The sequence below is a fragment of the Salvia miltiorrhiza genome, chromosome 5 (genome assembly GCF_028751815.1).
Source record: "Salvia miltiorrhiza cultivar Shanhuang (shh) chromosome 5, IMPLAD_Smil_shh, whole genome shotgun sequence".
Classification (NCBI taxonomy): domain Eukaryota; kingdom Viridiplantae; phylum Streptophyta; class Magnoliopsida; order Lamiales; family Lamiaceae; genus Salvia; species Salvia miltiorrhiza.
The window spans coordinates 42,998,257-43,062,993 of record NC_080391.1 but is presented as its reverse complement, the minus strand read 5'-3'; the positions used below and the strand labels follow the sequence as shown (position 1 = coordinate 43,062,993).

The following is a 64,737-nucleotide window of genomic DNA, read 5'->3' as shown; positions in this document are numbered from 1 at the left end:
TCCGTCCCAAACGAAATGTCCTGTTTTCCTTTTTGGGCTGTCCCAAACGAAATGTCATGTTTCCTTTTTTGGCAATACACACTCTCTCTATACTTAATATTTAAATAATTTCCACCAACCCACTTCATTTACTTTATACACATTTCTTAATTTTCGTGCCGATAAGAAATAGGACATTTCGTTTGGGACGGAGGGAGTACTATTTTAAGTGTATAGCTATGATGCACGGATTCTTCAAAAAATAGCACAATGCAGTATCGGATACGCGCAGCGTGCGGGTGCGGGTGCGATTTGCGTGGGATTCGCACGCGATTCGCCAGGTGGCGAATCGGGTGCGCGCACCCACGAATAGGGTGCGTTTTGGGCTCTTTTGCAATTTTTTCAATTATTTTTGGGCTCTTTTGTAATTTTTGAGTTATATTTGCATGCAATTTCAAACTTTTACATGCAATTTATTGAAACTTTTACTTTAACTTATATATATATATATATATATATATATATATATATATATATATAACAGACGTATCCTTCACGAATCGCACCCTATAATTTTTAAAAATTCGTATCCCCGCACCCGAATTGTATCGCTTTTGCACCCGCCCCCTCGCACATGTGCAACATAGGTGTATAGGTAATAAAGTATAAAAATGATAAACTATGAGAGGAAAGGTGATAAAGTAGGAGAGAGAAGGTAATAAAGTGATAAAGTATGAGAGAGAATGTGATAAAGTAGGAGAGAGAAGGTAATAGTTGTTACTATATTTAGAAGCGTGTCAAGATTCGTGGGACGGAGGGAGTATTAGTTTGCCACGTTGGCACAACAAATTTAAAAATAAATTTTATTATACAAAATGAAAATTAAAAATAATCATAAAATAATAAATGTCACGAATATATTTTTGCCACACATTCTAAATGTCAATAACTAATGAAATTTTTTTGTGTGGTTTACCTACACATTTTGAAATTATGTGTGGCTAAACTACCACACATTATTATGTGTGGGTAAAAATTCATTTTCTTGTAGGAGATTTCTTCATGCAGTCCTTGACTGTTTCCTCCAATTTGTAACTGAGCCTCTTGATTTAATGTGAGGCTTTCTCACATTCCGATGTAGAAATCTTGAGCTTTTCTTCCAATCGGTTGTTCTCCCTAATCAGTCCATCAAGACAGGTTTCATCTGGAAAGTAGATGATTGTCCTATTCTTGGTTCGCTCTTCACTGATCTCCTTTTCCATTTTCTGATTCTGCATCAGGAGATCTTCGAATATTTTCCTTAACTGACAGTGATCAGTCATGAGCTGATCATACTCGTCAATTTCGTTGATCGAGCTACCTCCAAATTCTGAGTTGTCTTCTGTAAACAATAAGGAGTTATCAGTATTAAGAGTTCTTGAGTAAGAGTTTACCTCTGGCCCATTCATTCCATTGTCGTAGCTGTCGCCAGTGTTGTCAGCTACACTTTCAGTGTCCTTGGCCATAAGGGCTTGGCTCTCATCATCTGAGCTGGTGGAGTTGAAGGCGGATTATTCTGGCGCATATTCGGAAGATTCTGCATTTTCAGCAACCATCGCTTTCTTCTTCGCATATTTGCGATCTCTCCTAGCTTTCATCTCTTTGCGCTCTGCTTGCGACAATTCGGGGCATTTTGATTTGTAGTGCCATTTCTTCTTGCATCCATAGCATTCCATATCTTTTAGATCAGTTGCGGATGATTTCCTTTCTCTGCTTCTGTCAGTGGAGTATCTGGACTTGCTATCTCTCTCTTTTCCTTTGTAGTGTTGTTTGTGGAACTTCCTGTACCTGCAGAACTTGGATTCCATCTTTTAGATCAGTTGCGGATGATTTCCTTTGTCAACAGAGCATTGATTTATGCTTAATTGTTCTAAATTTTGGGGTTTGCATGAGCTTTATTTTAAAAGAATCCTCTGGAAATTGGTGCGTTTTATGGTGTATTTAATGCTTTGCAGGAGATTTAGGTTTTCGAGATGAAGAGTGCAAATTTTGGAGAGTTTGGGCTAAGAATTACGTTTTTGTGCATACTCTGGCATGTCAGAGAAGCGAAGCCCCGCATGCCAGAGCAGCGAAATAGGAAGCCAGAGAAATGCTCCAGAGCCAGAGCAGCGGAACCAATCTCCAGAGCAGAGAAACCAATAGCCAGAGGAATCAACGGTCAGACCAGAGAAATCATTTGCGAGTGCAGCGAAGTCAGGCCAGAAGAATCAATCGCCAGAGAAATCACCATTTCTCTGGAGTCAGAGAAATCATCATTTCTCTGGAGTCAGCAAAATCAAGAAGCCAGTGTAGCGAAGTCATCACCAGAGGAGTCAAAAGTCAGAGCAGCCAAGTGAGAGTCAGAGGGGAGAGAAGCCATTACAGCGGAATCGAGAAGCAGAGAAATCACCATTCCGCTGGCGACTCATTTCTCTGGCGAGGTCAGAGAAATCATCCATTCCTCTGGCGTGACCCGTTCCCCTGGCGAGAGCCGCGATTTCCGCCAGGGTGGAGATTATTTCCGGAGCACGCGACACAATTGGAAGTTGCCTTATCTTACACGATTCTATTGCCTTTAGAGTTCTACTTTGCATGGCAACTTCCATGGTGATCTATAGGGATTTGAAGTCTATAAATATGGCCATGCTTTTCATTGTAAAAATAATCCCTTGCCCTAGTTTTAGACGTCATCTTTGCGATTTGTTGGCATCTGAAGCTTAGGATTTAATTTTTTTTTTTCGTGCTTTCATAGTTTCGAGTTTTCATTGTTCTAGTTAGGTTTCAATTTAGTTTTATTTAGTTTTTATTCTTGGATTGAGATTGAGTGACACAATTACACGTTCAAGGATTTTACGGTATTTCGTATTTAAATTCAATTTATTTTTGTTTAATCATGTTTACGTTTTTCGTTCATGTTTATGCTTTCTTTTTAATCATGCAATTTAAATTATGCACTTTAGTTTCACGTCTAGATTAGAAGTCTTTTCTTTTACAAGTATTTAATTTAATAAGTAGGTTTAATTTAAGTTCTTTAAAATTTTGGCTAGGGTTTAATAGTTCAATTCGCCTAGTTTAATTTTAAGTTCGGTTTTTACTTAAGTTTTTAATTCTAAAGTTTTAGTTTAATAATCAATCTCTTTACTGTTTTCTGTACTGTTTTTCCTACGATACAATTAGAAGCCCTTAAAGACTTTCCTTGTGAGATCGACTTGGGTTAGCTTATCACTGCTAGGATGTCCTTGTTCTATTGCAAGTCAATCTAGAGTAGTGTTTAGGTTGAGTCAAGCATATTGACTGAAGAAGTCTTCAGGCTTGAGTTCAGTCGGTTCCTTCGACTGCTTCTTGCTCTCCTTCGCTGAAACTTTCAGCGTTGCTCATTTCGATGCTGATGGAGCATCATCGTCTGATCCTCCAGCTTTCTTTGTTTCTAGATTTCTCTGGATGTCGAATTCATTTGCCACGAGATTCGAGAAAAGCTTGTTCGTTGGGAGGTAGTTGAATCCTGGCTTGTTCGGATGAGCAACATCATAGATCTGCTAGTCTCCTCGCGGTAGTGCTCGTAGAATCTTCAGGTTGATCTCTCGTTGAGTGTATTTTTCCTTCGAAATGGATTGAACTTCGTTCAGGATCTGATTGAATCTAAGCTTCATCTCGTCGATAGATTCATTCTTAAGCATGAGGAATGAGTCAAACTTTTGACAAGCTATGGATAGCTTATTCTCCTTTATCTCCTCTGATCCGATGCACATTCCTTCTAGAATGTCCCACAGCTCCTTTGCAGTCTTGCACTTGATGATTTTGGTGACGTGCTTGTCTGGGACTGTTCCGGAGATGATGCTTTTGGCAAGATTGTCGAGCTCATCTTGCTTTATCTCTTCTGTGGTGAAGTCGACCTTTGACTTGATTTGTACTTCATCGAATGGATCTCTTGAAGTATCTAGTGGCACCCGCTTGATAACTTCTGTGATGACAATTGGTCCGCTGATGATGACTTCCCACATTCGGCAATGTTGAACAGTAAGGAAGCTTTCTAGTCAAAACTTTCATATGTCGTATTTATCAATACAAAACATCGGGAGTGAAGAGACTCTGCTGTGGTTAGTTTTCATTGAACAAGAAACCAAAAAAAGACAGATAGAGAAAGCAGTAAGCACTTTTGAAAAAGAAAGAGGTTTTGAGACCTTCTAAAGAATAGGATCTAGTTCAATAGAACTTGGTCAAAGTAAAATTGTTCTTGCGAACAACCTGCTCTGATAACAATTGTTAGGTCCTTGAGGGTCTCGAATAGGTGTATGGGGAGGGGGGAATACGTACACCTATAGGTTATTTTAAATCGAAAATAAATTGACACAACCTTTTTCAGTAAAAAGAGTTTAGCAAAACTTAGGTTGGCGACTGATACTGAATACTCTTCAGTAAAGAGTTATCAGTTAAGTCAAAGACTTTAACTGATACATGATTTATGCTTAATTGTTCTAATTTTAAGGGTTTGCATGAGCATGTTTTGAGTTAAATCTTCTAGAAATTGGTGCGTTTTATGGTTTATTTTATGCTTTGCAGGAGATTTAGGTTTTATTGAGGGAAGAGTGCAATTTTGGAGAATTTGGATGAATTTGGCATTTTTTGGGTGTTCTGGTGTGCAGAGCTGAGCTGCGAGCCCAGCACTGTAATGCAGAGCTGATATGCGAGCCCAGCACCGTACCGCAGAGCTGAGCTGCGAGCTCTGCCCATCTTGCCAGAGCTGAGCTGCGAGCTCTGCCCCATCTCGCCAGAGCAGAGCTGACATCTCCAGATCAGAGCTAAATTACGCACCAGAGTAAACCCGGAAGAGCAGAGTCAACTCGCCAGAGCTGACTTTTCAGCTCTGCCCATCTCGCCAGAGCTGACTACCTTTACCGAGCATAAACAGCAGAGTTCACCTTCCAGTGCAGAGTTACTTTCGCCAGAGCTGACTTCCAGCTCTGCCTTGACTGCCAGAGCTGACTTTCAGCTCTGCACTGCCCTTTTCAGACCTGAACGTGTAGAATGGTTGATTCTCGCTAGGAGAGGATTTCTTGAAGAACACGCCAGCTGGAGTTACCTTATCTTGCACAATTCTATTACCTTTAGGAGTCCAGCTTTGGATGGCAACTTTGAGGAGAAGTCTATAAATAGGGCTTTGTTTTGCATTGAAAAACAAACGTTTTTTGCCCTAATTTTGAGTTCACGCCTAGTTAGCCAAAGTTAGGTTTTTATTGCTTTCTTAGTTAGTTTCGATTTATGTTCTTTCAATTCATGTTTTAGATTAGTTCTTCGTTTAGAGTTGTAATCAAGTGATAGGTTGCTTCTCGAGACGTTTTATGGTATTTCGTATTTACGTTTATTTACTTGCTTTGCTTTTACTTGTTTTTCTTTAAATTCTGCAATTTCATTATGTTTATGCTTTATTTTTGTTTATTGCTTTCCTTTAAATTCTGCACTTTAGTTATGTTCATTAGATTAGAAGCTTTAATTCAAGTATTTAAATTCTGCCTTTACTTTATGCGTTTATTCATGCCTAGGTTTAATAGTTTAATTATGCTTAAGCATTTATGTTTGTTCTTTCTCGCCTAGTTAATTTTAAGATTAAGTTTTTAGTTAAGTTTAAGTTACAAGCATTAGTTAATAATTCTTTTTCATGCCTAGATAATTCTTTAGTTTAAGTTTCTAGTTAAGTTTATTTTCCCAGCTTTAGATAATTTTACAGCTTTCAATTCCTACGTTTACAGCTTTTTAGTGACATAATTAAAAGCCCTTAAAGATCTTCCTTGAGAGATGACACTGGGTCAACTTACCATCACTAGGATGTCCTTATTCTATTGCAAGTCAAACTAGAGGTGTTCTAGGTTGAGTCAAATTTTGGCGCCGTTGTCGGGAAAGGTTTTAGGCGTTTTAGTTGTGTCACTTTTCTTTCTGCTTTTACCTGCTTTATTTTCCTTTTTCTTGTTTTTGGTTACTGTCTCCCTCTGGTGCGTTTAATCCGTGTGTTGAGTGCTGTGTATACAGAGCAGCCCGGAGACAAGAAAGAAGAAGAGTGCTGCCAGCCCTGCCAGCCCTGCGAGTGCTTCCAGCTCTGCAGATTCCTGCCCAGTTCAGCACTGACAAGTCCAGTTCAAACAAGTCTGTGGAAGAAGAGCCAACCATCCACCATCATGCTTCGCGCTTAAGATAGGAATTCTATGGCAGAATATTTTGATATTTGTGTGTACATGAGCCGTTTGGAGGAAGAAATTCCCAAGTATGGAGTTACGCAGATCCAATACCATGAAGTCATACGAACGTTGGCGAAATTGCCCAAACTTTTTAAGGTTGGGCATAACTCGCAAATACATTTGCGTGATTCTGATCCTAAGAACACCATTCAAGCCTTCATACACGCGATCATGTCAGCCATTAAATCGGCACAACAAGATGTTGAGTGTGTTGACGCAACAGTGAAATGTTTTGAGACTCACGTCCTTCAAGTTGTTAGTTGGTTGAGAGAAATGGTACGCCAGTGCAAGGAAGAAAATCCAGCACTGCAGACTCCAGTCCTGCAAGGACCAGCTCTACCCAGACCAGCGCTGCCTAGTCCAGCGCTGCCCAGTCCAGCCCTGCAAGGCCCAGCTCTACCCAGTCCAGCGCTGCCCAGTGCAACACTGCAGAATTCAGCTATGCAAAATCCAGCTATGCAGAATCTAGCTCTGCAGAATTCGGCCTTGCCAAATCCAGCCCTGCAGAATCCAGCCATGAAGAATGCAGCACTGCAGAATTCAGCCCTGCAAAGTCCAGTCTTGCCGAGCCTAGCTCTGACCAGTCCAGCACTACCGAGCCCAGCTTTGACCAGTCCAGCACTGCCGAGCCCAGCTCTGACCAGTCCAGCTTTGACAAGCCCCTTCCAGGAAGAGAAGGCAGCGCAACAGATAGAAAGAGAGTTGGAGAAAGAGGAGGTTCCTGTGTCTTTGTTGGATGGTGATGATTTAATCGAGTTGGTGGATGAGGATATGATAGAGTTTGAATGCTTGGCAAATTTAGAGGAAGATTCTACCGAGATGTTGGAAGAGCCTGAATTGGCCTTTGCCAAGACACTAAGCGATGCCAAGCAAAACAAAATTTCTACATCCTCTATTTCTTTGGTTGTTCATTATTGTTATATCATTGCCTCTGACACGTTTTTCTCCAATAATTTTATGTAGGGACGTGACGATGGTGCAAAAGAGGTGAACTCCACATGTCTAAAAGGGACGAGCATGACTCCATCAATTTTATCTTTGGGATCGGTAGATGTTATGGCTGATGAAGATGAAATGGTCCAAATAATGGAGTGGTTCAAGCTTGAGTCTGATTACGGATAACACTGGCAAAGTCGGGCTGGCGACTTTAAAACTAGCGCTTGGTGGGAGGCAACCCACCGTTGGTTTAGTTTTGTGTTTTTTGTTTTTCTTGTTCTTTGTTTTTCGTTTTTGTTTTGTTTTTTTTTTTCCTAAGTTTTGGTTGCTATGCGGATACTTTGATGCTTGGTATTCATGTCTTGTTTTCAGCGCTGTCCAGTTTCAGCGCTGCATAATGCCAGCGCTGCCTAGTTTAGCGCTGCCTTCTCTATTCTGCAAAAGGCCGCAAACCTCACTTTGCGCCGCCTCTCACGATGGTTTAGCTTTTCAATGCCGATAATCAGGGATGTTTTCTAACTCTTTTTTTCTTTTGTCCTGAGGACATGGCATGCTTTAAGTGTGTGGGGGGTGTTTTGTTGTGCTTATGCTTTCAATTGGGCGAGATTAGTCTTTCTATGCTTAGTTTTTGGTCTCGAATCTTGCTAATTTTTATGAATTTGTGGAAGAGAAGATGGTTTTCGATGTGCATTTCGGATTTGTGTTTGTTTGGTGGTTATTCTTGTTTTACCTTTGATATATGTTTCTTGATTGGGCAAAGAATTAAGAGTTTTGTTGCAACACAATTGTAAGTAAGTAAAACGTGATTTGTCCAGTAAATGCTAGAAGGAGTGTTGTCATTGTGATTGCCTACGATCGTATCTTATATGTGAAAATGTTGGATGAATTGCCAACTCTAATTTTGTCAGCTCTGAAACATCTGGCCTGTTCTGAAACGTGACAGCTCTGAGTCTCTGCTTCTCTAGTCTAACTATGAGCATGGGTAACCACGTGAAAAGACTTTGGATTACATCCAAATGGTTTTATTTCATGAATTATGGCTCAACTGTCGAAAAATCTAAGTGATTAAGCACACAAGTGTGAAAAATGGTGATATTGATTATAAAGGCGATCACATTAGGGAATTCACTTCTAGCGGAGAATTGGGTCTGACCGAATTGCTTACATTACTCTTTTGTTGCTTCTTAAACTCTGTGTTACTTGCATGATCGAGAGATGTGTGTTGTTGGTAAAATTTTGAATTGACTTCGAGAAAGTTTGGATTGGAAATAAGCATCTTTGAAATCAATCTCTTCCTAGGATTCATACGGATTTTGCTTGAGGACAAGCAAAAGGCTAAGTGTGGGGGGGGGTTGATTTATGCTTAATTGTTCTAATTTTAAGGGTTTGCATGAGCATGTTTTGAGTTAAATCTTCTAGAAATTGGTGCGTTTTATGGTTTATTTTATGCTTTGCAGGAGATTTAGGTTTTATTGAGGGAAGAGTGCAATTTTGGAGAATTTGGATGAATTTGGCATTTTTTGGGTGTTCTGGTGTGCAGAGCTGAGCTGCGAGCCCAGCACTGTAATGCAGAGCTGATATGCGAGCCCAGCACCGTACCGCAGAGCTGAGCTGCGAGCTCTGCCCATCTCGCCAGAGCAGAGCTGACATCTCCAGATCAGAGCTAAATTACGCACCAGAGTAAACCCGGAAGAGCAGAGTCAACTCTCCAGAGCTGACTTTTCAGCTCTGCCCATCTCGCCAGAGCTGACTACCTTTACCGAGCATAAACAGCAGAGTTCACCTTCCAGTGCAGAGTTACTTTCGCCAGAGCTAAATTTCCAGAGCTGACTTCCAGCTCTGCCTTGACTGCCAGAGCTGACTTTCAGCTCTGCACTGCCCTTTTCAGACCTGAACGTGTAGAATGGTTGATTCTCGCTAGGAGGGGATTTCTTGAAGAACACGCCAGCTGGAGTTACCTTATCTTGCACAATTCTATTACCTTTAGGAGTCCAGCTTTGGATGGCAACTTTAAGGAGAAGTCTATAAATAGGGCTTTGTTTTGCATTGAAAAACGAACATTTTTTGCCCTAATCTTGAGTTCACGCCTAGTTAGCCAAAGTTAGGTTTTTATTGCTTTCTTAGTTAGTTTCGATTTATGTTCTTTCAATTCATGTTTTAGATTAGTTCTTCGTTTAGAGTTGTAATCAAGTGATAGGTTGCTTCTCGAGACGTTTTATGGTATTTCGTATTTACGTTTATTTACTTGCGTTGCTTTTACTTGTTTTCCTTTAAATTCTGCAATTTCATTATGTTTATGCTTTATTTTTGTTTATTGCTTTCCTTTAAATTATGCACTTTAGTTATGTTCATTAGATTAGAAGCTTTAATTCAAGTATTTAAATTCTGCCTTTACTTTATGCGTTTATTCATGCCTAGGTTTAATAGTTTAATTATGCTTAAGTATTTATGTTTTTTCTTTCTCGCCTGGTTAATTTTAAGATTAAGTTTATAGTTAAGTTTAAGTTACAAGCATTAGTTAATAATTCTTTTTCATGCCTAGATAATTCTTTAGTTTAAGTTTCTAGTTAAGTTTATTTTCCCAGCTTTAGATAATTTTACAGCTTTCAATTCCTACGTTTACAGCTTTTTAGTGACATAATTAAAAGCCCTTAAAGATCTTCCTTGAGAGATGACACTGGGTCAACTTACCATCACTAGGATGTCCTTGTTCTATTGCAAGTCAAACTAGAGGTGTTCTAGGTTGAGTCAATACACGTTAGGCTTCAGTCAAGTTTGTAAAATAGAGGAGTGTTATGAATCTTACTGAATATCCGAAGATTTATCAGTTAGACTAATAACACTGGCAGCAGAAAACTTTTCTTTCGAAATAGCTGTTGTGATTTAAACAAGTTGTTAGGATTTATATTTCACTTTGCTATTAATCAGTTTCAGTTATCAAAGGTTTGTGCACAGATAAGGAAAGTAAATAATGAAAGCGATAAACAACAAGAGGATTTTTACGTGGTTCGGAAAACACTTCCTACATCCATGGTCAGTTGATCACATTGACAACTTCACTGGGCTTGTGCTTACGGGTGCACAGCAAACCTAAACAACTGAAGATTCAATCTTCAGTACCAACACACTGGGTTGGATTTCTCACTCTTAGCTTCACTGAGACAAAACTATGCCTTTACAAAAGACTAAGATCTCACGGAGTCAGAGCACTGGTCTGAACTCCTCTTGGCTCAAACTCTCAATTCGGTCGGTTGAATAGAGGTTCGAAAACTTGCCAACTAGATTACAAAGAACAGGTTCTATGTAATCAGTTATACCTAGGCTTTGGATATACAATATTTGTTTAAATTATAAGAGAATGTATGTAATCAGCAGTGACTGATTTTTAGCTTTGTAATTCTCTTCTTCGATTCAAACTTTGGAATGGCTTTGAATTGCTGAGTGATGAACTTGGCAGCATTTCAGCTTGTGTAGTTGAATCGGTGAAGATTGAAGCGATCCTCGAGCTCTATTTATAGGAGAGGTCTTGAATAGATCAGTTGGCTGAAATGGTCTTCAAGAATTCATCCGTTGGAGATAGATTTGAACTTTGCTGAGGCTTCAATCTTCGAGGTTCCTTGTTTGGTGAGAACGACTACTAAGGAGCAGGAGATAGGACATCTCTGAAAAAGGTAATCATAAAAAAGAAAGGCTCTGCAGAGAAAGGACGATCATTGATATCTCTGCATTTAATGCGGCTGTACTTTGGGAGTGCGTGGCTTCCTTTTAACTTTGGAGGTTCAGTCCGAGGAAGAATGTTTAACTGATACTTGACTTTAGTATCAGTCCGCTGAATTCACGTAGCCCACATTAAGTAATCAGTCGTGTAACTGATTCTTGGACTGTTCAGTCAAATATTAGTATTTGACTCTGCCTTAATTCGTTACATCAGTCGGCAACTTCAATCTTCAGTCTTCGATCCTCCTGTCTTCAGTCTTCAGAACACTAACTAAACTAGAAAAAATCTCTAACACTTGAGTTCGAACAGTTTTAGTCTATTACAAGGAAAACCTAAGAATTTTGGTATCATCAAAGCAAGGTGATTTATGCCTAATTGTTCTAATTTTAGGGGCTTGCATGTGCATATTTTAAGTTAAATCTTCTGGAAATTGGTGCGTTTTATGGTGTATTTTATGCTTTGCAGGAGATTTAGGATTTCGAGATGAAGAGTGCAAATGTTGGAGAAGTTTGGGCTAAGAATTACGTTTTTGTGCATACTCTGGCGCGTCAGAGAAGCGAAGCCCCGCATTGCAGAGCAGAGCAGAGAAACCACTCGCCAGAGGAATCATAAGTGGCAGAGGAATCCTACTCGCCAGAGAAATCCAAGCCCAGAGTAGCGAAGTCAACTAGTCAGAGCAGAGGAATCACTAGTCAGAGGGGAGAAAAGCCAGAGCAGAGAAATCAAGAAGCCAGAGGAACCGAATGCCAGAGCAGAGAAATCAAGAAGCCAGAGAAACCGGGAGTCAGAGCGGACAAGTGCGCCAGAGCGGAAGCCGTTTCTCTGGCGAGAGCCGCGAATTCGGCCAGAATGGAGATAACTTGCAGCGCGCGTCACAGCTGGAGAGTTGCCTTATCTTGCACGATTCTATTGCTATTCTACTTTGCATGGCAACTTCCATGGTGATCTAGAGGGATTTGAAGTCTATAAATAGGGCCATACTTTTCATTGTAAAAATATCCCTTGCCCTAGTTTTAGACGCCATCGTGGAGATCTGTTGGCATCCGAAGCTTAGGATTTCATTGCTTTCTTATTTTTCGATTTTAGTTATTTAGGTTATAATTTAGTTTTGTTTAGTTTTTATTCTTGGATTGTGATTGCGTGACACAATTACACGTTCAAAAAGTTTACGGTATTTTGTATTTAAATTCAATTTATTTCTGTTTAATCATGTTTATGCTTTTCGTTCATGTTTATGCTTTCTTTTTTATTATGCACTTTAGTTTCACGCCTAGATTAGTTGGTTTTTAATTTACAAGTATTTAATTTCATAAGTAGGTTTAATTTAAGTTCTTTAAAATCTTGCCTAGGGTTTAATAGTTCAATTCGCCTAGTTAATTTTAAGTTCGGTCTTTAATTAAGTTTTTAATTCTAAGTTTTAGTTTAATAATCAATCTCTTTACTGTTTTTCCTGCGATACTACTAAAAGCCCTTAAAGACTTTCCTTGAGAGATGACACTGGGTCAACTTACCATCACTAGGATGTCCTTGTTCTATTGCAAGTTAACTTAGAGGTGTTTCTAGTTGAGTCACAAGGATTATGATATTTTATTAAGTTTCCAACAAAAGGATGTTTGTAAACGTTCTTTATAACAAAAAGGATGTTTGTTGTTATTTTGAATATATAAATATTAAATTTAAATTTTAATATTATTATATTAAATTAATAATTATAGAGTGTTTCATATATATTATGTGAGACATTGTGATGATCATTATGTTATATTTTGTAAAAGCAAATGATATTTGGTATAAAATAAATGATACAGTATAAATTATATTTTTATTGCATGCAAATAACACTTTTAACAACAAAAAATAATATTTTGATTAAATGTAAATGATACTTCACAAATTATATTTTTTATAAAAGAAAATGATATTTTGTATAAAACAATAATTATACATTACAAATGATAATTTTAATGCATGCAAATGACACTTAATTTTAATAACAAAAATTGATATTTTATCAGATTGGTTAGGGTGAAAAGGGCAAATGGGGGAGGAGGTGGGAGGCGAGGGGGAGGGCCGGTAGGCCGGGTCCAACGTGGGCGCATATTTGACTTAGCCAGTGCTTTCTGACGGAAAAATTTGTCGAGATTAAAAATAAAACTTTAAAATTATATGTGCAATGTATGTGTATATTTTTATAACTCTTACATGTTATCACTCCATTACTTAATAAAAGTAATTAAAATTTGAATATTTTTATATTTATTATTAAAAAATTTATATGTATAACACATATAATACACTCCGTGCATCGCACGGGAGGCGTACTAGTTTATATGAAAAAATAAAAAATAATACATAATAGTTTAAGATATACTCTCATCGTCCCACTTCAAGTATCTTATTTACTTTTTTGGATTGTTCCACTTCAAATGTATTTTTTCCCTTTATAGAAAGTATTATTATCAAAAAGAAAGAATTCTTTGGGCTCATATTACTTTTTTAACTCTATACTATATTATTAAATAATTTTAATTAATATTATTTTAAATAATTGTGCTGAAAAGAATTAAAACGTTTGAAGTGGGACGGAAAGAGTACCCATGAGGAACCTAAATTGCCAAAATTGGCAATCAGTTTGTTAGCAGAATTTGATAAGTAACAAAATCGTAAGCTGCGTAGAAATGATTTGTTGCGCAGAAGGTGTGATGTGCGTAGATGGGCCAGAAGACTAAGCCCAAGAAGCGCGGGAGACGATCCGGGTCAACTCGGAACCAACGCGACCCTATAAATATCTAAACTCAATACTCTTAGCTGAGAAGGAAAACAAGTGTTTTGAGTCGAAAGCGACCCAGCAGACTACATATAATCAATGAAGTATACGCGCTCTAATTTTCAGGTATCTGCGCTGCACACCACATATTTATTTAACAAAATTTGCCAATTAATTTCTAGGTTTCCTGTAAAACTTCCGCTTCATTTGCAGTGTCTCAATTTTCAATTATTTTGCTGTAAACCCATTATTGGTGATGATCTTAAACCCCTCGTATTTGGAGTGGGTTGATCGACCCTTTTGAGTCTACGCCTTTTTACCCACTTTTTTGTGGTGCTGTTTTTAGTGAAAAACTGAGTCTTGATCGTCCGAGGAGTCAGCTTTGTTGCTAATGCTAATTTAGTCGGTGAAGATGATGATCAGTTATCCAGCCCTTTCGAAGCTGAAAACTAAGCCGGTATGTATAACACTGATATTTATATTCTGTTTCCTTAACATGTCTTTTATTTTATTTTTTTGTATATGATTTGTTATTTTGCAGCTATTTGTGATTTCGCGGTGTGTGTGTTATCCTATCCGTTAGCATGAATCTGATATAGGATTAAGAACATTATATTTAATTCAATATTTTGAGTTTCATTTTGCTGTTGAGGATGATTCTTGTTGCGAATTTTCAAGTTATACTGGAAATTACCAGCTATTTAGATCTATGTATTTTGATAGTAGCATTCTCATGAAACTCGTTTGAAGCAAAGACTTTGAATGGGTGAATAGCTCTTCAACATACATTTTACTTTTAGTTAGCTCTACTAATAGGTTGGGTTGGTGTTTCATTTCGATCTTTTAAAAAAAATGATGATTAAAAAATCTAAGCAATTGCTATTGATATGAGTTGATGATTGATACATACATGTTGGAATTTGCTAGGTAGTATACGAAGATGTGATTGCGGCTAGCGATTCTGGCACACTCGAACAACTGAAAGAGTTGAGCTCCAAGCGTAAAGCAATTGAGGACTCTATCAATGAGAGCACCTTCATTACAGAGGCCATTGCAAGGGAAATGTCTGGAGGCCTCACATCCCGTTGTGAACAGGTTATAATTTTTAAGTATTTTGAAGAAGCTTCATACATCTCTACTCTGTTTTTTTCTCACTGACTATCTACATGCTGCAATTATAATGAATTTGAAAAAAATTGTATTGAGAAATGATAATCTATATGGAACTTATGACGCCTCTATTTGAGTTTTGTGTTAGGGCTCCTGGATATGTAACTGTTCAAGATAACTTTGTTGAATCTATATATGCCCTAAAGCAATTTGCTGTATGTTGCAAATTTCGTAATTTGTTTATTTGCTGCCAATTCTCTCCAGGACATTCAGAAGCTGGAAAGCTATCTACCTCTGTTGGAGAACCTCATTCATCACATCATTTTTAACGCCAGAAACCGTCAAGTAATGTACTGGATTACTGAGTTTAAACTGAGATGGAGCAGTGTGCTTTCCATGCCGTCTCTTTTTCAGCTTCAGGGTCCAAAGTTCTATCAGGTTAACGATATGTATTTTGAGCTAGGGATGTCCGTGTTCCTTTATGGCTCGTTGCTTCGTGAGCAGGCTTTTGAAGTTCTATCATCAGGTAAGTGTACCTCTTACACATAGAGCTGATTCTACATTCGTAAGTAATGAAGCTCTACCAGTGTCTTGTTCATTGCTGTAGATCTAGTTCAATCTGCCACTATCTTTAGGAAAGCTGCTGGAATATATAACTATGCAGCTCAGGAACTTCGTACAAATTTATCTTGGACCCAAGAAAAACCGCCGGAAGCTATACCTAGTGTGTCGTCTGTTATGAGTCTCGTGTGCTTGGCAGACGCCCAGGTAATGAAAATTATGTATAATTTTTCTCCAATTTATCTCCTCTACTGCTGAAGTAAGCGGCCACTTATATGAATGATTTTGCGAGTAAAATCATAGTTAGGATTAGTTATTTTTCTTTGTTTTATAACTTCATCTTGTCATAGGCTGTCTCTGCTAGGAAGGCTCTAGAAAATGGAAATACAGGGGGCTTATTGGCAAAATTACATTGCGGTGTGACAGACTTTTTGGTTGAAGCTATTAATATCTTGCAAGGCGCAACCAAAGAATGCAAGGATATTTCACCACGATTTCTGGTAAGGATGCACTTTACTTGAGAAAGATCAAACATTTTGTATAGCATAACTTTAACACTTTTTCCGTGAACACTTTTTCCGTGATGACAAATTCCAAAACTGAATACATAAAATGCCTCAGGTTGATGATATAGATGTTAATTAGTCATAATGTACGAATACTAATTTTTTTTTTTTATGAATATTTGCTGCCTTTATTGGCATACGGGAACTCCCCTATTTAGTTGGTAATATTGAACATATATGTAATTCTGGTGCTCCTGATCTATGCAGGATTTTTTGCTATGTTGCAAGACATTGCACGAGTTAACGAGTTACAAATACCACGTGCAAGGTCTAAGAAACGATGGTAAAATTGGCACAGGAATTGGAATTCTTCGTTGGGCTCTAGCAAAAGCTAAGAAAAGCATCCCAAAAGAAGAGTCTTGGAGATCAGTGTACCATCAAGTGATTGATGATGAGTTGGACTTGTTACTCCAGAAATACGAACATGAGAATGAGTTTGTCTGGCATGAAAAAATTCCTTACGATGATGATGAGCTACCTCTGCCTCAAGCTGTGAGAATTGTTAGTCCAATTCCTTATCATCCCCAAAAATGGGAGAGAGCACTCAAGTTTAAGTTGTAGGAGCATGCAAAGTCTGTTAAGCAGTCGGCTTTTCTGCCAAGCTCTCAAAGGTTTGCCTAGAAGATCGGTTTGAGTCCAGACTCACTCCAGTTGGCAGCAAAAGAACTCAACCCAAAATCAATCTTTGTTTGCTGTCAAAACTCAAAAGAGGTGATTTTTGAACTCAGTTATTTGGTGGTGGTGATGTAATTTTGTCCATAGCTTCTTGCTTTCTTGCAGAGAGTGAGGATATTTTTGAAACTTTTGGAACAGGGTTAAGTAGTTGGAAGTTAGTAATGCTGTAAATGAAAGGAATAAAATCAGATGCACTATTATTGGTGAAGCTTTATTTGATAAGGAGCTGATACTTTGATCTCTTATTCGTATTTTCTCTTTGATTCATTTAATTATGTAAATGGGCTGAAATCAATTTAGTTTGTGAATAATGTGAGTTATTATCATCCGGCCGTTGAAACTGAGTGGTGTGTTATTTGGGCTTTTCTGATGTTTAGCCCGGCCCATATCATTCTGGAATATATAAAATAATTTCTAAAAATAATCCTTTTTCCATAAACTAACAATTAAACAAAGAAAATAAAGATTGTGTTACGATGAATTCCAACTGACGATCTTTTATCGTAAATATTAATCATTCTATTGTATTACGATGAACTCAAAGATATTTGACTTTAGACATCAATTCTCTTCTCTTGCATCTCTTACAATTAATATCTTAAACATTAAGATATTTGACTTTAGACATCAATTCTCTTCTCTTGCATCTCTTACAATTAATATCTTAAACATTAACCATTCTACTGGTAGGCCCATACTAATCCTATTCACTTGCCTCTCTTACAACTGGTATGCAATATAGTAAAAAATGGGCCAAAATTGGAGATTGAAGGAAGTAGTAAAAGGTTATTATTGGCAGGGCAGTGGAGAAACAAAAAAAATGTCTGAGGTTATAACTATATTTACACAAAAATGTATATGAGATTGTTAGACATATCAAACTCAACAAGAGAGGTCAAAATTCATAGTTCAACCCATATTTCATGACATATTTATAATTTTATTACTCCCTCCGTCCCGACTTTTGGTATCCAGTTGAGAACGGCACGGGTTTTAATAAAGTGATTAATGTGTTGTGAGTGGAATAAGGGTCCCACATTTTATGTGAGAGTTAAAATAATTAAAGTGGAGTAAGGGCCCCACCTATTTTTACTAAAAATAGAAATGGATACCAAAATGTGGGATAGCCAAAAAAGGAAAGTTGGAAACTAAAAGCTGGGACGGAGTGAGTATTTAATTATGTCGTCAAAATTATGTCTCCTCTGCAGCAAGTTGCATCCGTTCCCCTTTTAAATTTTAATTAATTAATTTAATTCTAAATATAATAAATTCTAATTGATAAGCAATACATTTAACCCATGTTTGGTTGAGTGTTTTTGGAGGTTGGAAAGGGAATCAATTAATTGAATCCATTACTTATTGTTTGGTTTGGATAATAAGGTAACCATTACCCTTACTTAGGGGTAATCCAATCACCCAATTTGTTACCCCTCAGAATAGAGGGGAAACAAAAGGAAGGGAATCTCTTACTAATGATTCATTTCCATTGTTAAATCAAACACTCAATAAAAGTAATGCTTATTGTTACCATTCCACCCCTTTATTTGATTTCATTCCCTTTCTATTCCTCTACTCGAACCAAACGACCACTTAGATTTTAGACTTATAAACTCTAGTTTTCTTTAAGTGACTTTTAATGAACTAATTAAACTAAGTTTTTTACTAGACTGAATAGCCTTCTAAATCGAGATAGTTGGGGACAGGGATTAGGCTCAGTGTAACTTATTAATTCTTCATGTCAGTCACCTAATTATTATCCAAGAAGAATAAGTAAAAGAACTCCTGGCATGAAAATTAATCCATAACCTCATGCCTGACTAAGGAATAGATTATGAATATATTAAATTAAATTAAATTATTTAAGGAAAAAAAATCCTGACATATATAGTAACGTGGAACAATTAAGTTTTGTTGTGCCAAAATAAGATTATAGAGCACAATCAAACAAAAAACGTAAAGAAGACACATATTTACGTGGTTCACCAATTTGGCTACATCCACGGACAGAGAGGAGAATAGATTTTATTATGCAGCTAGGGTTACAGATTACAGATCTCAAGTATATCCCAAAGTGCGAAGCGGGAAATTCAAGACATAACAACAAATCTCTACCTTGAATTGAATCTTCCTATAGCTGCATCATTACAATGCCAGATGAACAGACTCCTCATTTCTGCCTCAGATTTGCCCCTCCTTGGTTAACTAACAGCTTCTGACGTTTAGCAAGTCCAAACAATGTTGGAACTTGCTATGTGGGACCGGCTTGGTGAACATATTAGCAACCTTGATTCTCTGCTCATTTCTCAGAAAATGATACCTTACAGCAATATGCTTGGTCCTCTCATGATGGACTTGATCCTTGGTCAAACAAATTGCACTCTGACTGTCATAGAACACAATAACTTGATCATGATGTAGACCAAGATCACCTACAAATCCTTTCAACCAAATTATCTCTTTAACAGCTTCAGTCAATGCCATATACTCTGCTTATATTGTAAACATAGTAACCGTAGCCTGCAAAGTTGCCTTCCAACTAACAACAGAACCACCAAAAGTGAAGACATAACCAGTCGTAGATCTCCTACTATCAACATCTCCAGCATAGTCAGAATCAGAATAACCAGTCACAGAACAGTGAGCATCACCTCCATAAATGAGACCAACATCAGACGTACCTCTGAGATAACGGAAAATCCTCTTCACAGCTTGCCAATGCTCCTTTCTAGGTCGTCCCATGAACCTGTTGACAACACTAACAACATGTGCAAGATCAGGTCTACTGCAGACCATAGCGTACATCAAACTCCCTACTGCATTAGAGTATGGGACTTTAGACATGTACTCCTGCTCAACTACAGATTCTGGTGCATGATCAGCGGACAAATGAATATTTGCAGCACTTGAAGTATCAATAAACTTGGCGTTAGACATGCCAAATCTCGACAAGATCTTCTGGATGTAGCTCTTATGTGACAAGAAAAGCTTCTTCTTCTCTCTTTCCCTATATATCTCCATGCCAAGAATTTTCTTGGCAGCACCCAAATCCTTCATATAAAACTCAGCACTGAGCAGATCCTTCAACTTCTGAATATTAGACTTGGACTTTGTAGCTATGAGCATATCGTCCACATACAAAACAAGGTAGATCATGGAACCATCATCATCTTTGTTGTGGTACACACAAAAATTATAAGAACTCATGTTGAATCCCAACTGGATCATGTAACTGTCAAACCTCCTATACCACTGCCTTGGGGACTGCTTTAGCCCATATAAGGACCTTTTCGACCTGCGAACATAATCTTCCTTCCTCGGAACATGGAACCCCTCTGGTTGAGTCATGTAGATATCGTCTTTACACATTCCATGTAGAAACGTTGTCTTCACATCCAGCTGCTCAAGTTCTAAATTCAGATGTGCAACCATCGCTAGTAACACCCTGATGGGAGTGTGTCTGACCACTGGTGAGAATATCTCATTATAGTCAACCCCCTCCTTCTGTGTGAACCCTCTTGCAACTAGCCGAGCTTTGTATCTCACGCCCTTACCAGGTGTGGTCTCTTCATTTTTCTTGAAAATCCATTTGCAAGTAACAATCTTCCTCCCCTTAGGCTATTTGACCAGCTCCCAAGTCAGATTCTTGGCAAGTGATTCCATCTCTTCTCTCATTGCAGCGAGCCATTGGGCCGCTCACTGCCTAAAATAGCCTCTCTGTATGTGGATGGTTCACCTGCTGATGGTTCTTCCTCCTCCACCTCGTCAGCGACTTGTAATGCGTAAGTCACTATATCCTCAAAATCGTACCTCACAAGCGGCTTTACGCCTGTTCCCCTAGCTCTTTCAACAGTTATGCTTGTCTGACGAGCTTGCGGATGAACATCTAAGCTTGTACTTTCAGCAGTAGTATGTTGATCTTCTCCACCTTGGAGTTGTGATTCACTCTCATCGGGAGTGACTTGCAGCTCCACCTGTTTATCAACACTACTATAATTTTCTGCACCAACGGACTTCACAGCAGAGTTAAGCATAGAATTCTCATAAAAAATCACATTCCTGCTGAATATAAGTCTATCCTCTGAAGGTGACCAGATTCTATATCCCTTAACTCCATCCCCAAAACCAACAAATATACCCTTCTTAGCAATGTTCGATTCATGCGTTCTGCCACGCCATTCTACTGCGGGATATGTCGAATGGTTTGGTGTCGAGAAATCCCTTCAACCTTGCTGAACTCATTGAACTTAGACGAACAGAACTCCAAACTATTATCAGTTCGCAGTCGCTTGATCTTCTTCCCAGTTTGATTTTCTTCCAGCGGCTTCTACTGCTTGAACCTCTTGAAAGCTTCACTTTTGTGTTTCATCATAATAACCCAAGTCATCCTTGAATAATCATCAATAATAGACACAAAATATTTGTGACCTCCAATGGACACAACACGTGACGGACCCCAACAATCCATATGAATGTAGTCAAGAGTCCACTTTGTCTGATGGATGGCCTTCTTTGAGAACTTGTTGCGATGTAGCTTCCCAAACACACAGTGTTCGCAGAATTCAAGATTCTGCACTTGATGCCCAGAAAGAAGACCCCGCTTGGACAGAATCTGCATCCCTCTTTCTCCCATATGACCGAGCCTCATATACCACAACCTGGTCATATCCTTGGTCTGAACCTCGGATGATACAACATCAGCAGAACCTGTCACCGTGGAATCTCGCAGATAATATAAGGTACCACGTTTCAAGCCTGTCAGAACCACCTTTGAACCTTGACAGACGTACATAGCTCCACCTTCACCTTTGAAATTGAAACCCTTGCTGTCAAGAAAACTCAATGATATCAGATTCTTCGTCATCTGTGGAACATGCCTGACTTCATTCAAGGTACAAAATACCCCATCATGTGTCCGTATCGTGACTGAGCCTATTCCAACCACCTTGCAGACAGCATTGTTGGCCATGGAAACATTGCCTCCATCTATCTGCTCATAGGTCGAGAAGAACTCCCTATTTGGACAAATATGGTATGATGCGCCAGAATCTAGAATCCACACATCATTACGATGTGACTGTCCATCTGCAACCAAGGCCAAATCATCTTTAGAATTTGTATCAGTTTCTGCCACTGCTGCAGAACCACTGGCACCCCCTTCCTTTCTGCTCCTGCTTCCTCTTCTTCTTAGGATAATCATTCTTCCAGTGCCCTGGTTCTTTACAGTAATTGCAGATGTCTTCGGGTTTAGGACCTTTTGAACCTTTATGATTCGACATCTTCTTGTCCTGCTTCCCAGATTTCTTTTATCCCTTACACATGATAGACAACCATGATGCCTCATTTTCTGTGGCCGAGCTAGTGGCTTGTTGACGGTCTTCTCTGTTGTGGAGAGCAGATCGAACATCTTCCAGAGATAGAGTATCTTTCCCAGTAATAACCGATTCAACAAAATTTTCATATGACTAAGGCAAAGATACTAACAGAATTAAAGCAATATCCTCATCTTCTACTTTAACATCAATATTACGCAAATCCAGCAAAATTTTATTTAATTTGTCTAGATGATCCTGAAGGGGAGTACCTTCCTACATGCATAAACGGAACAGACGTTGCTTCAGAAGCAACTTATTGGTCAGAGACTTCGTCATGTACAGACTCTTTAACTTTTTCCAGAGACCTTCGGCAGTTTCCTGATCGACAACCCCGATGATAACATCGTCAGACAAACAAAGCATGATAGTCGAGTGGGCTTTTTCTTCCCGAGTATTCCACTCTTCTTCATCATCTTTATCAAATTTCTTCTTTCCAGACAGCGGTGCCCGCAAACCCTGCTGCTTCAGCAGAGATCGTATCTTGATCTGCCATAGGCCAAAACTATTTCTCCCGGTGAATTTGTCAACCTTTACGTTGAAAGCAGACATTCTTGATCGACTCCAAAAAGCCCTAACAGTGCGGAAAATCCCCTGATCGAAACGACCAGGCTCTGATACCACTTTGTCACGGACGATGCTTGCATCTTTCCCATCCTCGTTGGGGTTTCACCAACCTTAGGGCTTTAGTCAAGCAATTTGCATAAATAATTAGAAATTTAGAAACAAAAGTCAAGCAACTAACATCCTGATGAAGAGAAGCATCGGGCTTTAGTATGCTCTTGAACCAATTCTTCGATAGCTTATGGTTACTTTCCAGCACGTTTGCCCCAGAATCGTCTCCATTAAGGAAGGACCTGAAGTTATCCAACTCCGTTGTTGAAACTAGAATGGGTTCTCCAGATGCAGCATACGGGGACTCCAACTGTTGAGATGGGAATCTCTGACGTGTACTTCTACGAGGCAATACCGGCGTCTCAATGCGTTGGGAGGGCTCTCCAAAACTAGCCATCTCCTATTCAAATACCAACAAAATGGAAATAAGAATATAAAATAAAAAAGGATTTCTTAATTATAATTAAGTTTGTACCTCTCCCATGTAATCAAAACATGCTCTCATTTGATCAATTGGGTTGGAGAAATGAGGGATCTCGACATCAGTGCCCAAAAAAGATGTGCTCCCAGACTCAAACTGAGAAAACTGTGGAACATATGGCGATTGTGTCACATTATCATCATGAGGAACATCGCCTTCCTCGGCACCCTCGTCTCGTATATCATCAAAATGTCTTGCATCGGATGCCGGTGTAGGTCGAAGAGCAGGGGAATGTACATCCCTAGCTTGAACACTCTTACAACATAAAAATCCCTTCAGTTCCACTAAAACTCCTTCAAAGTCCTCTTGACCCGTGCCTCTATAGATTCGTTGTGCCGCTTGAATCTCTCTTCATGTGCCTCTTCCATCCTCCTCACAGTGGCATCTAGATAGGCACGGTCTACAGGTCGGTTACTATGATCGCCGTTACTAGAGGATGAAGATGTAGTAGGTGGCCGAACATGCTTTTCCCTAGCTCGTCCACGAGAACCCCCTTCGCGGAAGGATGAACTCCGCGCCCGTCTATCCATCCCTGTTGCAGGCAAATCATGCGCATGAATAGGTATATCATGCAGAGACACTTCTTCCTCCTGTACAATGGTGTCATGCAATGCCACTTCATATTCTTGTTCTTGCTCTTCACCATGGATATGGATGTCCTGAAAATCCTGATTATGGCCTTCGTTATACTGTGCCCCCATATAAATACCAACGGTAGACAAGTAGTACATAGTAGTGACTTCAAATTCATCTGGGACCAACTCCAATATCTCTTGCTCTTACATAAATGCCCAATTATAAAAATACATTAATTGTGCAATATATGATTAAATTATGTTAATTACTTATGGCGCCACATTAACCAGGGGGCTGAGCCCACTGGCCACCGGATCCTCACTTAAGTGAAGTGACCCGGGTTCGATCCCTCTTGGGAGCGAATTGGAGATTGGAGATATAAGGTGGATTTTGGTGAATGGGAGAGATAAGGTGGTTCTGGGAGTGGATGGGGAACTAATTACTAACATCTAACATGACTTTACCCGATCAAAAAAAAAAAACTTATGGCGCCACATTTCAGCAATTAAATGGAAGAAAGTACCTCTTTCAAAAAAATGCCCAATATATCAAACAAACAAAATGAGCAACATATAATTATAACAAAATTAAGTAAAATGTGCAACATAGCAACAAATATTCACAAGAAATATGCGCAATTTTCCAAACCTATTCAATTATATTAATCAATTCAATACACAAAAATTGTTTCATTACCAATGTGCCAAATATTTTGATGAAATAATTATTGAATTAACTTATTTCATCCAAATAATTATCTCATCAAAATATATTTCACACGCCAATTAATTAGTTCACTAGACTGCGCATTCAAATTAAAAAGACATTTATAATGCCCAACAAATCATTAAAACAACTCACAAATTAATAACATTATAATGTCATTTTCTTTTAATTAAACAAATTAAAAGAACCTCATTATCGAAGTAACCAATTTAATATAACAACTCACATATAAAATAAATAATTATAGAATAAGCACTTAGTACCTCTTTCTCGAAAAAGGGCTGTAAATCCTTCCTAGCCGGTCTACTCCGAAACTTCCACTTCAAACATCGAGGGTGAGCAAACTCAGCAACACAATTGTCAACTCAGCAACACAATTGCCAACCACATTACCCAAGTCGGACATGATCTCAAGCGACCACACGTGCAACGCCCAAACATGTCCATAGAATTTATAAGTTTTTTGGACATGCACTTTGTAGTGTATTGACACAACAAATTATAAGTATACTCCCCCCCCCACGGAAATTGGTTAAATGCATCAAGATCATCCACTAACGCCCAAACCCAATTTTCAATTGTTTTATCGGTCTCGTAACCTACCAGCATTCCATATAGAACTATAATGTAGCCAATCTTCAAGAATAAACTTCCATCCTCATCATTAATCGTAAAATTATCAAAAAGATCCACGATAAAAGACAATTTAACATGCGTCTAACCACCACTAAATTTCCTGAACACTTCCACTTCACCCAAATCATGATTACGTGACATATCAAAATTAAAATCACCAAATTGAAGACCAGTCACCAAAGCATAATCTCTCCTAGAAAAATGCACCCTGGTATTATTCAATAAAAAATATAGACCATCCCCGTTGGACTTAATTTGACTAGACACTAAATGATGCACGACCAATGCACATTTTGGACCAGGATTCCAATCCAACAAATATCCAAAACAACCATTTAAAAATCTATCTAATAGTCCTTGACCACCTTTTTCTTTTAAAATTCTCTTAACCATTTCTAAATACTTGATTTTGTAATAAGTGCCCACGTCGGATGTTACATTGATAGTGTTCGGTCTCAACAGAGTAAGAGGCCCCTGTTACAAAGCAAAAAATATTTAAATATCAAATTTTATGAGAAAAAAAAAACAACAACAATGCGCAATTTTACACAATACAACCGAAAAAAATCACCAACAATGAGCAATTTTACATTGTATGCGCTAAATTCACTAAAAAATGCGCATTTCTTCATTGCGCAATTGAACTTTGCGCAATTTCAATTGTATGCGCTAAATTCACTACATCCATTGTTTTATGCGAAAATAATATTAAAGATGTGATCATTATTTCATCAAATAATTATTTTATGCCCATCCAAATCATTATTTCACTAGATTATTTCATCCAAATATTAATTTGGAATTTGGGGAATTTTCCTAACATTTTGCCTGAAATCTAATATTTTCTTTACAACAATATTTTCCTTGCAACCATATTTTAAGCCGTCCAAGAAATTTGAAAAAAAATGGCCATCACTAGAACTCACAAAACACACGCCTACAACACAAGAAAAAATGAACGAACGACCTGTAAATAATCACAATCACCGAGCTAAAATAAATTGGGCAGACTAAACAACACACGCCTAAAAAATTTAAATAAACAATTTTTTTTTTTGAGAAATTACTACAACAAAAAAGCATTAAAACCTCACCTCCGCCGGTGCTTCCATCTTCTCCGGCGCCGCAACTGTGGAGTTAGTGACTTCAAAGATAGCAGCTCACTTGTTTTCTAGAGGTTTTCTTCGGTTTTACTAAAGTCGTCATTTTGAGTATTACGTTTTCTCTTATGCGATGTCGTTTTGTATTAGTCGGAGTCAAAGATTAATAAGTAGAGTCAAATCTGGTAGTTAGTTAGCAGATTATCTTCTTCCTCAAAAAGGGTGTGTTTTTGAGAGAGAGAGAAGCTTCTGTAAAATCGAGTCGCGTTTCTTGATTCTCAGCTGAGAGATCTGTAATTCCGGTGAATCTCCGGGCAAAGGCAATAAAGAACTCAGTTTACCCTCCGTGGACGTAGGCCTTACGGCCGAACCACGTAATTTCTTTGTTGTGTGTGTTCTTGTTCATTGTTTAAGCATTTCGAATTCAGTTTGTGTTTGCTACATTTGGCGCCGTCTGTGGGAACCCAACCCACGACCATGTCGACGACGAGATTCGATGCTGAAAAGTTTAACGGGAAGAATGATTTTAATCTTTGGAAGATTAAAATGCGAGCACTCCTGATCCAGCAGGGGTTGTTAGGAGCACTTCAAGAAACAAAGCCAGATCCAAAGGGGAAGGATGAACTGGATGCCGGAAAAGGATTGAGCAGCGTGGAAATCGACCAGAGGGCTCATAGCGCAATCATTCTCTGTTTGGGGGATCGAGTACTGTGAGAAGTGTCGAAGGAAACTACTGCGCTGCAGGTATGGAACAAGTTAAATTCACTTTACATGGCCAATACTACTGCAAATAGGCTTCATGTTAAACAATACTTGTTTCAATTTAAAATCACCGAGGATAAAGATCTTGGTGATCAATTGGATGATTTTCAGAAATCTTTGGATGAATTGGAAAGTGTAGATGGTATTATGAAAAATGAGGATAAGGCCATACTTCTGTTAAATGCTCTTCCTAAATCGTATGAGCACTTAAAGGATACAATCCTCTACGGTAGAGACAGTAAAATTACTCTAGAGGATGTTGTTGGTGTCCTAAAGGCAAAAGAATTGCAAAGAAATACAGGAGTTAAGCCTAGCTCACAACCTGAGAGCTTGAACATCAAGAAAGGGAAATCTGGAAAGTTCAAGAAAGGAAACAATCCAGCAAAGAAAGGACAACAAAAATCAAAGGAAGGAGATGAAGATGAAACAAGAAGATGTTTCCATTGTAAGAAGCCCGGACATCTGAAGAAAAACTGCTATTCTTGGAAAAGAAAGCAGCAACAGCAACAGGGAACTCAAAACCCTGATTCTGTGGATGTGGCTGAAGAAACTGAAAGCCATGAAGTGCTCAATGTTATGAGAGCAGCAAATGCAGACACATGGATATTAGATTCTGGGTGTTCTTTTCACATGTCTCCTAACAAAGATTGGTTCATAGATCTAAAGGAAGAAAACCTTGGAAGTGTAGTTCTGGGAAATGATTACAGTTGCTGTGTTAAAGGAATAGGGAGTATTCGATTGAGATTGGAGGATGGATCAACTAGAACATTGACAGAAGTGAGATACATTCCTGAGATTAAAAGGAATTTGATATCACTTGGGACCCTTGAAAAGAAGGGGTATGATTTCAACTCTAGAGAAGGCTCAATATATGTGATGAAGCAGTCCAAAGTATTACTCAAAGGAACAAGAAGAAACGGATTATACCATCTTGATGGTATAACTCTGATTGGAGAAACTGCTGTGGTGACAAAAGACAATGGCATGTTATGGCACTTCAGAATGGGACATTTGAGTGAATCTGGACTCAATCAACTTGCAAAGAAGGGAAATATCAATGAAGGTGGAGTTTTCAAATTAGAGTCATGTGAAAGCTGCATTCTGTCAAAGAGCAAAAAGCAACCATTTCCAGTTGGCAGACACATTTCAAAGGAACCTTTGGAGTACATACACGCGGATCTATGGGGGCCAAGTAGAACTCCAACAATGGGAGGTGGAAGATACTTCCTGTCTTTGATTGATGACTATACCAGAAAGTTATGGTTGTATATCATGAAATCAAAGGATGATACTTTCAACAAGTTCAAAGAATGGTGTCAAGCTGCACAGGTTGAGAAAGGTTCCAAAGTAAAATGTCTAAGAACCGACAATGGATTAGAATTCTTATCAAATGAATTCAAAGTCTATTGTTTAGACAATGGGATAAAGAGACATACCACTGTCCCAGGAAATCCCCAACAGAATGGGGTGGTGGAAAGGATGAATAGAACCATTCTTGAGAGAGTAAGATGTATGCTCCAATCATCTGGTCTCCCTAAAATGTTCTGGGGAGAAACTGCAGCAACAGCTGCATACTTAATAAATAGATGTCCATCATCAGCCATAAATGGTGAAATACCAGAAGAGAGGTGGGCAGGAAGGCCAATCAACTACAAATTTCTCAGAAGTTTTGGGTGTCAAGCTTATGCTCACACAAGGCAAGATAAATTAGAAGCAAGAGCCAAGAGATGCGTCTTCTTGGGATATCCAGAAGGGACAAAAGGGTTCAGGCTTTGGTGCATTGAAAAGGGTGAAAATAAGATCATCATCAGCAGGGATGTGGTCTTTGATGAATCTAGAATGCCTTTTCTGAAGAATCAAACACCTGAAAGTTCTGAAAAATTGGATGTTATCCCAGAAAATCAGTTTGAGGTGGAGCCAAGTGAGAGCAGCAATCAACAATCACAGAATCTCCAAACACCAGAAGATACTGATGAAGATTCAGAGATTGAGCAAACAGACACTGACCAACATGGTTTAACTGAGTACCAGCTGGCAAGAGACAGACCAAGGAGGATCATTCAACCTCCAATAAGATTCAGAGATGATAGTTTGATAGCCTATGCACTGGTGGTAGCAGATGAAACATTGCACTCAGAACCAAGAAATTTCTCTGAAGCAATGAAGGGAAATGAGAAGGATAAATGGATGTTAGCAATGACAGAGGAGATTGAATCATTACTTAAAAATGTCACTTGGATACTTGTGGATAGACCAATTAATCAGAAAACTATTGGCTGCAAGTGGATATTCAAGAAAAAGATAGAAATGGTTGTTATAGAAATCTTGAGGTATAAAGCAAGACTTGTAGCAAAAGGATACACACAAAAGGAAGGAGTAGACTACAATGAAGTTTTTTCACCTGTAGTCAAGCACAGCTCAATCAGAATTTTGCTAGCATTGGTTGCACAGTTTGATCTAGAACTGGAGCAATTAGATGTGAAGACAGCATTCTTACATGGTGATTTGAAGGAGAGTATATATATGGAACAGCCGGAAGGTTTCATATCACCTGGGAATGAGAATAAAGTATGCTTACTGAAAAAGAGTTTATATGGGCTGAAACAGAGCAGCAGGCAATGGTACTTAAAGTTTGACAGCCATATGAACCACATTGGATACAAAAGATCAGAGCATGATAATTGCGTTTATGTTAAGAATGCTGGCAAGGACACGGTGTCATTTCTTTTGCTGTATGTGGATGATATGTTGGTAGCAAGCAAAAGTAAAAGGGAGATACAACTGTTGAAAAGAGATCTTGAATCCAGATTTGAGATGAAACAGTTGGGAAATGCAAGGAGAATCTTAGGGATGGATATAATCAGAGATAGACAAAAGGGGAAGTTATGGCTGATCCAGGAGAATTATATAAAGAAAGTCATCAGAAGATTCAACATGCATGATGCAAAAATGGTAAGTGTACCTCTTGGTCCTCATTTCAAATTATCTGAGAAACAGAAGCCCAAGAATCATTCAGAGGCAGATCAGATGAGCAAGGTACCTTATGCAAACGCTGTGGGTAGTATAATGTACACTATGGTGTGTACAAGGCCAGACCTAGCTCATGCAATAAGTGTTTTGAGCAGATATATGTCAAATCCAGGAGCATATCATTGGGAGGCTATGAAATGGATTATGAGATACATAAAGGGATCTTCAAAGCATGGGATACTATTTGAACAGTGTAAAGATTTGAATGGTGATGTCTTGGTTGGTTTTGTAGATTCTGATTATGCAGCCAATATAGACAACAGGAGATCTCAGTCAGGTTATGTGTTTCTTCTTTATGGTTCTGCTATATCCTGGAAATCATGTTTACAAAGTGTTGTTGCGCTCTCCACAACCGAGGCAGAGTACATGGCGCTCACTGAGGCAGTCAAAGAATCTATTTGGCTCAAGGGAATGATTAAAGATTTTGGGATTCTGCAGAAGAAAGTGATAGTCCATTGTGATAGCCAAAGTGCTATACATTTATCAAAACACAACGTTTTTCATGAGAGATCAAAGCACATTGATGTGCGACATCATTTCGTGAAGGATATTGTCAATAAAGGCATGGTGGATGTTCAAAAGATTGGAACAGCAGACAATCCAGCAGATATGCTCACAAAAACTTTGCCAACTACCAAATTTAAACACTGTATTAGATTGGTAAGTTTGGTGGATCGAGCAGATCAGTAATTTGCTGGGAGCCTTGTAATGGGGCTGGATTGAGGGAAAGCTGAAAGAGTTCAGAGTTGCCATCTTCTTGTCAAGGTGGAGATTGTGGAGTTAGTGACTTCAAAGATAGCAGCTCACTTGTTTTCTAGAGGTTTTCTTCGGTTTTACTAAAGTCGTCATTTTGAGTATTACGTTTTCTCTTATGCGATGTCGTTTTGTATTAGTCGGAGTCAAAGATTAATAAGTAGAGTCAAATCTGGTAGTTAGTTAGCAGATTATCTTCTTCCTCAAAAAGGGTGTGTTTTTGAGAGAGAGAGAAGCTTCTGTAAAATCGAGTCGCGTTTCTTGATTCTCAGCTGAGAGATCTGTAATTCCGGTGAATCTCCGGGCAAAGGCAATAAAGAACTCAGTTTACCCTCCGTGGACGTAGGCCTTACGGCCGAACCACGTAATTTCTTTGTTGTGTGTGTTCTTGTTCGTTGTTTAAGCATTTCGAATTCAGTTCGTGTTTGCAACAGCAACGATTTGCTGAGAGTGAAAATCAACGACCTTGATTTTTCAAATATTCCGCAGAGAAAATAAGCTATCTTCCGCAAGCAAACAAAAAATAGATTCACGCAAAGTACCCCAACTAAATTCAAGACATAATAATGACAAATCTATCTACCCATAACTGTTCCCCATAAAATCGGTCAAATGAGAATGAATATTGTGTCAGCACACATGTTAAAAGTAGAACATAGATATTGGGGCAGGAATCAGTGTACGAGAAAATTAATAGAATATTAACATGGTCATGGAGTAAATTGTTTAAATAAAGTGGGTATAGTCTAAATATCCTTTTACAAACTTGGGCACTTTTATATATTAGCACTTTTAAATTCATTATTCATCCCTCCAAGAGTCCAAGTCCAAAAGTCTGTCCAAAAGAGGTGATGAATTAAGCTTGCCTTTACTTATCAAGATGTAAACATGATGAATTAAGAATTTATTTTAAATGCTTTTTAAACTTGCTGGGTAGTGGGCAGTAGTAATTAAGCTTGCCTTTACTTATCAAGATGGAAATGTGAATACGTGATGAATTCAAAATTGAATAAGCTAAAATTTTACTTATCAGAATTTGGCCCGTTTTGGGCAGCCCGTGCTGGGCTGGGTTGGGCTTCAATATTAGCAGCCCGCTGAAATTTTGGATCGGCCCGATCCGGCCTCAAAAATTGTCTAGGCCCGCTGGATTGGGCCGCGCCAGCCCGGCCCGCTAGGTTTGACAGCCCTAAATTGTTCTAACAGTTGATAAGTGTGTTATGTTTCATTGAATTGCTTAAATTTGTGTTTCATTGAATTTGCTTAGGTCACAGTTTTCTGTGTTGTGCTTAAAAAAATAATAATAATTTTAAAAATAGTGAAATTAACAATATGTCACAATAAATTGTAGAGTTTTTCTTTAGTTTGAATAACTTCTATATTAGTTTGTTTAGGCTATTTCTAGAGTTTTACGTTTCATTTTATAGTCTTCTAACTATTTATTCTGAATTTCCTCAAAAAAAAAATTATTTATTCTCAAAATGGGTAGTATCATTTTTGAGTTAATCAACATCAATATTTTTTCGAGTTAATCAACCTCAATATTTTGTGGAATTCGTTGTGTACACTAATTAATTATCACAATTTTGATTTTTCATACAAGATATTTCGTAATTAGATCTAAGTTGGAGAAAACATTAAGTTTCACTTATGTATATTAATGATTTCTAGTTTAGTAGATTTGGCTTCTTATAAGTTGGAGTTAAATAAAAGGTCGTTTGGATATACTTGAGTCAATATTTTATTTATTTTTCATCAGTACCGCTAGTTTAGTATATTTGGCTTCTTATAAGTTGGAGTTAAATAAATAGTCGTCTTGGATTAGTGTTTTTCTTATGCATCAGTACTACTATACTGTACTGTCAAAATTCAAAATGAGATAAAATTGTACAAATTGGTATAAGAAAGTACATACAACAATAGCCAGGTCACATGCGTACTTCCCCAATTCAACTCTTAAAGATTGCGAAAGTATATAAATAATATAATAGATTCATTTTAATTTTTCCTTCTTTCTTGTATGAATTGCACACTCATGTATCTGATTTTTACATATGACACTCATGTATCTGATTTTTACATATGCGTATATGTATGTGTACGTGAGTACATGTATGTATGATATACTCCATCCGTCCCAGCTAAGATGATACATTTCTTTTCGGCACGAAATTTAAGGAGTTGTAAATTAGTGTTTTAAGTGTGTAGTATAAAAGTGATAAAGTATGAGAGAGAAGATAATAGAGCGATAAAGTAGGAGAGAAAATGTAATAAAAGAGTGATTAATTAGTTGTAATTATGTAATTAAAATCCCTTATTTTTCCAATATTTAGAAATGTAACATCTTCGTTGGGACGACAAAAAAAAAATATCTAACATCTTCGTTGGAACGGAAGGAGTATAATGGGTATGTTTTCGTATAGCGACTGTCGGAGTTGTCAAAAGCCATACTTTTTAAACCCAAATGAAGCTCAAATAACAAGAATTTGTGTACGGCGCTTCTACTAAAAGGTCTAATCATATAATTAGTCATCACTAGCTACTAGAACAAAGTTAGCACTAATTAATCTCTCCTTATTAGCTGTCAATCGATCATATGTTGGGACTATTGGCTATTATAAGATCCTAAATTTTCACAATCAATCATCTATTATCATCCGAGTCAATAACAGACACGTTCCCGATAATCTATAGAACGATACAGTCAATAATAACTCTTTTAGGTGGTGTCAAAGATCGATATTATATATGGTGAAGGTATGACTTTAAAATATACAATGTCAGATGAACTGGCATAAGTCCTTTAAATATACTCCATATACCAGCTGTCAGATAGCCAAATAATAAATACTTCATTGATTTAATCTTCAGCTCAAAGTATGTCGTTGTAGAAGAAAGAAAAGAAGCCGACCCACACAATGTAAACCCATTATGTAAGAATATTCCTCAGCATCTCTGTAGTAGTCATTGGTATTTAATATTATCATATAAAGTTGGATGCAACCAAGATATGAATTGGTTTGAATAGGAGAAGGGAGGTAAGAGATATATATTCATTGTAGAAATTAGATCCTTTTATTTGGAAAATGTTGACCCCGGGAGATAAGCACCAATACATGTGAAGTTTAGTCGAATTAAAGTAGTACAATAAATTGTCCTAAAATAGCTTTGAATTATCAGACATGCATTCCGAACTTTGGCGTTTTAATATTGTCCTTTTCTAAATATAATGTTGTTTCGATGGCAGCAAGGGACGTTTGTCCCAACCACCTCTCCAAAGGCCACTTTTAGATTCTCTCTCTCTCTCTCTCTCTCTCTCTCTCTCTCTCTCTCTCTCTCTCTCTCTCTCTCTCTCTATATATATATATATATATATATATATATATATTTTTAATGACTTGAGGACTTGGATTTATCTAGCTAATATTAAGAGGGACAAATTTATTCATTCGATGAATCCAGATATACTATCATAGTGATTGTTTTCTATTTTAATGATACAATGTGAATATGAAATGAATTATATCTTCCACATAGATCGTATAATTAACTACTAATTTAATTATGAGCGCACGTTAGCTTAGCCGATTGTAAAGCAAGGCCTGAAATAAGTCTTGAATATATTTTAAAATTTGCATCCCAATTTGGAAACTATGGGTTTTATTCGAACCTTTCTACATTTGGAAGGGTACTATAGTAGAGAAAATTGGTCTACATATATCGCATTAACCAGAGAAAAATAAAATACTCACATTATTAAACTGTTTTTCCTCTATATATATGTGTGCGTAGATTTTTAAAAAGTCTCTTAAAAATATTACTAGGTCGAATGTTAATGAATACGGTGGTTGAAGCACAGTAGCAAAATTATTATAAGCAGGCAATAAATTATAAATAAATGGTATCTTAGACAAGGAAAGATTCTCTAGGGATCAGAATATCTTTTTTCCCCTAACCAACAAGATAATATAAAGAAATGCCGAATATACTCGCCCAATCAAATCATCGCTAATATCACTAACAATAGTTTACCCAATTAATTATTCAATAATTAAAAATTGATTAAAGATAATATGCTTCTACTGCAGCGAGAATATTCTCGGTAGGGGCCCATCACCAATATAAAACAAACTTCGTCTTTTTACGTTATGTTGCCTTCAAATATTTGTCTTTACGTTACGGTGAAATGAAATCTAGCATCCATGTCTTAATTTATTTATTTCTACATATTTCGATATTTATTTATTTTTCCTTTTACATTTTGGCGTGTAACAACCGTCTAGATATATTTCCTATGATAATTTATACGGATTATGTATGTCTTTCTTTTTCTCTTTTTTTGAGATACGATATATGTATGTCTTTTTTGTTATTGAAGAGACGTAAAATTTTAAATGTTAAATTACGGTGGATGCATATTTATTATGTATGTCTTTTTACTCTATTACATGTATTGTCATTTATATAGTCACTTGATTATTCATGGATACTGTCAGAGATATCATATGTGTTATCAGCGGCACCAGTATTCCTTAAAGATTCCTTTGCAGATAAACAGAAAAATTATTGAAGTTTTTGATCCCAGATCTGATATATTTTTGAAGTAGACTTCTTATACCTATTGATTAACTTAAAGCTTATCAAGGACGAGTTCTAATCGAAGAAGTCCTTGATTTCTCATCTATATAAGTCAAGTCTTTCCAGAAGACAAAGCTGACAGTTTTTATTCTCTTTTGCTACTGCATTGATTTTGTATTCGTTGAGATCATACTTTCGTTGTGCGTGTGATATGTTGATTTAGTTTCTTGACGTCTTGTTACCGCACTGTTACTGAACGTAGGGATATCAATCTAGCTCGAAACTCGTGGGCTGACCCGATTAACCCGCCACCCGAGAGGGTTAGGGTTGAATATTTTCAACCCGATAAAAGTTACAACCCGATTAGCCCGTAACCGAATAGCCTGGCACGCGATAAGGCCGGCCCGACTAACCCGATGGGCTAGCCCGAAACCCGAATACTTAATATTAAATATTTAGATATAGAAATAAAAAAATGATAAAATATTATAAAGTCTCATCATTTCACTTGATCTGTATTTTTGAGATGCTTTGCTTCTATGAAATCAAACTATTGTTGGATATTTTATTGTTTTTTCGTTAACAAAGTTGAACATTTTATTGTTACCAACTTATTTTATATGTTATGCAATCTTGATGGTTTTTTTTCAATATCTTATATTTTTGCATTTCATGCTTGCTATATAATTTATATCTTTGATTTCTATGTATATTTTATACATTATACATTAGATCATTAAAAATAATAAAATACAAATGATTATATTATTTTACGCATTTAAGCCGACTAGCCCGATGGGCTAGCCCGAAACCCGAACATTTAGGGTTGGGGTTGAAAATTTATAATCCGACAAAATCCCCAACTCGATTAGCCCGCACCCGATTAACCTGAAATCCGATAGGGCTAGCCCGAAACTCGGTGGGCTGGCCCGATTGACATCTCTATCTGAACGTGTGTCTGATACTTTGCTTTTCCATGTTGGCTTGAGCAAGGCACGTTGATTGGTGTTTGTATTGGTTATTTGATGTATTGTGTTGTAAGGGATTAGATGTGTTCGTCGGGGTTCACATCTAGAAGGTTAGTGTTTTCTAGCTTTCAATATTTCACTATTTTGAGGTTTTGGGAAGTTATAGAGGCGTAGGAAGGTTGAGTCTTTTTGTAAGTCCTGTTGTAACTTAATCTCACATAGTGGAACATTTTCCCTGGGCGAGGCCCCTCAGATGTAGGTGTCCTATCACCGAACTGGGTTACCAATTTCGTGTGTTCGTTTCTGTTACTAGTTTTGTTACTTGTCGTGTTACAGTATCTCGCTAAGTACTATCTCTGGTATTTGCGAGACTTTTAATGTGTATTTTGACAAGTAGGTCTTTTAGAAGTGATATGAATTTTAAGACAGTTGTGAGTGTATTGTAAGTGATGAAAATGTGTTGTACTTAGTGTTGTGTTCGTTTAATTTGTATTGAAAGTTGTGAAGATGTGAAAAAAAGGGTAAATGAGGTATTATAAATGGTGGGGTATAGTCCAAAAATATAAAGTCTCAAAAAGGAAAAGCAGAAATTTTATCATGAACATGAGTATCTGATTACTACTAAACTATACGTCGGCTCTGTGACATCTTCTATTGTATTTATATATGATTGACATGTGATAATATTAAGGATTTATAATTTAGGTTGAGTATTTTTAGAGGTTGGAAAAGGAATCAAGTAATTGAATCTATTAATTGTTGTTTGGTTTTGGTAATGAGATAATCATCACCATTATTTGAGGGTAACCCAATCACCCAATTTGTTACCCCTCTGGTGAAACATAAGAGGGTGGGTATATATCTAATCGGTGAATTGTGAATAAATCGTGAGTTATACCTAGTTTTGATTGATCGGAGAAGACAAAAGGAAATAATCGGAATGCTAGAACGAGAGAAAAGCTGCTGTTGTATTGAGAGTAAAAGATAGCGTAGGTTACAAAATAGCACGTATGCTGCTATTTATAGATTACATATAGAGGGTAAAATAGTAAAATCAACACTGGAGCATGCGTCTTGCGTGATCATGGGTATAATAGTAAAATCGCCTTCACGCGGGAGATTTCCCCGCGCTTCTGGGGATTCCTCTGGTGAAGACCATGTCTCTGGCGAGGGCGGCTTCTCTGGTGTAAGTCGTTCCTCTGGCGGGTGTGACTCCTCTGGCGAGTGTGATTCCTCTGACGAGTATGATTCCTCTGGTGAGAACCATCTCGCTGCTCCCCGTGATTCCCCTGGTAACGTCATTCCTCTGTTCCGCATATATTACTCCTCATCAGCTACTCCCCCCTCTGGTCTGACTAGTTCGCTCTGGAACGGTGTAACTAGTCAGAGTATCCGTCCGCGCGGATGACATCATCAGCATTAAATGCTTGTCCCTTCTACAGTGTTTTTCCGTATCCCCAGGTTACCTTTTTCAGCCCTCGCGTCCTTTCGCCTCCCCGCAGAAATCCTTTACCGTTGATTGCTTTTTTTAGGGCCACGTGTCGTTCATCCCGTATAATGATAGTTGCCCGTGTACGTTACTTAGTCAGTTTTGAATTTTTATCCCTTCATCTTCTTCATTCTGTTTCCGCACTTGCTCACTTTTTTCCCTCAACTCCGGTGATTTCCTTCTTACTGTTCCGGCGATTTTCCTGCGACCCTACCGCTCTAGTCCCCTCCGTCGACCTTAAAGAACTCCCGAGTTTAGGTAAATCGCGTGCTCCATTTCCTGGTACTTGTAATTAGTTGTAGCGTAGTCGTATAGTTGTTGGTGCTCTGATTGAGCGTGTTAAAAACTCTAGATTTAAAAATTCCGGCAATGGCTTCAACTTCCATTCCCCAACCCTCGCGATCTCTTTCTCCCTCTCCCCAGGGTTCTTCGTCTTCCTCCCCTCAGCCTCAAGATCCTATAAACCTTAATTCCCCTTCCGCCTCGCCCAATTCTCAGGCTACCCCAAATCCCTCTAGGCCTCGAAAAAGGACTAAGAAAGCACCCCAGCCTCCTAAGCCTATTCCCGAATCTCACCTTGGTGTCGCGGCGATGGAGAAGATGAGGGACAAATGTCTTCGTCCCGCAGACCTAAAATTCGAACCTTTCTCCAAAGCCTCGCCGCCCCTAGAAAAACTACGTGATCATAAAACGGTTGCCATTTGGAAGGCCCAGATAGATGCTGGCCTAAGGCTTCCTCCCCCTGCTCTTTTGGTTGAAGTTTGCAACCATTATCGCATCCCCTTTTACCAAGTCACTCCCTCTGCCATCCGGCGGTTATACTCCTTCCACATTCTATGCCGAGCTCACGGTGTCGGGGACACCGCTAAACTATTTTTTCAGACCCAGTCTCTCCGTATGCAGGGCAGCCCCCTGTATAGCTTTGCTGGTCTTAAGAAATATCCCACCACCTTTCTTTCTTCCCTGAATTCTTTTGACAAAGATGTTTTATTTCAATACTGTTACGTGCGCACCCTTATTGGTTCCTGGCGCGATCACGGCACTTTGGAGCTGGAATGGCACAACCCTCGGACCACCTATAAACCAGCTTCTCCAGATGCCCCCTCCGCATTTGACTTGGAGGTCATAGCCCGTCTCAACGCCATGAACCGTGCCGAACCCTTAGACTATAGATACCTTGCCGAAAACAATTCGGCTTTGGCAGCCAATGGTCTATTTCCCCTGTATCCAGAGACATCGATAGGTAAAAATATGTGTTAGAAAATATATTGACTTTTGTTACCCTGATTCTAACAGTGTGGAACTTTTTATTTGCAGGCATGGCTTGGCGGGCAAAGTGCGGGCTCGATCTGGCTGCCACTGCTTCTCCCTCTCACAGCGGGGGGCGTGGCTCGGGAGGCTCCCACTCCTGTACAGGCCCTTCAGAACAACCAACCGGGGCTGAGGCGGACATCTCTCACCCGGTGTCAGAGATCCCTGAGATGGTCACTCCTCCTCAGGGCTTTCGCCCTGGTAAGGGGAAGGATATGAGCGTCTTGCTCACATTCAGCCCGGAAGCTCAGGAGGTTCATGACAGTGGCCTTATTCATAGGCGCAAACGTTCCAGTGCCGGCGAGGGATCCGGCGCTTGTAGGGAGGATGTCCTTGTTGTGGACATTACTGATGAAGTCCTCTCTCCCAACTCAGCCCAAGATATCGCCACTCCTGGGTTCACGAAAAAGAGAAAGAAGGGCCTGATCTCCTTGGGCGAGAAAGAAAAGCAAGAGAGCCTGAAGAAGGCCAGCAAGACTGTGGATCCAGCAAGGAAGTCTGCTGGTGACGCGGGAGCTCTCTCCTCTGCTGCAAAAAAGGGCAAAGGCAAAGTTTCGGCCCCTCCCGCCAAGGAGTCGAAGGTGGCTGTCCCTGGTCCGATCGCCCGTCTTTCGGGGCAGGACTTTGTCGAGGCCCTATCTTCCCGTGTTCACCCCAAGGACAAGGAGGTGACAGAGAAATTGAAGCAGGAGGTTTTGACCAGCCAGCTTGGCCAGTTGGCTCTTCAGGTACCCTGCATTTTGTGTTTGTATTTAAAGATCGAGTTACTAACCTCTTGATTTTTCTGGCGGAAGCCATTTCTCTGAGGAAAGCCATTCTTTTGACAAAAGTTATTTCTCTATGCTGACATTACCCACTTTATTTCTTTGCAGATGGAGTCCCGAATCTGGGCGTCCATTCAGTGCATTAATAATTATGATGCACTGGAAAAGGAGAGAGAGAAAGAGCAGGAGGAAGTGGCCAAACGTGATGAAGACGTTGGTGGCGTAGTGGAGCGTCTCAGCAAAGCTGAGGCGGAGGCTGCGGCTTCTCTGGCTCGCGTCGCTGAGCTAGAAGTGGAAAAGGCGTCCCTGGTCTCTGAGCTGGCCAGGGCTAAAAAGGAGGGTTATGACAACCTTACCCGATTCCGGGAGACGTACCAGCGGGAGCATAAGGACACTTGCCGCCAGTGGAAAAAGGCGTGTGAAGATGCCCAGGTGCGGGGTTATGCATTTGGGGCCAAGGACCAGCGCCTGGAGTTTTTTATCTCTCCCCAAGGCCAGCGATTTCTGGACTTCATGTTGGAGGGCACTCTGGCAGCTTTCCAGAGGCACCCCGACTATCTGGAAGGGTTTGGATCCATCTTCGCCCATATTATACGGGAGATATCCACGAAAGCGGTGGAGATGGTGGGAGCATCGGAGGAGCAGGTCACAGCTCTGGATATGAAGGCCTTGATGGACCATATCAAGGATGAGGACCTCAATAGGATATTGGGGATAGATGCTAAGGCCCCGCCGAAGCTCGAGTGGTGGTACCCGATTTTGGATAAAGCCATCCCCCAGTTCGTCTTTGGGGTTTATCCTGGTCCGGCGCTCCCTTCCCCGAAGTACCAGCCCTCCTTCTGTACTTCTTTGGCCAAATTTATGGAAAAATTAAGGGGTGAGTCTGGCGTTAGCCCCCACAAGCTTGCTCAATTCAACATGGAACCCCCGCTGCCCTCTGGCTTGAAGGCCTCCGCCTTCGAGGATCCCGCCTCCTCTGCGGACGCTGTGGGACAACTTTATGCCTTATATCAAAACAAGGACGCGTATATTTCTGAGGCAATAAAGTTGTTGAACATGGAACAACGTCTGCCCCCGGTGCAACTCTCCGAGACATTGCCGGTGCTTGAGGTGGGTGGTTCCTCTGGTGGAGCTTCTACTGCCCCCAAGTCTTCTGCTATCCCTGCCCTTGTCCCAGATCCCTCTGTTGCTGCTGCCTCCAAGCCCTCTGATACTGCTCCAGACTCCTCGGTTCTTCCTCCCTGATGGCCCTAATCTCCCTATTTGACTTGATGGATATTTTTGTAACTTTTTAATTTGTAAAAACTTAGTACCTATTTGTGGCTTTTGATGTATAGTCTGGTTCTTTGGCATTTGTAAATGAAATTTCTTCACCGCTTGTTTCGCCTTTAGATTTCTGTGCTGGTCTTGCTTTCTTTCGCGCTTTATGTCATTTTGTTGTTTGTTGATGTTGAGCTTGCATTCCCGGATCTCCCATTATGATGTATGTTTTTGTAAAGTATGGTATGATTTTCTGTTTTTGTTGAAGTCTTTGTGATTCATCTGCTGGGAACGTCTTTGGTTTGGCCCGCTGTGCTTGTTCCAAGCGTTTCTCTGATCTTCCTCTCTGGGATTTTCCTGACTCCTGTTTTGAGGATTTCGCTGAATCCTCTGGCGATGATTTCGCTGACTCCTCGGGCGAGGGTTTCGCTGACTCCTCTGGCGAGGATTTCGCTGAATCCTCTGGCGAGGATTTCGCTGGCTCCTCTGGCGAGGATTTCGCTGCTGCTTCCCATCCAAGCATTCCTTTGCTGCTTCCTATCCAAGCTTGAGCACTCTGCGCGGAGCATGGAGGACCCGGGGGGTGCAACCAACTTTCGCGGCTTACGATCAAATAGTAACCCTCTGTGCGGAGCATGGAGGACCCGGGGGGTGCAACCAACTTTCGCGGCTTACGATTAAGAGAACACCCTGCATGGAGCATGGAAGACCCGGGGGGTGCAACCAACTTTCGTGGCTTACGGTTAAGAGAACACCCTGCACGGAGCATGGAAGACTCGGGGGTTGCAACCAACTTTCGTGGCTTACGGTTAAGAGAACACCCTACACGGAGCATGGAAGACCCGGGGGGTGCAACCAACTTACGTGGCTTACGGTTAAGTGCAACCTCTGCGCGGAGCATGGAGGGCCCGGGTGGCGCAACCAACTTTCGCGGCTTACGATTAAGTGCAACCCTCTGCTCTGCCGGCCGCATGATCCCTCTGCTCTTCCCCTTGTTCAAGCGTTGTCCCTGGCTGTTTGTTTTTCCTCTGACTTGCTAAGAAGCGATTCCGCGTTCCATTTCTCTGCGCGGAGCATGGAAGACCCTGGGGGTGCAACCAACTTTCGCGGCTTACGATAGCAATAATTCCTCTGCTTTTCCCTTGACTTCTGAGAAGCAATTTTGAATTTGTAAATTGGGGACTACGAGTATACACCCTACTCCCCCCTCTGGTGACATGTGCAATGTCTCTGCATGAACATGTTAAATAGCATATGTAATGTAAGAAAACAATAATTGAAAATGAACTAGACAACACCAGGGAATTCCCTAGAACCACGTATCCAATTTTATTGATATCATGGCCCCGAACCTCGTTAAAACCCCTGTGAGAAAAAAGAGTATTCGGTCTACAATTTCATCATTCCTGCTGAGTAGCAGTTATACATAGAACTTTTTGAGAGTATTGATATTCCATGGCCTGGGGAGAACTCTGCCGTCTGAATCCGACAATGTGTACGCTCCGCCACCCAAGACCTCTGTGATGATGAACGGGCCTTCCCAATTGGCTTCGAACTTGCCCACTGCCTTTAATGCATCAGCTCGTTTAAGGACCAGGTCGCCCTTAGATAATTTCCTCGCTCTGACCCTATTGTCATATCCTGCCTTGATGATGCTTTTGTATTTTGCTGCTCTGACCCGGGCCTCATCCCTCTGTGCTTCCACCAAATCCAGCTCTGCTCGGCGGAGTTCGACATTGTGCTCAGTGTTGTAGGTTGTAATCCGATATGACTCCAACCTTGCCTCCGCTGGTATCACCGCGTTAGATCCATACACCAGGGTGAATGGTGCTTCGCCAGTGGCTGTCTTTGGGCTAGTGCGGTAGGCCCAAAGTACAGTGTCCAGCTCCTCGACCCACTTGCCTTTGCTTTGATTCAGCCTCTTCTTAATCCCCTCGCATATTGTCCTGTTAGCCAGTTCCACTTGACCGTTCGCTTGTGGATGAGCCACCGAGACGAATCGTTGGGTGATGTCCATCCGGTCACAGAAATCCGCAATTCGCTGCCCTGTAAATTGGGTTCCATTGTCCGACACAATGATCATTGGGACTCCAAATCTGCAACATATATTCCGCCAAATGAAGCGCTCCACAGTCACCTCATCGATTTTCCCCACAGCCTCAGCCTCGACCCACTTAGAGAAGTAGTCCACCGCTACAAGGAGAAAGCACTTGCCCCCTGGTGCCGTGGGCAGTTTTCCGACTATGTCGATGCCCACTTGTCGAATGGGCATGCAGCGTACATAACGCCCATAGTTTCCCCTGGAATGTTGATTCTCCCGGCATGTCTCTGGCAGGCCTCACACTTGCGGACGAATTCCCTGGCATCTTTGTTGATGTTAGGCCAATAAAACCCTGCCCGAATGATTTTGCGTACGAGATCCCGGAATCCTGTGTGACCACCACAGCAACCTGCATGAATTTCTTTCAAAGCAAAATTAGCCTCCTCTGGAGATAAGCATTTTAACAAAGGTTGGTGAAAGATCGTTTGTAGAGTTGATCGTTGATTAAATAGTAATTTTCGTAGCGAGCCATTTGATTGGATTCTCTGTTGAACCGCTCCCCTGTCTTAAGAAAGTGTATAATTGGAGCTCGCCAGTCGTCCCTGATTTCCACTGAGAAAACCTGTGAAGTCCCCATTTCTCTGGTATCACAGAGTAAAATAATCTCGTCATTCCATGTTTGTTCCACTGCACTGGCCATGCGCGCCAGTAAGTCCGCATTTGTGTTCTCTTCCCGGGAAATCTGCTCGATTTTAAACTCCATGAACTTTTGTTTTATTTCGTTGATTTTGCAGTGGTATGCCTTCATCCGCTGATCCTTGACATGATAGGCCCCCGACAGTTGTTGAGCTACTAACTGGGAGTCCGTCCTGATGATCACACATTCAGCTTTGAGCTCTGACAGAATATGCGCTCCTCTGACCACAGCCTCATACTCAGCCTCATTGTTAGACATCCGGCAGGTGAATTTAATAGCGAATTGATATGTCCCATAACCTGGTGAGGTGATGTACACCCCAATTCCGCATCCCTCCTTTGTTACTGACCCATCCACAAAAGCGACCCAAAACTCTGGCATAGGACGGCGAGTTGTTTCTTGTATGAAATCCGCTAGAGCTTGTGCTTTGATTGCCGTTCTCGGCTCATACTCCACGTCATACTCCCCCAACTCCACGACCCACTTGACCATTCTTCCCGATAAGTCCGGTCGCCCCAACACTTGTCTAAAAGGTAGAGTAGTGCGCACCACTACCCGGTGTGATAAGAAATAAGGCCTCAACTTTCTTGCCGTGACCATGACCGCCAGAGCAGCCTTCTCTATTTCTGTGTAGTTCAGCTCGGGACCCTGGATGATTCTGCTGACAAAGTAAATTGGCCTCTGGTGACTTCCCTCTTCTCTGATAAGCACAGAGCTGATTGATTTCTCCCCCACTAATGTTTCTCCCGGGATTGGCTTGGTTAGAGTTGGTAGCTTCGACAGATATACTTTGAGATCCTCAAATGCCGCTCGACATTCCGCTGTCCACAAGAATTTAGTTCCCTTCCTCAAGATTTTGAAGAACGGCATGCTGCGCTCTGCCGACCGTGAGATAAACCTACTCAGGGCAGTGATACGCCCATTCAGAGTCTGTACTTCTTTGACCCCTCTGGGTGGTGTCATTTCCATAATAGCCTTGACTTTTTCCGTGTTGACTTCAATCCCTGCGGGAGTAACTTTGTAGCCCAAGAATTTCCCTGTGGTGACCCCAAAGGTGCATTTCGCTGGATTCAGCATGAGCCTGTATTTTTGGATCACCGTGAAGATCTCCTCCAGATCAGACACATGGTACTCCACCCTAACACTCTGCACGAGCATGTCGTCCACATAAACTGATATATTCTTAGAGAGCTGTTCCTTGAAGATTTTTTCCATCATTCGCTGGTATGTGGCCCCCGCATTTTTCAAGCCAAACGGCATACTTCTCCAGCCATAGACCCCACAACAGACGGCGAAGGCCGTTTTGGCAATATCCCCTCTGTTCATTTTCACTTGGTGATATCCCTGATATGCATCCATCATAGACAATAAAGCGCACCCCGAAGTGGAATCCACCAACTGGTCAATCCTCGGCAGAGGATAGTGGTCCTCCGGGCAGGCGGCGTTCAAATCTCTGAAGTCCACACACATCCGCCAAGTATTTGTTTTCTTTGCTACCATCACGGCATTCGAAATCCATTCTGGGTATTGAACCTCCTCGATGTGCCCTGCCTCCAACAGCCCTTGCACTTGCTCCCTGATTGCAGCGTCCTTCTCAGCCCCAAAATTCCTCGTTCTCTGCTTCACTGGCTTAACCTTAGGATCCACGTTAAGGCAGTGCTCTGCCAGCCCTCTGTCTATTCCCTTTAAATCAGCGGTGCTAAATGCAAACACGTCCGCGTTTCTCCGCAGGCAGCTAATGAGCTCCTCTCTGACTTGATCGTTCATAGAAGACCCAATTTTGGTCTGGAAACCCTCCTTCCCTGGAAATAACTCAATCATGTTGCAAACATCACTGGTGGAAACCAGAGCGGTCTTCTCTGTGTTGTCCCTGTCTTTCAATAGGCCCGCCAATTCCTGTCGTTCCTCTGCCGGGGCATGTACTTCGCCCACTTTCCCCTTCTTCCGCGTATCTGGTCCCTCTGTTATTCTTTCTCTCTTCTGCCCAGACGAGTGCGATAGCATTTTGACATGGCATTCCTTTGACACCCTCTGATCTCCCCATACTTCTCCCACTCTCCCGTCCCCGAGGGGGAATTTCATTTTGAGGTGAAACATAGATATAACCGCTCTGAAGGCCGTCAGAGCAGGGCGTCCCAGTATTACATTGTAGGAAGGGCTGGGCATATCCACTACCAGGAACCGTGTCATCCTGTTCTTGCAAGCGTCCGCTCTGCCCAGTGTGACTGGCAACTCCACAAAGCCCAAAGGCATGACAATTTCCCCACCAAATCCAAACAGAGGAGAATTCGTTGGCTCGATATTAGCTTCAATTCCCATTTTTTGGAGGCATTCGAGATACAAGATGTTCACTGCACTCCCCGAATCCACGAACACGCGATGGACCCTGCACATCGCTATATCCGCCGTAAAGACCAGTACATCGTCATGCGGATACATGAGGGTTCTAAGATCCTCGGCCCCGAAACTGATCGCTGGCTTCTTCGCCGCACTTGTAATTCCCATTACTTGCTTAGGGTAGTACCCTGCTTTCACAGCACACACAACTTGCTTTTTGGCTCTATTGGACGTTGACATCCCATTCTCCCCGAAGATCATGTGTACCTCCCTCGGGTGTGGGAAAGGAGGTTCTCGTCCCTGCGCTGGCTCCCTCCTGTTGTCACGGTTATCCTTCTGCCGTTGGTCCCGATTATTTCTTTGATCCCTCTGATCCCGATGATCCCTGTGATCCCTCTGATCATTTCCCTGGTTCCGCCTCTGGCCCTCGTTTCCTCTGGCGATGAATTGATCGAGGTTTCCCTGACGCACTAGTAGTTCCAATTGGTGCTTAAGATGTCCACAAAATTTGGTATAATGTCCGTAGGTGTTGTGATACTCGCATAGCTTGTTGTTGGGCCCCTCCTGTGGCGGCCTATCCCGGTAAGTTCCTGGTGCCCGAAAAAACGGTTGGCTCTTTATCAAGTGGAAAATCTCCTCCTGTGGTTTGTTCAGGGGCGTGTACTCAGTGAATCGTGTGACTTCATTCACCGTACGCTGTTGTCGGGGTGGCATCTCTCCCTGGGATGGCAGTACCCTTGGAGGCAACCCTCTGAATGGTGCCCTATCCTGATGTCGCTGTCTCTCTGGTGCTTCCTCGGCTCTTTTGGCTTTGTGCTTATCATTTTCCGCTTTCCGGGCCATCCTGGCATTCTCCAACTGTAAGTACCCCGGTAGTCGAGACATGATGTCATCGAAGTCCTTAGCCGGCCTAATTTGTAGCTCGTCGAAGAATAAGCCCGGCTTTAGTCCTCTGACATAAGCGCAATTCTTTATTTGTGATTCCGCCTCTGGCACCTCCAGGGCGGCTAAGTTGAATATGGCAGTATACTCTCGCAATGTTTCATTCTGGTCTTGTTTGATATCCATCAGAGAAAGAGCTGACTTCCCTACTCTTCGCGAGCTCGCGAACTGCCGTAGAAAACGCACTTGTAACTCCTCAAACGAGCGGATGGAATTTGGGGCAAGCGTCCCAAACCACAGCTGGGCAGGGCCAGTCAGCGTAGTGGAGAATATTCGGCACTTGATGCCCTCAGTGTACATGTGCAAAGTAACCAATCCCTCAAACCGGTTGTGATGTACCTCCGGGTCAGTGGTACCGTCGTAATCCAGAGAAATGGGTTTATAGCTTCGCGGCAGGGTATCCGCTAGGATGTCATCGGAGAACGGACTGCGATTGTTGATGGGGTGGAACCTTGACGTTTTAGCCCTCTTGTCCTCCTTATCTCTCCCATGTTCCCGTCTTTCCCTCGGGGAGTCGTGAGCGTGGGGGCGCTTGTGACCCTTGCGCCCTGGTCTGCCAGAGGAATACTCCAGCTCCTGTTCCTCTGACTTCTCTATATAACGTGATTTCTCTGTACGATGGGATCTCTCTGATCGATGCGATTTCTTTGCCCTGTGAGACTTTTCTGACCTCTGGGCTCGGCCGTCCCTCTGAGACTTCTCCCTTAGTGAATTCTCCAGGTCCTCAAGCTGGTGTTTCAGTTGCGACACTTGGTTTTTCAGTCGTGCATTCTCCCTCGGCCTTTCCTCCTCGAATACAAGCGAGACGGATTGACTATCAGACTCGTCAACCCCCTCCCGCCTAACAACACTGTTAAGCCTGACTCGACTCCCCTCTGGCCTTTTCTCCATTTCTCTGTCAGCGGGGACCTTCTGCATTTCCCCAGGCATCACAGCCTGTTTGTTGGTTATCGGATTGTTTGCCTCCAGAGCAGATGGGGGCGGGGCCTCAGTGCCCTGTGGATTGGTCACTCCTACCAGAGGAGCTGCAGCGGGGATGGTGGACAGCATAGGAGTCCCCAACGCCTGACGCATAGTAGCGTAGTTGAGTAGAGCCATCATTTGCTCTGCCAGCCCGAAGTTGAGCGGTCCCCCACCAGATGTAGGGGCCAAGCCTGGCATATCGGAACCCGGGGTTACCAGAGCAGATCTCTGGGTGTGAATATTCAGCCCTGTCAGCGAGGTGGCTGGGATAGCTTGAAAGCCCGGCGGCGTGGTGAAGGCGGTGCTGCCCTGCATACCGTTGAACAATAAGGTCGGCACCTCAATAGCGTGAGCAATGGAGTCAAACTCCTTCTCCAAAGTGCGGTGAGCGTCTGAAGAACCCATGGTACCTGCACATAGACGATGTGAGAAAAATCCAGATAACAAATGAGTCAATCCTCCTTTAATGATCGAAATTCCCGAGATAAGAAATCCAGAGCACCGGCGCGGAGGCCGTTATGAATTCCCCTTCAAAATATCTCTATACGCTGGGAAATAAACCCAGGGCATAGATTGAAATAACAGAGTACGAATGACAGAGATGTCCCCTTTGAACGCATATTAAGATCCAGCGGAAGAAACAAATTATCAGCAGAACCACATTAAGAAGAAACTCGAAGACAGATACAAACACAGTAACAACCAAGAAATTCGTTAGCGAAATGCGTTAGGCATGGTATAAAATGAGGATTATGCGAGGAAACACAAAAATCATAACCCATAAATATCACGAACGTGTATTGAAATACCCATGAAACCCAAAAACAGCAGAATCAACATATCAGCCGATCAGATTATTAGGAACACGTGTTAGACATGCTGCAAAGCGAAGATTATACAAGAAACATGAAAATCACCCATAATTGTCACGCTTATACGTAAAACGCTTAGATCCGTAATGAAAATAGGCATTAAGCGAAAAATCGGCATAGCCACACACAATTATTGAACTGATCCGTAAGATAATCAAAAATAATCATAGATCTCCCAATTTACGGCCTCCACCACCTTTCCCCATGCACAAAAAATGCAATTAAACACAAATTTCCCGGATCGGCAAGTAGATCGGCGTAAAAACATGAAAATCGAGCTAGAATGGCTTGGGCACTCCGAACAATCGACGCAATCGGGACTTGCGCATGCAAATCCGGCGGCGATTCCAAATCTGCATGCGCGGGGGTGGAATTCTCACATCTTAGCTCATTTTTCCCACAGACGACGCCAGATGGTGAAACATAAGAGGGTGGGTATCTATCTAATCGGTGAATTGTGAATAAATCGTGAGTTATACCTAGTTTTGATTGATCGGAGAAGACAAAGAAAATAATCGGAATGCTAGAGCGAGAGAAAAGCTGCTGTTGTATTGAGAGTAAAAGATAGCGTAGGTTACAAAGGAGCACGTATGCTGCTATTTATAGATTACATATAGAGGGTAAAATAGTAAAATCAACACTGGAGCATGCGTCTTGCGTGATCATGTGTATAATAGTAAAACCGCCTTCACGCGGGAGATTTCCCCGCGCTTCTGGGGATTCCTCTGGTGAAGACCATGTCTCTGGCGAGGGCGGCTTCTCTGGTGTAAGTCGTTCCTCTGGCGGGTGTGACTCCTCTGGCGAGTGTGACTCCTCTGGCGAGTGTGATTCCTCTGACGAGTATGATTCCTCTGGCGAGAACCATCTCGCTGCTCCCCGTGATTCCCCTGGTAACGTCATTCCTCTGTTCCGCATATATTACTCCTCATCACCCTCAAAATAGAGGAGAAATAAAAGAAAGATAATCCCTTACTAATGATTCATTTCCATTGTTAAACAAAACACTCAATAAAAGTAATGATTATTGTTATCATTCCACTCCTTTATTTGATTCCATTCTCTTTCTATTCCTCCACTTGAACCAAACGAGCACTTGGAGTTTATGTAAGGAAAATAACGCCCTAACATTGGGCAAATTTAAATCCCTAAAATTGCACTTCATCTATATATATATATATATATATATATATATATATATATATATATATAGGGGAAGGCTAAAATAAGAACGCTTCTTAAAATATAAATTAGGAACCATTTTCAGCCCTTAGATCATCAAGATCTACGGTTGATTCATCACCTTGTTGGATAAATTCATGGTCCTGAGTTCGAATCCCAAAGGTAGCAAAAAATTATTTTTCGCAATTCATGCCTTTATACAGTTTATTCATGCGTGTTATACATAAAATTCATGCATTTTTGCTGGTTCGTAATTCTTAAAATAAGGGTGGTTTATTGAATAACTGCCCCCTATATATATATATGTGTGATATATAATGTCACAGATTTTGTTATAAATGAGCTTAAATGCGTTCCCCCCTCCCTTCCAAAAAAAATGAAATTATTTTCTCAAATAAAAACTAATTAAAGAAAGGTTGTTGTAATTTTTATTTTTTTATAAATTAATAAATAAAGAATTTTGAAGACCCAAGATCTCAAATCGTGAATATTAATCATATATTGTTAAGTCAACGCATGCAGACAATCTCGCTGTAGTTTCATTTTCTGTTCAAGTAGTGCATGTGGACATAAAATGCAAATATGTTCGTTGCTTTATTTGATAATTCGGCCACATTACTTTCTCCACACAACATAGAGAATTATATATTTGATAAGAAATTCCTCACGAAATAGGATTCCACTAAGTGGGAATAAGCATCAGCAACATTGACCTAACAAAATTATGTAGTATATAATTATGATTTTGGTATTTGCTAGACCTGTTAGTGTACACTGCGTTATCTTTTATGCATGCCGTGAAGGTGAATATAATGTGAATATTCCTTGCATTCAAGCATTTACAGCACTACAAGAAAATGCGGCTCTAACGACCAAAAACTCAGTCGTTAAAACCCAAAAATCGATCGTTAATAATATTAATGATCGTTTTCGGTGGTTGTTGTTTGCATCGTCGCTTCGAGTCTTAACCATTTTTTCGGTCGTTAAATTTAAAGGTCGATTTTTTATTTTTAACGATCGAATTTTTTGTCGTTAAAAAGAGAAAAAGATTGACGGTAATATACGATCGAATTTAAAATAATAAAAAATTAATATTATCGTAATTTAAAAAAAATATGAGTATGAAAAATAACAATCAAATAAGAATCGTAATATACAATATTATCGCAATAAATTATTAAATTATTAGATTTATTTAGATTTATTAATTTATTACAATTCAATATACAATATCATTCATTTATAAAATAAAATAACTTATTATTTTAAAATAATAAAATATTTGAAAATAAATAAAATAGATGATATCAAATAATTTATTATTTTAAAATAATAAAATTATTAATGTTTTGAAAATAATGACATCTAATAATTTAATAAATCTATAAATCTAATAAATCTAATTATATTCTCAATAATTTAAAAATAAGAATTAAATAGAAAATTAATTAAAAATAATTATATATATATATATATAATCAAAAAATAAATAAAAAACAAAATTTAAAAAATAACATTAATCGGTCGTTAATAAATAAAATAAATAAATAATTAAAAATAAATAAAAAATTTAAACAAAAATTAAAAATATTTATAACGACCGAATATTTCGGTCTTTTAAAAAAATTAAAAAAAATAATATTAACGAACGAATAAAAAATTTAAAAAAATAAAAAATATATATTAACGACCGAAAAAATGGTCGTTAAAAAAATTAACGACCAAAAATTCGGTCGTTAGAAAAATAAAATATTAAAAAAATAGTTAACCATCGAATTTTCGATCATTAAAAAATAAAAAAATCAATCGTGAAACAGTCGTAAATCGGTCGTTAAGGCTGCAAAATTAACGACCGAAAATTTCGATCGTTAATTTCGATCGTCAAAAGTAGTGTAGGGTTTTGGTTCAATGATCGGTCTAAGGATAGCAATAGATCATATTTGAATCAAATCTTGTTAGGTTCATATTCATATTTTAAGTTTTTCACTTGGGTTTGAATTCGATTCAACTTTAAATGAAATTCATATTCAAATTCATAAAATTCGTAGGATCTCGGATCCAAATTTGAATCCATATATTCTATTATTTAATATAAATTCGTGATGAAATATAATCAAGAGTTAATTGATTGATCCTAAACATTTTTAGGAATTTGGAAATTGTACTTGATTTTTTTTTTCAAAATACATAACCTTTCTTTTTATTGAAAATTAATTTTTTTTCCCTTTACGGTTTTTTCCTTTGGGTTTTCTGTAAAGGGGTTTTAATGAGGTTCGGCCTTTAGTCTGCGTTTCTGTGTTGTTAAGGGTTTTCTTAGGTTCGTTTTTAATTTTTTTCCTCAATATATAACCATATTTTAATAATATGGTCGTCAGTTTTCACAATTTAAATTTGACGTGGCCATAAAAGATGACACGGTGGACACACCGGACACCCAAATAAAACGACTTCATCCCACACTTAAAAATAAATAATGTTGTTTTGTGAAATTAAAAGTAAATGACGTTGCTTTCTCCAATTTACATTCTGAATCACTAAGGTGTAGGTTGCCACTCCGCTACCACTCCATCCACAGTCAATTTTAGGAGACTGGATCTCTTCTACCGCTGTCGCATCCACGACGATGGAGTCGTCATCGTCGCCACATAGATTAGATTTAGCATGAGGTGTCCGTCGGATCGATCAACAAGAAAATAGTTAAGGTGCCTCACTCTCCCCTCTCTAATTATCAGTCGTCTGTCGCTTGTGCAGTACTTTTTCATCACCCACGTCAACCACGAGATCGGTGGCAAAAACTCCTTCTCATCCATTGTCTGCTGTTTGTGCTTGTAAGTGAGCGCAGTGCTGTTTTCCTGATGATGAACTCTAATTTTATTTTAATTTCACAGAAAATGACATCATTTCCATATAAGTGGACCGATGTCGTTTTTTTAAGAGCGTCGTTTTATTTGGTTGTCCAGTGTGTCCAGCGTATCATTTTTAATGGCCACATCATATTTAAATTGGGGAAAACCGATAATCGAACCAAAATTAGAAAAAAAAAATGAAAGATTATGTATTCTAAGGGAAAAAAGAATTAAAAAGCTTAGGTACAATTCTCGAATTCGTGAAAATATTTTAGAATTACAGGCAATTAACCCAAAATTTATAATAACACTGTAATAATTGTTTATACAATTATTTAAAATTAGGTTTATTACACTATAATCCATCAAAATATTATAATAATTCAAAATAAGTCCTAGTATTATGAAAATATACAATCAACCAAGTGTCAACCAACATGACACATTCAAGTTCAACAACATATACTTGTGACGGTTGAAGTAAGGTCGTGAGACGAGGAAATAGAGATATTTGAATGTGAAAAATCAATGATTAGAGTTAATACTAGGGTTAGGACATAAAAACAAAAATAAAATACTCCCTCCTTTCCATGAAGCAAGACCAAGTTTTCTTTTTGGTCTGTCCCACGAAGCAAGACCAGTTTCTAAAAATAGCAAAAAATTTACTCTTTATTCACCTTTTCACTTTTTCACCTACCATACTTAGAGCATCCGCATTGGTGTTACATGATAGCTTACTTTATGAGGGGGGACCACATGGTGTAAAGAGGCTGCATTGGGGTTACATGATAGCTTACATGATAATTTTAGTTTTGATTTTTCCTTTTTTCATTTAAGTTTAATTTCATAAATTTAAATCACACAATTTACTTCAAATTTAAATTGCATTAATTTTGAAATCCTAAAAATTACATAAAACTTAATAAAATAAAAACAAATCTTACAAATAACTATTTCGGCCCTAGAGGTCCGAAACGTGCCCAAACATGCTCCATCAAATTATATTGGAGCGCGGCGTGCAACTGCCTATCTCAGAGAAGGGTATCTCGTTGCACATATTCCTCGAATGAAATTGGGGTTGCTCGACCACTCTCCGTCGAGTCACTGCTAGACGCCCCATGTCACGTGTCGTTATCTCTCCAATTGGTTGCTCCTTCACCTTCGTGCTCCACAATCATGTTATGGAGAATGATGCAACACAGCATGATGTCCCGGAGGTGCTCCAGGTACCAATTCCGCGCGGGACTGCGAATGATTCCCCACCGAGCTTGAAGGATTCCAAAGGCATGTTCGACATCTTTTCGTGCAGATTCTTGCATCTTCTTGAACCTCGCCTCCTTCTGATTTGTCGCCATCGGTGGACTCTTAACGAAGCAACACCACTCGGGATATATGCCATCGCACAAATAGTAGCCCATCTGGTAGTAGCGATGGTTCGCCTGAAAGAGCACAGGCGGGGCAGTTCCATCCAACATGTCGGCGAAGAGAGGCGACTGGTTGAGAACGTTGATGTCGTTGTTCGAACCAGCGACACCGAAGAAGGCATGTCAAATCCACAGATCGTGGGATGCAACGGCCTCCAAGATCAAGGTTGGCTCCCCTTGATCACCGCGTGTATATGCGCCGTGCCACGCCTTAGGGCAATTCTTCCATCCCCAATGTATACAATCAAGACTCTCGAGCATTCCGAGAAATCCGTGTCGCGCCTCGTGCATCTGGGTAAGGCGTGTGATGTCCTCCGGCGTTGGACGGCGCAGATAATGGGCTCCAAGAGCCCGGATGATCGCCTTGCAGAACTTTTTGAGGCATACACGCCCGGTGGAGTCGGCGACTTTGAGATACTCATCAAAAGTATCTGTACTGACGTTGGTGGCTAACTGGCGGATAGCCGACGTGCATTTCTGCAACGGGGAGAGAGGGTCCCGACCTATTGCATCAGTAGTCATCTGAAAGTAAGTATCTTCACCTTGAACAGCCTCGACGATGCGCAAGAACAGCTCATTCTGCATTCGAAAACGCCGTCGGAAAAATGTAGGTCTGTACGTCGAATTGTCGTTGAAGTAGTCTTGCATAAGACGTAGATGGGCTTTCTCTTGATCACGGTGGACGTAAGACCGGGGACGTTTCACACGTCCCGCCTCCGGCGCCGGCTGGGCGTAGATGTGAGCAAGCAATTGTTTCTGCAACTCTATCTCCTCCATGATCGCGTGAGCTACACCGTCGGATGAATCAAACGAAGAACCATGGTCGGATTCCGCCATTGTCGAAAGAAAAAAGAAGAAAAGGCTTGAAGTGTAGATTGAAAGAGGAGAATTGTGGAGTGAAAGTGAAGAAGAACAAGGAGGAAGATGGAATATAAAGAGAAGAAAAAATTATTAAAAAAAAAAATTCGAACGGTTAAATTTGGCACGAAAACCGAGGCAGTCAAAGCTGCCTTCAAATTCAAAATTCAATTTTTTTAAAGGCGCGTGTATAACACGCGCCTATTTTCAACGGTTGTGAGGGCTACACGATAGAACGTGTAGCCCTCGTGTAAGTGTGGGCCGCATCGGCTTACACGATAGCAGCCTTACACGAGTAGGTTGCTATCGTGTAACCGATGCAGATGTTCTTAACACACAAAATACCAATTTCTTAGTTTCCGTGCCGAAAAAAACTAGGTCTTGCTTCATAGGACGGAGGGAGTAACTTGATATCGCAAATGGATAGTAAGAATCCAAATCCATACCCGCGAGCTAAATAGATAGTGAATTGAAACCACGAAACTCTATGTGGATATCAAATGCCCCTTAAACCCGCACCTATTAGACTACTCTCATTGGTGACTTTGTCACCAAAGTCATGGGAAAAGACAAAAACTTATAATTACAAAATAAATAAAAAAACATACTCCCTCCGTCCATGAAAGAACTTCCTAGGAGGGAGTGGCACGAGTTTTAAGAAAAAATATTGTTGAATGTATTGAGAGTGGATAAAAGGTAGTTGAGTGTATTGTGAGTGGTGAAAATGTGTTATAATTAATATTGGGAGTTGTGAAAAGTGAAAAGTAAGAGGATTATAAGTGGTGGAGTATAGTCCAAAAATAGGTAGGAAGTTCTTTTGTGGACGTGCCAAAAAGGAAAGATAGGAAGTTCTTTCGTGGACGGAGGGAGTATAATTTTGTGGGTGGCTAGCTAACCCAATGTCATGAGAATGACATCACCACGTGGCATCTTTTCATTGGATGCCACTTAATTATATACACCCTCTGTCCACTAAAAAGTAGTCCTAGAAGGGGACGACACAAGTTTAATGAAAATAGTTTAGTTTATTATAATAAGTGGAAAAAGGGTCCCACCTAAAAGGTAGTGTTAATAATAATAATATAATTAATTGTATTGTAAGTGGAAAAATGGACCCATCATGTGATAGAAAGTTTCCAAAAGTGAAAATGAACTAATTTTTGTGGACATCCCAAAATAACAAAAATTAACTATTTTTTGTGGACGGATGAAGTATTACATAATTTTATATTTTATATTATAAAATTTAAAAAATAATTAGGTCATGTGAATGTCACTGATGGGAGTAAAAATAAGATGAAGGTTGAGTTGTATATTTAAATGAGAGAGAAATAAATATTTTAATTGAGGGTTAGGTTGAGGGAAAATCACTGATAAGGATAGTTTTAGAATCAAGTACTCATGGATATCTGTTACCCGCGGTTACATTGTCATTCCTAACTCTAATAGGACAAATCAATAAATAGATCGACGTGTCACACTTCCAATTTATTTGCTAGAAATTGTCTTGTCTTATTAGAGTTTTCAAAAGCAGAAAATATGCAAATTTTCTAAGAATTAGGTGAAGCTACTGTCAGTTACTCTTTCCGTTCCATGAATCTTGATGCATTTGTTTTCGACACGAGAATTAAGGAATTGTAGATTAGTGTTTTAAGTGTGTAGGTAATAAAGTGATAAAATAGGTAATTAAGAATCCTTATTCTTTTAACTAATTGTTACTATATTTAGAAATGCATCAAGATTCGTGGAACGACCCAAAAAAGAATATGCATCAAGATTCATGGGACGATGGGAGTATTTATTAGTTAGCTATGTGCATAATTTGTTACGACAAAATTGTCGATTAAACTTAGTTTAGGCGACAGGCATTTCCGATCAATTTACTCTGAAATAGAATAGTGCACTTTATCACCTCTAAAATTTTCAGCCTAGTATTTACAACTATGAAATTCATCTCATCTAACCTAGTATAACATCCCATATCTGTCACTTTCCTTGCCTAACCATGCGTTTGGTCTTTTGTTAGCATCCTCCCTCAAAAAATATTAAATGGCTAGTAGTATTTAAGTTTTCGTTTACATATAAAATTAATCAAAATATATTAGCTCTAAAATTATAAAATATTAAATCCTAATTAATACTATTACTTCAGTTACAATTATGAATCCTAATTATGATTAATGCTATAATGTTAAAAACCTTTTTTCTTTCAAAAATAAAATAAAAAAGAAACTAACAACCGTAAGAAACTGTAAAATTGAAAACTAAAACGAAAAAGGTACTGGATTTTGTTTCGTTTTTTTTTTTTTTTTTTTTTTTTTAATAGAGAATGGAGAGCCATTTTGACACAACAAAATGATACTCCCATTTTGTTTCACGTTACAAAGTTATATTGAAAGTAAAGTGACATTAATATTGTATACCTCTCAACCTCCTATACGACTATCACAATAACTTGACAAGATATTAACACAACAATGTCATCAAACAATTACATAATTTATAATCCGTCAAGAGCTTGCTTAATTTGGGATAATGAATTCTTGAATACTTTTCAGAAAATTAATGCCGTGGCTTAATTAATTTATTTAGGAATCATAATAAGTAGGAGTAGTAATTAATTGAATGCTCCTGTTTGGCCTTTTTCCAGTCTTTTGGGATCGGCGACTCATCTGCAAGGACTTCACTTTCCAAGCACACACACAAAAAGAGAGTTACACACTTGTCCAAAATCTTCGCTAATTGACGACAACGCATGCTGCCACTAACACAAACCTAATCTCTAATTAAAACTCTTTTTTCACATAAGCATAGCAGCCACTTGATTAATTAATAATCCTTATTTTATTCTACTCGCTGTTGGTTTCTGCCTCAAGAATGATTTTGGCCCGGTTGTCCTCTACTCAGACTCTCTCCTCGCCATTCATGTGCTCCAAGACGAGTCCCATGGTTCTGACTCTTTGTGTGACGAGCTCTGGGAGGCGTTTCATAGAGCGAGAGAGAACGTAGTGCTTGATTTCTTTCATGCTAGACGTGAAGCTAATAGAGCTGCCCATGAGCTAGCTCGTTTTGCTTTTATTGTTTCCGGTGTAATGATCTGGAAGTCGGGTTTCCCACCCTGGCTTCGAGATATTGCTCGCTCTGATCTTCAGTAATATTATTCCTGTTTTCGTCTCAAAAAAAAAAAAAAAAAAAAAAATTAAGGTCCAGCACAATGGGAAACTCTATCCCTAATTAATCAAATTAATTGGACTGTCGCTTTCAAGTGCGTGACTCCAACCTGCATCAACAAACCACCCTAATTATGGACGAAACGAAAGTGACCCAAAAATACACTTTTTTCTTTTCCTCTCTATAATTTCACCAAAATTACACCTGTAAAATATTTCTACAAATTCTTCACAAAGTTACAAAAAAGGGGGCGTTCAGTAAGCTGGTGAGGCAGTAGTTGTATGAGTGGAGGAGGAGGTGGCAGGGGAATGCGATCCGCCTCCGCCTTCGCTAAGGCTGCCGCCGTCATCCGATGACGGCAGCGGTCTCTTCTTAGTGGAGGCCGACGCCTCCCGGAACGGCATCGGCAGCGTCGCGACCGGCGCGTAGATCCCGTTGGATGTGGCCGCGCCCGACGCCTCCCCGGAGCCGGATGTGGCGGTTGCCGCCATCGCGGCATACTCCGGCGGCACCCAAATCCCTCCCACCACCACAAATTGAGGTGCTTGTGAGCTGTTGTTGTTTTGGATTGAAGGGCTAGGTCTCCTCGAGTGCAGACGATATTTCTGCACAAATTCACAAAAATGGTACTAAAAATTAAAAGCTACCACAAAACATTAACAATAAAACAATCAAATTCTTGATCACGAAGAATCTTGAAAGCGTTTGATGATCAATCTTGATTGTGAAGCCTAGCTCTAAAGAAGTAATTAAAAGTTATTGATTCTTCGATTATTGGTTTAAATTTGCATTATTCGAGTATATATTGATTCCCACCGTTATAATTTGACAAGATAATTATGAAATGAAGGCATCAGAGATAGCTAGGACCCCCGTGAAGATAGACCAAATCTTTGAGAATCTTTTAGCCATGGACAATTCGTACAAGCATCCAACTTTTTTTCCCACATAGTAGTAAAAATTAAATCTAAAAATTAGCTACATGGAAACAAACCTGCAAATGACTTTTAACTTCATCATTAGTGAGCCCATCCACCTTCATCAACTCCCTAATCTGCTTGGGTGTTGCAACTGCAGAAAATTCAGACGCAAATTAATTAAGAGATAATCATGATTAGAGAAAGTTAAGACAATAGAACATAAATTGGAAGCTTCTAGCACATACGATGAGAACCACCAAGTTGTTGGAGGGCTTGTAAGAATTTCCTATGCAGCTCGGTTGACCAACACCTCCTTGCCTTTCTTTGCGACTGCCCTTCCTTCTTATCGCCGGTCTCCGCCGAGGAGCTGGTGGAAGCCGGCGGCACCGACCTATTAACCGGAGCGGGAGCAACAACAACCGCACCACTCCCAACTTGACTTTTCTCTTTCTTAAACGGATGAAAAGCACCGCCACTCCCATTTCTGTTCACCTCACTCACTCCTACTTTTTTCGGCGAAGCCTAAACCCCCAAAAAGAGAAAAGATGAGATTTTTTTAAAACCCAATTACTGCAAATTTTGCATACTAATATGAAATTACCTCATTTGAGGGTAGATCTGGTGTCTGATTCCATAGCTGAACAGATCTAAGCCAGTCGGATTTCTGGCAATTCTTGGCAATGTTGATGGTGCTGTCATGCTCCGGCTTCTTAGATTCTTGTTCCTCGCCGTCGGAAGCCCTCTTCAAAGGGATGAACTCCTCAAGAACTGGAGCGTCGCTTGATGTCTGCTCCGAACATTCCGATTGCCCGTTTAGATTATACTCCGTTGTGGTGCCTGATAACTGCTGCTTGCATGCCTCAATCGCTGCCAAAGAAATTTTTTTCTCCATTTAAGGGTTTGGAAGAATAGGGGGAAAAAAGAAACGTGAGTTTGAAGGAAATACCTTGTGTGACGAGGTCGAGGCAGAGGGGGAGTTCGCGACTGAAAACTTGAATCTTGCGACGCTCTTCTTCTAAGGCGTGGATGCGATCTTGGCATCCCTGCATTTTCTCAGGGGAATTATGATCAGTGTGATTGTGATTATGGGTGTTGATCGTCATGTTTAATTTTGATTTAATTTGAGGGTTCTAATTGAGAGATTTGGAGGAGGAAAATGGGATTTGAGGTAAGTTTTGTGAAATGGGGGCTGGGGACCCAGATTTTATTGGGGGAGAAAGCTTTGGTTTTGTCTGAACATGGAGAGATCCGAATGAAAATACTAGAATAAAGGGATCTAAGTAGAATCACCAAATGGAATAAACTTGCTTTCACAAGAGAAAATATATATTGCTACTGCTCTTATATATATATATTTATTGTCTGATTTCGATGAGAGAGAAGGAAATTTTAATGAGCGAATTTCTCACATTTTTTTCTTTGTGTTTTGGTTTTGAAGCGTAGGAGGAAGCGAGGGGTGCGTGAGTTGTCGATGTCGGGCCGTCGCGTACAAACGAATCTTTGAATGTTATCTTTTGTTAGAGTAGAGATAGAAGCATTTTCTCTCTCACGCGCGTGTGTAACAATAAGAGAGAGAGAGAGAGAGAGAGAGAGGAGGTTGAATATTCGAGGAGTGATTCTCATCTGTGGGGCAACACAATGTAATTTAGATAAGATCAAGGACTCTCTTTGAGGATAAAATTGTACATTTGGTATGGAACTCATCGCTAAAAAGCCTTTACTATTTTATTTTTATTTAATCATGAAAATTAGTACAAATCTTTTTGAGTTAATATATAAAACTATCCACTTTCATATTGTAAAGATAAAAATTGTCCACTAAGATAAAAATAATAAAAATTGTCCACTTTTTGATTGAAAAGACAAAAATACCCTCCTTCAAATATACTACTCTCTCTCTCTCCACTCTCTTTCTCTCTCTTCTCCCTCACGGCCCTTCCCCCTTCTCTCTCTCTCTCTCCCTCCCTCCCTTCGATCTCAGATCGCCGCCTCGGCCTCGTCGCCTCCACCATCGCCCCCGGCCTCGTCGTCTCTGCCCCGGCCTCGTCGCCTCTGCCATCTTCTGCTTCACCCCTCGCCGCGAAGCGCTTCGCCTCAAATACTCCGCCGCTTCAATCACCGCCGGTCTCGCTTCGTCTCGCCTTCGTTCTGGATCTCAGCGATTTTCCGGCCGATCTTGCGCATGATTTGCTGGCGCCACTTGTTGGCCTCCGCTAGGTCGCGGCACTCCGACTCCAGGTAGGGGCGGTCCTCTTTCGGCTTCTTCTTCTCCACCACCATCGCGACGCACAGCGAAGTCGATCTTCTCAAGTTTCAACTGAGTTATGTCCGACGAAGAGAAGCCAGATCCGCCGGCCATCCAGATTCAGGTAGATCTCTTGTCCGCCTCCAGCCGTGAGCAGATCCATATTATGTTACTACGTTTGTTCCTTTTATTTTTTCTCCCTTTTTTCCCCGTGAATATTCCCACCCCTTTTTTGCGATGTGTGTTATCTGTTGGCTGCAACCATTTATTCCGAGGGCATAGATTTTTAGTAATTTGCGTGGTGTTTTCTGCGGTTGTTTTGCTTTTGTTGTTACTTTATTGAGGATTTTTCTCTTGGCATAGTTGTTGTTTGTCATATTGTTGTTGTAGTTGCTGCTGTGATTGTTGTTTTTATACTTGCTTCCATTTGATCTAACTCAAAATTTGGCCGTCAATCCTCTGTGTCCAGGAATCGAGGGAGCGCTCGAATTTGTTCTGCGAAATCGGAGATAGCAAGCTGCTATTTGGAGAATTACAATGCTGAATTTACTGAAGATTCTGCAACAGCTCTAGTTCTTGGGGTTTTGGGGTGATTTACAGGCGGTGCGGTGGTGACGGAGATGGAGGGTGCGGCGAAGAAGAGGCGATTTGTGAGGCCTTTCAATTAGGGTTCAGGTCATGGAGGAGGTCCTGGGGGTGGTGGTGGTCTAGGAGGAGGAGGCGGTTTGGGGGGTGGAGCTAGTGGCGGAGGCGGTTTAGGAGGCGGCGCTGGTGGTGGATTATGTCATGGAGGTGGCATTGGGCACGGTGGTGGTCTAGGGGGAGGAGCTGACGAGGCTGTCGTTCGAGTGCTGTCGGGGCCGGTGGCGCTCCTGGAGACGGAGGTTATACTGTTTCTCTCTCATTGTAGAGAAATAAAGACTATCAATGTGCTGCTGCTCGGATTGCCGGCTCCGGCCATGGAGAAGTTCGAGCAGCTTCTCCCATATATGATGTATCATTGACTTTAATTATTGTTATTCATCCACCTTCATTTGTGTGGCATTTGTTTTTTGTTGCTGGAGAATATAACCAGATCATTAATGTTAATTTGTTTTTTAAATAATTCTTCCTTATATGTTTTGGGTTGTGAGCCAATTATGGATTTGAAGGGGATTATGACTTAAAAGGTGCATACTGGCATCCACCATATAATTCACATTAATATCTTTAAAATCCACAATTTAATGTTCTTTAATTCACAACTTAATATTCTTAAATTCACAATCAAATTTATAAATTCACAACTAAAACTCGAATTCACATCAAAATAAAATTTAGTTTTAGTTGTGAATTCAAACTTTAAAAATTGAATTCACAAACAAAACAAATTCTAGTTGTGAATTAAATTCTGATTGTGAATTTTATTAGTTGTGAATTCCCAACCAAAAAATTCTTGCTATATATTAAATTTTGGTTGTAAATACACAACCAAAAAATTCTTGTTGTGAATTCACAGTTCAGTTGTGAATTGTGAATTCAAACTTTAAAAACTCAAATTCACAACCAAAATAAATTCTAGTTGTGAATTAAATTCAGGTTGTGAATTCGACTGATTGTGAATTCACAACCAACATAAATCTGGTTGTGAATTTGTTTGTTGTGAATTCACAACCAAAAAATTCTAGTTGTGAATTAAATTTTGGTTGTGAATTCGACTGATTGTGAATTAAATTTTGGCTGTGAATTCGACTAGTTGTGAATTCACAAAAAAAAAAATTCTGGTTGTGAATTCGACTGGTTGTGAAATCTCAATTCACAACCAAAAAATTTTGGTTGTGAATTCACACTGGTTGTGAATTGCGGGATTTTTTAAAGGGGTGATGTAAAGTGGACATTTTTTTAATTTTTAATGTGAAGGGTATTTTGGTAATAGTGGACATTTTTTAAGTTTTTTATTTTAGTGAACATTTTTTATCTTTACAATATGAAAGTGGCCATTTTAAAAATCCACTCAATCTTTTTTTACCAATGGCCTTTTTATAGTTAGTTTATAAAAAGGCTAAATTTATTTAGATCAAATTGATCTGAGTCAACAAGAATAAAATAGTTATAATAATAAAAATAAAAATATATTTTATTTTATATATATTCTTAGTAAAAATTTATCAATTTTTTATATGTTAAATTAAGTTTAAAATTTGAATTATATATATTATAATTTAATTTAACATATTTATAAAAATGTAATAAAAAAATTATATATGTTAATTAAAATAAATTATCATTAAAAAAATAAAAATATCCACTTAATGATAATTTTAAAGTAAATTTAATGATGAATTATTATTCAATTAATAAACATACATTATTATTGAATTTTAATGAAAATGTCTTTTTTATGTTAAAAATTAAATATTTATTACATTTAATTCGGATCAAATTTATCCAAACCCTTGTAAAATATAAATACTACTCCCTCCGTCCCAATATTCAAGTCCCGTATTCTTTTTTGAGCCGTCCCATGTAACAAGTCCCCTTTCCTTTTTTGGCTAAAATTAGGGATGAATTAGTAACTTAATTAGCTATACTATAAAACACAAAAATTAACCCTAAAACCTACCCACCCACTCGGTCTGCCACTCTCTCTCTCCTCTCTTCTCTCTGACGCCTCCACCATCCTCACGCCTTCCTCCACCTTCCACCGCTTCCAACACCTTCCACCGCCTCGCACCTCCGCCGCCATCCTCACGCCTCCACCACCATCCTCCTGCGACGCCTCCACCTTCCTCCTGCTCCGCCTCCAACGCCTCCGCCACCTCGCGCCTCCGCGGGCTCCAACGCCGCCTCTGCCGCAACAGCCGCCGCCCTCCGCCTTCTTCCACCGCCTGGCACCTCCGGCGCCTCGCGCCTTCGCCACCATCTTCCTGCGCCGCCTCCACCGCCATCCTCTTCCACTGCTTCCCACCTCTCCACCTTCACCGCCTCTACAACCATTTTCTTCGGCCGAACAAACAGAGCCACCACTGCGCCGGACTCCAACGCAACTCGCGCCGCCTCGCGCTTCCGTCTTCACGCGTCTCCAACGCCACCGCCGCTTCGCGCCTCCTCCTGCGCCGCCTTCCACCGCGGGCAGATCTGCTCAAATAATTTAGGGATTTGCAGGTATTTAGGGAAAATTGTCTGGTTTTAGTTGTTGGGGTGTGGTTGCATATTTGCAATTGAATTTGGTTTCTGAATTGATAATGAAGCATATTTCAGTGTAAGGTGTTATAGAGCTGGTTTGGC

The 64,737-nt window shown here is 39.9% G+C and overlaps 2 protein-coding genes and 1 long non-coding RNA gene across 5 annotated transcripts; 2 read left to right on the top strand and 1 right to left on the bottom strand.

The window, feature by feature from the left end:
* The first annotated feature begins 13,573 nt into the window (after positions 1–13,573).
* LOC131024646 (uncharacterized) lies at positions 13,574–16,807 on the top strand. Of its 3 annotated transcripts, XM_057954150.1 has the most exons (7): positions 13,574–13,774; positions 13,995–14,105; positions 14,576–14,743; positions 15,023–15,284; positions 15,366–15,526; positions 15,670–15,819; positions 16,093–16,807. In XM_057954150.1, exons 2-7 carry the CDS (start codon positions 14,061–14,063, stop codon positions 16,444–16,446), a joined length of 1,140 nt encoding a protein of 379 aa, XP_057810133.1. In that variant the 5' UTR covers positions 13,574–13,774; positions 13,995–14,060; the 3' UTR covers positions 16,447–16,807. The 3 variants fall into 3 exon arrangements, with proteins under 3 accessions (XP_057810133.1, XP_057810132.1, XP_057810134.1); XM_057954149.1 differs by having other exon boundaries at positions 13,697–14,105; XM_057954151.1 differs by lacking the exon at positions 13,574–13,774 and having other exon boundaries at positions 13,783–14,105; positions 14,580–14,743.
* Positions 16,808–58,454: 41,647 nt separating this feature from the next.
* Positions 58,455–60,756, bottom strand: LOC131024644 (transcription factor HHO2-like). Its single transcript, XM_057954148.1, has 5 exons — positions 60,172–60,756; positions 59,827–60,092; positions 59,471–59,747; positions 59,300–59,376; positions 58,455–58,910 (listed from the first exon to the last, which is right to left on the bottom strand). The coding sequence occupies exons 1-5, from the start codon at positions 60,326–60,328 to the stop codon at positions 58,560–58,562; spliced, it is 1,128 nt and encodes a 375-aa protein (XP_057810131.1). The 5' UTR covers positions 60,329–60,756; the 3' UTR covers positions 58,455–58,559.
* Positions 60,757–61,019: 263 nt separating this feature from the next.
* LOC131024643 (uncharacterized) lies at positions 61,020–62,575 on the top strand. The gene is made up of 2 exons (XR_009101966.1): positions 61,020–61,594; positions 61,940–62,575. It is a non-coding gene; the product is annotated as an uncharacterized LOC131024643 (long non-coding RNA).
* Positions 62,576–64,737: the final 2,162 nt, after the last annotated feature.

Coding starts and splice junctions, on each gene's coding strand:
- LOC131024646 (XM_057954150.1), top strand. CDS start 14,061: ATGATGATCAGTTATCCAGCCCTTTCGAAGCTGAAAACTAAGCCG. Junction 15,285..15,365: donor TTTTGAAGTTCTATCATCAG/GTAAGTGTACCT, acceptor TCATTGCTGTAG/ATCTAGTTCAATCTGCCACT. Junction 15,820..16,092: donor ATATTTCACCACGATTTCTG/GTAAGGATGCAC, acceptor TGATCTATGCAG/GATTTTTTGCTATGTTGCAA.
- LOC131024644 (XM_057954148.1), bottom strand. CDS start 60,328: ATGACGATCAACACCCATAATCACAATCACACTGATCATAATTCCCCT. Junction 60,093..60,171: donor CCTCGACCTCGTCACACAAG/GTATTTCCTTCA, acceptor TTTCTTTGGCAG/CGATTGAGGCATGCAAGCAG. Junction 58,911..59,299: donor AAGTTAAAAGTCATTTGCAG/GTTTGTTTCCAT, acceptor GAATTTGTGCAG/AAATATCGTCTGCACTCGAG.